The 72,089-nt window shown below is 42.9% G+C and overlaps 2 protein-coding genes and 1 pseudogene across 11 annotated transcripts in view; 2 read left to right on the top strand and 1 right to left on the bottom strand.

Moving 5' to 3' along the window:
* The first annotated feature begins 26,476 nt into the window (after positions 1 to 26,476).
* Positions 26,477 to 36,188, top strand: LOC106599982 (spindlin-1). 5 transcript variants are annotated; one of them, XM_014191310.2, is made up of 5 exons: positions 26,477 to 26,614; positions 27,560 to 27,601; positions 28,202 to 28,467; positions 33,909 to 34,142; positions 34,968 to 36,188. In XM_014191310.2, the coding sequence occupies exons 2-5, from the start codon at positions 27,582 to 27,584 to the stop codon at positions 35,171 to 35,173; spliced, it is 726 nt and encodes a 241-aa protein (XP_014046785.1). In that variant the 5' UTR covers positions 26,477 to 26,614; positions 27,560 to 27,581; the 3' UTR covers positions 35,174 to 36,188. The 5 variants fall into 5 exon arrangements, with proteins under 5 accessions (XP_014046785.1, XP_045570801.1, XP_045570803.1 ...); XM_045714845.1 differs by having other exon boundaries at positions 28,202 to 28,488; XM_045714847.1 differs by lacking the exon at positions 26,477 to 26,614 and adding an exon at positions 27,061 to 27,199 and having other exon boundaries at positions 28,202 to 28,488.
* Positions 36,189 to 44,993: 8,805 nt separating this feature from the next.
* Positions 44,994 to 46,946, top strand: LOC106599933 (hydroxysteroid 11-beta-dehydrogenase 1-like protein; annotated as a pseudogene).
* A 14,771-nt stretch (positions 46,947 to 61,717) lies between these two features.
* The window catches only part of LOC106599985 (fizzy-related protein homolog), a 36,317-nt gene continuing 25,945 nt past the window's right edge, over positions 61,718 to 72,089 (bottom strand). For all 6 annotated transcript variants that reach the window (XM_014191315.2, XM_014191319.2, XM_045714844.1 and 3 more), the window contains 6 exons: positions 71,828 to 71,893; positions 69,923 to 70,025; positions 69,507 to 69,691; positions 68,922 to 69,155; positions 63,560 to 63,757; positions 61,718 to 63,353 (listed from right to left, as the gene is read on the bottom strand). In XM_014191315.2, coding sequence (XP_014046790.1) covers positions 63,312 to 63,353; positions 63,560 to 63,757; positions 68,922 to 69,155; positions 69,507 to 69,691; positions 69,923 to 70,025; positions 71,828 to 71,893 — 828 coding nt within the window. In that variant the 3' untranslated portion in view covers positions 61,718 to 63,311. The remainder of the gene's footprint in view (positions 63,354 to 63,559; positions 63,758 to 68,921; positions 69,156 to 69,506; positions 69,692 to 69,922; positions 70,026 to 71,827; positions 71,894 to 72,089) is intronic.

Genomic DNA, 72,089 nt, shown 5'->3' with positions numbered 1-72,089 from the left:
GAAGGTCCCCGTTCCGGAACCTACAGAGACGATCTCCAGACCGGAGCCTCCAGCGACGCTCCCCAGCCCTGAGCCTCCATCGACGCTCCCCAGCCCGGAGCCTCCAGCGACGCTCCCCAGCCCTGAGCCTCCAGCAACGCTCCTCATCAAGGAGCCTCCAGCGACGCCCTCCAGTCCGGAGCCTCCAGCAACGCTCCTCAGTCCGGAGCCTTCAGCGATGCTCCTCAGTCCAGAGCCTTCAGCGACGGTCCGCAGCCCGGAGCCTTCAGCGACAGTCGGCAGCCCGGAGTCTTCAGCGACGGTCTGCAGCCTGGAGTCTTCAGCGGCGGCCTGCAGCCCCAAGTCTTCAGCGGCGGCCTGCAGCCCCGAGTCTTCAGCGGCGGCCTGCAGCCCCGAGTCTTCAGTGACAGTCTGTAGCCCAGAGTCTTCAGCGGCGGTCGGCAGTTCAGAGCCTCTGGCGCTGATCCACGGTCTGGTTCCTCTGGCGACACAGAAGCGGGGGGATCAGCGGGCGGTGTGGGGGCTACGCCCCGAACCAGAGCCGCCGCCAAGTATAGATGCCCACCCGGACCCTCCCCAATAGGTTCAGGTTTGCGGCCGGGAGTCCGCACCTTTGGGGGGGGGGGTACTGTCACGCTCTGACCTAGGAGAGCTGTGTTTTCTCTGTTTAGCTAGGCCAGGGTGTGATAGGTGGGTGGCATTCTATGTTTTGTTTTCTGTGTTTTGGCTGGGTATGGTTTCCAATCAGAGGCAGGTGTCTATCGTTGTCTCTGATTGGAAGCCATACTTAGGCAGCCTGTTTTTCCTTTGTGTTTTGTGGGTAGTTATTTTCTGTTTATTTGTAAAGTACCTGACGGAACTGTCTGCTGACATTTTTTGGTTTAATTGTAAGTGTTCATTCTTCTTTCATTAAAACTACAACATGAACATATTCCACGCTGCACCTTGGTCTACTCATTATGACGCCTGTGACACCCTTATCTGTTTCACCTGTCTTTGTGCTTGTCTCCACCCCCCTCCAGGTGTCGTCCATCTTCCCCATTATCCCCTGTGTACAGTACTTATACCTGTGTTTTCTGTTTGTCTGTTGCCAGTTCATCTTGTGTGTCAAGCTTACCAGCGTTTGTCCTGTCAGTTCCTGTCATTTCCCCACCTCTCACCCTCCTGGTTTTTGACCCTTACCTGTCCTGACCCTGAACCTGGCCGCCTGACCACTCTGCCTGCCCCTGACCCTGAGCATGCCTGCCGTCCTGTACCTTTGCCTCTGTTGCTGTAATAAACATTGTTACTTCGACAAGGTCTGCATCTAGGTCATACCTTATCCTGATACCCACCCAGTGTGTGTTGGAAAGCTGTCTGGAGCAGGTTTTCCTTCAGGATTTTGCTTGTGCTTAGCTCTGAAAAACTTCCTAGTCCTTGCTGGTGACAAGCATACCAATAACATGATGCAGTAACATACCACTTTCTACCACTCTAAATTCCAAGCATCTGCCTCTAACCCTAGGAAGCTCTTTGCCACCTTCTCCTCCCTCCTGAATCCTCCTCCCCCTCCCCCCCTCCTCCCTCTCTGCGGATGACTTCGTCAACCATTTTGAAAAGAAGGTCGACGACATCCGATCCTCGTTTGTCAAGTCAAACGACACCGCTGGTCCTGCTCACACTGCCCTACTCTGTGCTTTGACCTCTTTCTCCCCCCTCTCTCCAGATGAAATCTCGCGTCTTGTGACAGCCGGCTGCCCAACAACCTGCCCGCTTGACCCTATCCCCTCCTCTCTTCTCCAGACCATTTCCGGAGACCTTCTCCCTTACCTCACCTCGCTCATCAACTCATCCTTGACCGCTGGCTACCTCCCTTCCGTCTTCAAGAGAGCGAGAGTTGCACCCCTTCTGAAAAAACCTACACTCGATCCGTCCGATGTCAACAACTACAGACCAGTATCCCATCTTTCTTTTCTCTCCAAAACTCTTGAACGTGCCGTCCTTGGCCAGCTCTCTTGCTATCTCTCTCAGAATTACCTTCTTGACCCAAATCAGTCAGGTTTCACAACTGGTCATTCAACTGAGACTGCTCTTCTCTGTGTCACGGAGGCTATCCGCACTGCTAAAGCTAACTCTCTCTCCTCTGCTCTCATCCTTCTAGACCTATCTGCTGCCTTCAACAATGTGAACCACCAGATCCTCCTCTCCACCCTCTCCGAGCTGGGCATCTCCGGTGCGGCCCACGCTTGGATTGCGTCCTACCTGACAGGTCGCTCCTACCAGGTGGCGTAGCAAGAATCTTTCTCCGCACCACGTGCTCTCACCACTGGTGTCCCCCAGGGCTCTGTTCTAGGCCCTCTCCTATTCTTGCTATACACCAAGTCACTTGGCTCTGTCATATCCTCACATGGTCTCTCCTATCATTGCTATGCAGACGACACTCAATTAATCTTCTCCTTTCCCCCTTCTGATAACCAGGTGGCAAATCGCATCTCTGCATGTCTGGCAGACATATCAGTGTGGATGACGGATCACCACCTCAAGCTGAACCCCGGCAAGACGGAGCTGCTTTTCCTCCCGGGGAAGGACTGCCCGTTCCATGATCTCGCCATCACGGTTGACAACTCCATTGTGTCCTCCTCCCAGAATGCTAAGAACCTTGGCGTGACCCTGGACAACACCCTGTCGTTCTCCACTAACATCAAGGCGGTGACCCGATCCTGTAGGTTCATGCTCTACAACATTTGCAGAGTACGACCCTGCCTCACACAGGAAGCGGCGCAGGTGCTAATCCAGGCACTTGTCATCTCCCGTCTGGATTACTGCATCTCGCTGTTGGCTGGGCTCCCTGCCTGTGCCATTAAACCCCTAGAACTCATCCAGAACGCCGCAGCCCGTCTGGTGTTCAACCTTCCCAAGTTCTCTCACGTCACCCCGCTCCTCCGCTCTCTCCACTGGCTTCCAGTTGAAGCTCGCATCCGCTACAAGACCATGGTGCTTGCCTACGGAGCCGTGAGGGGAACGGCACCTCCGTACCTTCAGGCTCTGATCAGTCCCTACACCCAAACGAGGGCACTGCACTCATCCACCTCTGGCTTGCTGGCCCCCCTACCTCTGAGGAAGCACAGTTCCGCTCAGCACAGTCAAAACTGTTCGCTGCTCTGGCACCCCTATGGTGGAACAAGCTCCCTCACGACGCCAGGACAGCGGAGTCAATCACCACCTTCCGGAGACACCTGAAACCCCACCTCTTTAACCTCTATGGGCTAGGTGCGTCCCACCTACTCAACAGCCAGTTGAATCCTGTGGCGCGTTATTCAAATACCTTAGAAATGCTATTACTTCAATTTCTCAAACATATGACTATTTTACACCATTTTAAAGACAAGACTCTCGTTAATCTAACCACACTGTCCGATTTCAAAAAGGCTTTACAACGAAAGCAAAACATTAGATTATGTCAGCAGAATACCCAGCCAGAAATAATCAGACACCCATTTTTCAAGCTAGCATATAATGTCACATAAACCCAAACCACAGCTAAATGCAGCACTAACCTTTGATGATCTTCATCAGATGACAACTCTAGGACATTATGTTATACAATACATGCATGTTTTGTTCAATCAAGTTCATATTTATATCAAAAACCAGCTTTTTACATTAGCATGTGATGTTCAGAACTAGCATACCCCCGCAAACTTCCGGTGAATTTACAAAATTACTCACGATAAACGTTCACAAAAAACATAAATTATTTTAAGAATTATAGATACAGAACTTCTCTATGCACTCGCTATGTCCGATTTTAAAATAGCTTTTCGGTGAAAGCACATTTTGCAATATTCTAAGTAGATAGCCCGGCATCACAGGGCTAGCTATTTAGACACCCACCAAGTTTAGCCCTCACCAAAGTCAGATTTACTATAAGAAAAATGTTATTACCTTTGCTGTTCTTCGTCAGAATGCACTCCCAGGACTTCTACTTCAATAACAAATGTTGGTTTGGTTCAAAATAATCCATTGTTATATCCAAATAGTGGCGTTTTGTTCGTGCGTTCAAGACACTATCCGAAAGGGTAAAGAAGGGTGACGCGCCCGACGCGTTTCGTGACAAAAAAATTCTAAATATTCCATTACCGTACTTCGAAGCATGTCAACCGCTGTTTAAAATAAATTTTTATGCAATTTTTCTCGTAAAAAGCGATAATATTCCGACCGGGAATCTGTGTTTTAGTACAAAGAGAGAGAAAATAAAAACATGGGGTCGCCTCGTGCACGCGCCTCAGTCTGATGGTCCTCTGACAGACCACTTACCAAAGGCGCTAATGTTTTTCAGCCAGGGGCTGGAATTACATCATTCAGCTTTTTCCCGCCTTCTGAGAGCCTATGGGAGCCGTAGGAAGTGTCACGTTACAGCAAAGATCCTACGTTTTCAATAAAAAGAGTCAAGAAGCCCAAGGAATGGTCAGACAGGGCACTTCCTGTACAGAATCTTCTCAGGTTTTTGCCTGCCATATGAGTTCTGTTATAGTCACAGACACCATTCAAACAGTTTTAAAAACTTTAGGGTGTTTTCTATCCAAAGCCAATAATTATATGCATATTCTAGTTTCTGGGCAGTAGTAATAACCAGATTAAATCGGGTACGTTTTTTATCCGGCCGTGTAAATACTGCCCCTTAGCCCTAACAGGTTAACATTCTGTATACTCCCCTTGTCCTAACGTTAAAAAAATACCCGCTTTCACTAAACCCCTAAAATAAAGCAGCTTAATTGAATTTTAAACCACAAATCTATTTTGCATGAAAAAATAACCTGTCATTCATCCCAAACTTTGTGAATATCTGGGTTTTCCCTCTTTACAATGCAGAAAGACTGCATTTAATCAGTGGACACCACTCTTTTTAATTACAACACACCTGTCATAATTGTTTTCTTTACTAAGGTAGAGGTTTGTTATTATTATTATTATTATTGCTAAAGGTACTGCATAGGTGTAAAAAAATGTTTTTGCAAGAGATAGCACTTGTATAGCGTCAGAAAGTGGCAGAAATGTGCTGAAAAGTTTTGAATGCATTTTATTGAACGGAAACAATAACCGTCTTGAACTTTTTTGGCAACATAGTGATATATTGTTATATACTGTACAATGAGGAATTCAACTACAAAATACTAGTCTTCTCCCATTTTTTAACCATTGCCCCCACCTACAATGTGTATAAACAAAAACAATAAATTAGAATAAAATAAGATAATTGATACAAAACAAAAACGTGAAGAACATAAATCAATCAAGTCTAATTAACACATGTAGGACAGTATGCAAGTGTGTGCGCATGGACTTTACACATGTATTTCTCAGATGTGCAGCACATGGTATTTGTTTTACAGTCCTTCTTTGGGCGACAGAACTGGCATCTCCTCCTCTTGCCTGCCACAGCTGCAGCCTCAGGTGGATCAGGACAAGATTCAGCCCCCCTGAACAGCTTTCACAAGCACTGCAGAGGCTGTTGTGTGAGGAAGGCACTCCCTTCTTTGAATGTGTGTGGTTACAAGTGACTTTCCCAGCTGCTCTAGGAACACCCTCCTCTTGTTCCACTTATCAGGCATCCAGGTAGGGTTGATCTTGTTCCATATCACGAAGGCATTGTATGAGGACACATCAATGATGTGTCCATCACCTTGTCCAGGTTGTCCTCCTTTCTTGTGGTTGTAGTCCAGGATGATGGCTGGCTTCCTGTCCTCACGATCACTGATCTTAGCCGTTTTGTGCAGTGTGCTCAGGAAGACCACATTATTTTTCCTCTTTGGGAGGTACGAAACTAGAGTGGGGGTGAAGGCAAATTTTGATGAGAAGGCCTCTCTCCCCCTTGTTGCGAGGAGTGCAGGGGGGAGCTCAGGCCTGTTCTTTCTAACTGTGCCAACCATGGTGATCTTCCTCTTCAGGAGCTGCTGGCTGAGTTCAATCAGTAGCACACAATCTCAATTTCTCATTGTGTGTGTGTGTGTGTGTGTGTGTGTTTTGTGGTGTGTACAGCTTTCATGGAAATATGAACAAAGGCGATGAAGGCGATGTTTCACTTTTTCTAATGTTGGGGTCACTCTAGGAAAAGTCCTCAAATTTCAAGTTGAAAAAATATAATTTAGGGGGTTTTCTCTGCTGTTAAACATAGTGGTGGGTCATTTATGACCCTTAAGACAACACAAGTGTTAAGAATGTGAAATGTCAGATAGTAGAGAGAATTATTTATTTAAGCTTTTATTTCTTTCATCACATGCCCAGTGGGTCAGAAGTTTACATACACTCAATTAGTATTTGGCAGCATTGCCTTTAAATTGTTTAACTTGGGTCAAACGTTTTGGGTAGCCTTCCACAAGCTTCCCACAATAGGGTGGGTGAATTTTGGCCCATTCCTCCTGACAAAGCTGGTGTAACTGAGTCAGGTTTGTAGGCCTCCTTGCTCGCACACACTTTTTCAGTTCTGCTCACAAATTTTCTATAGGTATGAGGTCAGGGCTTTGTGATGGCCACTCCAATACTTTGACATTGTGGTCCTTAAACCATTTTGCCAAAACTTTTAAAGTATGCTTGGGGTCATTGTCCATTTGGAAGACCCATTTGCGACCAAGCTTTAACTTCCTGACTGATGTCTTGAGATGTTGCTTCATTATATCCACCTAATTTTCCTAGCTCATGATGCCATCTAGTTTTCTGAAGTGCACCAGTCCCTCCTGCAGCAAAGCATCCCCACAACACGATGCTGCCACCCCCGTGCTTCACGGTTGGGATGGTGTTCTTCGGCTTGCAAACCTCCCCCTTATTCCTCCAAACATAACGATGGTCATTATGGCCAAACAGTTCTATTTTTGTTTCATCAGACCAGAGGATATTTCTCAAAAAAGTACAATCTTTGTCCCCATGTGCAGTTGCAAACCGTAGTCTGGCTTTTTTATGGTGCTTTTGGAGCAGTGGTGTCACGTCCTGACCAGTATAAGGGTTATTTGTTATTGTAGTTTGGTCAGGACGTGGCAGAGGGTATTTTGTTTATGTGGTTCGGGGTGGTGTTTTATGTAGTAGGGTGTTTGATTTATTATTTCCGGGTTTTGGTCTATGTTCTATGTTTTGTATTTCTATGTTCTTTCTGGTTTGTTGTATTTCTATGTTTAGGTTGATGGGGGGTTGGACTCTCAATTGGAGGCAGGTGCTTTCTTGTTGCCTCTGATTGAGAGTCCTATATATGGGTAATTGTTTGGTTTGGTGTTGTGGGAGATTGTTTCTTGTTTTGCTGAGTGTGCATGACAAGACTGTTTTGTTGTTCGTGAGTTCATTTTTGTTAATTTGGTCTTCTCTTGATTTAAAATAAATTAACAAGATGAGCATCCACATTCCTGCTGCGTTTTGGTCCTCTATCCCCGACGACAACCGTTACAAGTGGCTTCTTCCTTGCTGAGCGGCCTTTCAGGTTATGTTGATATAGGACTCGTTTTACTGTGGATATAGATACTTTTGTACACGTGTCCTCCAGCATCTTCACAAGGTCCTTTGCTGTTGTTCTGGGATTGATTTGCACTTTTCGCACCAAAGTACATTCATCTCTAGGAGACAGAATGCATCTCCTTCCTTAGCAGTATGACGACTGCGTGGTCCCGTGCTGTTCATACTTGCGTACTATTATTTGTACAGATGAACGTGGTACCTTCAGGCATTTGGAAATTGCTCCCAAGGATGAACCAGACTTGTGGAGGTCTACATTTTTTTTTCAGAGGTCTTGGCTGATTTATTTTTATTTTCCCATGATGTCACGCAAAGAGGCACTGAGTTTTGAAGGTAGGCCTTGAAATACATCCACAGGTACATCTCCAATTGACTCAAATGATGTCAATTAGCCTATCAGAAGCTTCTAAAGCCATGACATCATTTTCTGGAATTTTCCAAGCTGTTTAAAAGCACAGTCAACTTAGTGTATGTAAACTTCTGACCCACTGGAATTGTGATACAGTGAATTATAAGTGAAGTAATCTGTCTGTAAACAATTGTTGGAAAAATGACCTTTGTCATGCACAAAGTAGATGTCCTAACCGACTTGCCAAAACTATAGTTTGTTTAAACGAGTTGAAAAAGAAATTTTAATGACTCCAACCTAAGTGTATGTAAACTTCTAACTTCAACTGTATTAAGGACATGGCTTGGAACTCTACACTCAGTCGGCAGTTGTGTTTTGATGTGGCCTACTGATATATGACGTCACCACGTCAGTAAAGGAATTCGGGGCTTGTTACACCGACAGTGATGGAGTAAAGGCATGTTGAAGTTTACCTCTGAGTCTGGTTGATTCAATTCAGTATAATATCCTAACATAGCACGAATTGTAAGTATGGATTGAACAATGGCAACGAGGATAACATTTGAAAAAAATTGAGAATTAGTTTTGTCAAGATGGAAAGCACCGTGTCAATGTTTGAATGCTACAGTGAGCCTGCTACGCTAGGTCCACACTGGACCAGGTTGTTGATGGCGTTTGAGCAGTTCGTGGATGGTAAAGGATTAATACTATCCGGTGACGTTGATGCAGTTACAAAACAACGGAAGAGAGCTTTGCTTCTACATCATGTTGGGACAGATGTGCAGGACATTTTCTCCACACTCGCAGACACTGGAGATCCAACGGACTATGTCAGGGCTGTGGCTGCGTTAAATGCATACTTCGTGCCACAAGTGCATTCGCGAGACAGACATGTTATCAACTGACACAGAAAACTGGTGAGACGGTTCAGGATTTTGTTACTCATCTTAAACAAGCAGCTAAAGACTGACTTTGCTAGAGATAAGGACAATCAGATTAGAGATGCCATACTGAGCAAGTGTAATACGAGAAATGTGTGGCGAAAACTATTGGAGGAGGGCCAGGGGCTAACATTGGTGCAGTCACTCGAGCTAGCCGCACAATGTGAAAGAATTGAAGTGCAAATGTCCACCACGCATGTGAGCATAGACGCTAAGAATAATGAAACTGTGCTTTCAAAAAGGAGGGGAAATGTCACAAAAAGAAGCAGAGTAAGAATGCAAAATTAAAAGAAATCAGAGAAGGTGTGCTATTGCTGTGGACATGCAGATCATTTTGCAAAGGACCCTGCTTGTGCAGCAGGACCATTTTGCAAAAATGTGTAAGACCAAAGGTTACTCGAAACAGACTGTGAAATATGTTGATTCAGAGGAACAAAACCGAGACTATGCATTTGTGGTAAATGAGAACTGTAACTCAGACAGGATCACGTTCTCAGTGGGAAGGTTCAATTTATTATTGTTAATTGATTCTGGAACCACGCGTAACATAGTAGATGAGAGCACATGGGAAATGTTAAAAGCCAAGGAAATCAGGTGCCGTTTGTCACTGACTGATAAAAAGCTATATGCATACTCATCAAACGAGCCATTACCAGTTTTCACATGCCAAATAAAGGTAGGCAAGCGCAGCACACAGGCTGAGTTCACTGTGATATGTGGATGGGAAGAGCCATTGCTAGGTAAAGAGACTGCCTTCACATTGGGTGTGCTAAAAGTGAGTGTTGGCATTAGCAGTGACAGATGTAAAAACGCAGATAAAACAGCAATACCCCAAGTTGTGGGTGGGTAAGCTAAACACAAAGCAGATCAACCTACATGTTGATTAAAATGTGACACCAGTAGCACAGGCGTGTACCATTCTACCTGAGAGAAGCTGTGGAGAAAAAGAGGAACTACAAAACATAAACTTAATTGAGAGTGGATGATGCCACACCATGGGTGAATCCGGTAGTGGTAGTGCCAAAACTGGATGGCGACATAAGACTGTGTCTAGACATGAGACAAGCGAACACAGCAATCATATGTGGCAGGTACCCAATACCCACAGTAGGCTAACTTTTGCAAGGAATTAATGGGTCTTGTTCAGTAAACTGGATCTAAATGGGGCTATCATCAATTGGAACACCAGAGTCAAGAGACATAACAACGTTTGCAGTGCATAATGGGGTATACAGATGTAAAATATTCATATTTGGAGTATCATTGGCGAGTGAGGAGTATCAACACGAAATCTCAACAGCGCTGGCAGGCATCGAGGGGGTGGAGAACATATCAGATGACATCATCGTCCACACTGCGGACAAGGAGATCCTTGACCAGTGGCTACATGCTGTCCTCAAAAGACTGGAGAACTATGGGCTGACACTCAACTCAGAGAAATGTCAGTTCAACATGGACAAATTGCTGTTTATGGGCATGCTACTCTAACAGAAGGGCATTGTGCCCACAGCTGAAAGAGTGAGAGCAGTGGTCAAGGCCAGGGATCCTGAGACTGTAGAGGTTTGTAGATTTCTGGGCTTTGTGGGCTACAGCAGTAGGTTAATTCCCCGGTTCTCTACACTCTCAGAGCCTCTGCGGAATTTAACCAAGAAGAACACAACATTCCTCTTCGGACCAGAACAGAAGAATACATTTCAGACATTAAAAGAGAAACCATCTGACACCATGACACTTGTCTACTTTGACAAAGACACTGCCACAAAAGCAATAGCAGATGCAGGACCAGTGGGCCTAGGAGCTGTGCTCATGCAAGAACAACAAGGAGAAATGGTTCCAGTCTGTTATGTGAGCAGGAGTCTGTCAGAGTGTAAACGTTGATATTCACAAACTGAGCGTGAGGCCCTAGCATTGGTTTGGGCTTGTGAAAGGCTTCACCCGTATGTATACGGCAGGGAATTTGATCTAGAGAATGATCATAAGGCGTTGGAGGCTATTTTACAGCCCTCACTCAAAGCCATGCGCTCGCATCAAACGGTGGGTGCTGATACTCCAACTCTATGACTTCCGTGTTTTCCACATCGCTGACCCTCTCTCATGTCTAATTGAAGAGACTGCAGTGAAAGACTCACACACACATGGAGCAGAGGAGTATGTGAGATTTGTGGCAGTGAACGCGAACTCCAAATGCAATGACCACAAGAGAAGTGGAGGAAGCATCAGCTACAGATGAAGTGCTATTCAGAGTGGGTGTTATGAGACATGCCAGGCATATGCACCTATAGCAAATGAGCTGTGTGTAATTGAACAATTAGTCCTAAGGGGAACACGCATTGTTTTGCCACGTGCACTTCATGCGAGGGCTATAGCCTTAGCTCACAAGAGACATTTGGGCATAGTGTGCATAAAACAACACCCCAGGAGTAAGGTATGGTGGCTGGGTATGGACAAGGCCGCAGAGAGACACGTCAAGTCATGCCATGGTCGCCAGATTGTAGCACGATCAGATGTGCCAGAACCGCTGAGACCCACAGTGCTACCTGATGGGCCATTGCTTGACGTCGCCACTGACCTATTGGGTCCACTACCAACAGGACACTCAATATTAGTAGTTGTAGACTACTACAGCAGATATTATGAATATGATATCATGCAATCCACTACCGCAGAAAAGGTGATTGATAGTCCGGAGACTATTTTCAGTCGTCATGGTCTACCACTAACAATACGATCTGATTGTAGCCCAGTCTGCCAGGAAAATGGGATACAGCACGTAAAAACCTTAACCGGCGTTCAAGCAGTGTATTCCATCTGCGCATGTGCTAGCACAAGCTGAACGATCCTCCCTCTTTAGACGGGGGGGTTTTAATACTCCACCCAAAAACACAACATGCCATGAAAAGGGACAGGGACGAAGCCCAAAACAAACACGTATACAAAAACACAAGAATGTAACCCCAAAAAAAAGAGTGTGGTTAAACCTCAAGTAAATACACGGGACGAGACCCGAAATAACAATACACGGGACGAGACCGGTAATAAACATTACACGGGACAAGACCCGTAATAAACACTATACGGGACGAGACCTGTAATAACAATACACGCAGCACAAAAGCCGAAACAACAAAGCACAGGTACTCACAAGACCAAACGACTTGGGAACAATAACCAAACAAGACAATGGTGAACAAAGGGCACAATTATACAATTACTAATCAGGGGAAATGGGAACCAGGTGTGCGTAATGAAACATTTCAGTGATGCCTAGACGCCGGTGACGTAGACCTCTGGAACTGGTGCATGGAATGAGCAACAGTACCAATGGGGGGGGTTGGTGGTGTACCTAATAAACTGTATAATCAAGGTTGTCTGTGGGCAAAACATTGAATTCTAAGTTTCATTTACTGCAGAAAATGTAATATTTGTACAGAACTCTCTGCGGGGATCGTTTTCTAAAGTACTTTCTGTTTTGTGGACTGATGATTGTTAATTTTGCTTCATTGTGTGTGTGTCTGAGACCTTATGACTTGTGTTAGCTCCCGAGGTAATACTTGTGCTTTAGCTAACAAAGATCAAGTGGGCTAACAAAGATCACCATTGCAAATTGCTAATCAGGATCTGTTCTTAATTGATTTACCTATATAAATAAAGGTAAAATAAATCAATAAAAACACTTAGGAGACCAAGGTTCAAACCAAGTCGGTCCCATGTGTACACCCATCCCCGAGTACAGTGAGCACTGAACTCTTCCTGACCCTGCTGAAATGTATTGTGCTCTCAAACACAAGATCTTTTGGGGGTTATAACAGAAAGCTCTCCTGAGAAAAGAATACACCAGACGCTCTCCTTTAAATTTGCAGGGGAACAGGGAGGTGAGATGTGATTCACGCCCAGTGAAAACATTCAGATTTTAGCCCTGTACTCTCAAATGGCGTAATGTTATATTGTAGAATGTTATATACCACAAACTCAAGCATGTACAAAGGCACGCACACACAAATGCTTTATTTGGATCAACAGTGAACCGTTGTGAGAACCACACAAGTCCATAGAGATATGGGCTCATGATTCTGCATGAGTCATTGTAGAACGTCAAGTCATCTATGACAGTCTTACAGTCAGGGTTTTCCTCCATATGGACATGCTGCCATTATCAGCTAAAACAGAGCAGTATTCTCTGCTAGATGTTCTGCTTTTTTCTTTGGCACACCTGTTATCAGCATAACATAAACTTGCGGTAATATCTTAGACAAACACACACACTTGATGATCTACAAATGGAAATATGATGTGACGCTCAATCAATTATTTTTTCATTTGTGATCGAGCCACGATACCCCCTCAGCTCCTGGGCTTTAGTTCAGTTTGGGTAGCCAAGTTTCTAATAATGCAATCAATCAATCTCACACACACACACACACACACACAGACACACACACACACACACACACACACACACACACACACACACACACACACACACACACACACACACACACACACACACACACACACACACACACACACACACACACACACACACACACACACACACACACACCTTTCGTCACCAGAAAACTTGACCTGACCCTTTTAGCATGTGTGTCTGTACGTGTGTATTCTCTACTGCAGTGAAAATTTAACTGACAAAGCGACAAGATCTCACAGTTTTACTAATTTCACTTCAGATTCTGATGCTTATCCACATTTCTCCATACGTCAGCTTTAGAAGTTGCTCCAAATTTCAAAGTGTTTTTGACACCATGGGTTGAATCTTCCTGCTCAGCATCATTCCGTTTCTCCAAATGTCAAATTTAGAAGTTAATGGTTAATGATTTGGATAGAGTAAAAGAAAAATGGGTTTAGGCATTCATTCTGATTGGTTAAGGGTTAAGGTTTGAGATAGAGTTAAAAAATAGAAATACAAATTGGGTCTGGAGTTTACATTCTGAATGGTTAAATTAAGGCTACTTCAAAACCAAAGCCTACATGATGGTAATAGTGCCCACTGTTGCCCCTAGTGTCTGGTTTTTAAGGTATTTCCTGTCATCATCAGGACACGCACAGATGTCCAATTTCGAAGTCAGTCTTGAGCAATCTGCCTGGACAGATATCTGGAGATGTGCGATGGAGGGAGTACTCTATTTTTGGAGCCGAGATTCGCAGCATGACCCTGGGAAGAACGCCTCCACGGGATCCCCTCCTTGAATAACACTGCTGGAGGAACCTCTTAGCAGCAGAGACAGCAGCAGATAGTTAGCTGGCTATTTAGAGACGCCCCCTCCCCCCATTTAGGGGGACTCATGTCTCATTCAGGGAGGTCTGAGACTGCTTGTCACAGAGGTGTTTTTATGAGGCTTATGAAGAGCTAAGTGCTGGGAAGGGAGGAGGAGGAGACTAGGAGGAGAGTTGAGGTCGAGCTGCAGACTGTTCCTATCCTCCATTATCATGGCTGCAAAAGACACAAATTATTTACTTCTAAAAACATTTATTGGTGTGTGTGTGTGTGTGTGTGTGTGTGTGTGTGTGTGTGTGTGTGTGTGTGTGTGTGTGTGTGTGCGTGCGTGCGTGCGTGCGTGCGTGCGTGCGTGCGTGCGTGTCAGTGGCGGTCGGTGCCTATTAAGATTAATGAGGACACATTTTTGGGTGGCCTTATTTCCATTACAGCATATTGGATGACTGTCATTCATATTCCATTCAACCAGATCAATGTAACATCAATATGTTTAGTCTACTACATGATACTCGAATATGCCCTATACCCATCATGAGGTTGCTACAACCTAGCCTAGAAATGAAAGTTTATAACGTAGGTCGAGTGACAAATTGGAGTAATCAAGGTGACAGACAGTGACACATTCAATACTGCCTTGCACACTCTTGCCTGCATCTAGCTGATCTGGGGTGTAATCATTAGTCCAAACCGTTAAAACAACATTTTATGTTGGCCAAATTCAGGTACGTTCCTCCCTGTTTCATTCTGTTCACTTCCACTAGCATTTTGTAACAGAATCGCTGGAATGAATACACCCCTGATCACACGCAAACACAGTTAATTTTCATAGCAGTCACACAAAGCATCATCACTTTGCTTGTTGTAAAACAAAGCTACACTCCTCCTCTCACCTTTTCCCTTTGAATGTGGACTTCAGAGAACAACATAACAGCTGTCTGTGACCAGGCACAAAAACTTCAAGACAAACCTTCATACCATAACCGCTACACAGCCTACATTGTTGTCACAATATTAACGTAATACTTAACAAACTAGAACTAATGCATTAGTAAACCCAGAATCCAATTGTAACATCCGTCATTCAAGGTAGACCAAGGCGCAGCGTGAGTTGAGTTCATCATCTTTTATTTTAAAGGTGAACCAGCAAAAAACAATAAACAACACAATGAACGAAAAGCTTCGTAGTGCAAAATACATGCAACCAAACAAAGACAAGATCCCACAACTGACTGTGGGAAAAAGGCCTGCCTAAGTATGATTCCCAATCAGAGACAACAATAGACAGCTGCCTCTGATTGGAAATCACCACATTCTTTTGGAGAGATTGGAAACCCAAATTGGTCTACACGGACAAGTTCTGGCCTGGTTTAGATCTTATATGTTGGAAAGATATCAGTTTGTCTCTGTGAATGGTTGACCCTCTGACAAATCAACTGTAAATGTTGGTGTTCCTCAATGTTCCGTTTTAGGACCACTATTGTTTTCACTATATATTTTACCTCTTGGGGATGTCATTCGAAAACATAATGTTAACTTGCACTGCTATGCGGATGACACACTGCTGTACATTTCAATGAAACACGGTGAAGCCCCAAAATTGCCCTCGCTAGAAGCCTGTGTTTCAGACATAATGAAGTGGATGGCTGCAAACATTCTACTTTTTAACTCGGACAAAACAGAGATGCTTGTTCTAGGTCCCAAGAAACAAAGAGATATTCTGTTGAATCTGACAATTAATCTTGATGGTTGTACAGTCGTCTCAACTAAAACTGTGAAGGACCTCGGCGTTACTCTGGACCCTGATCTCTCTTTTGACGAAGATATCAAGACTGTTTCAAGGACAGCTTTTTTCCATCTACGTAACATTGCAAAAATCAGAAAACTTTCTGTCCATACATGCAGAAACATTTACATTTACATTTTACATTTAAGTCATTTAGCAGACGCTCTTATCCAGAGCGACTTACAAAATGGTGCATTCACCTTATGATATCCAGTGGAACAACCACTTTACAATAGTGCATCTAAATCTTTTAAGGGGGGGGTTAGAAGGATTACTTTATCCTATCCTAGGTATTCCTTAAAGAGGTGGGGTTTCAGGTGTCTCCGGAAGGTGGTGATTGACTCCGCTGTCCTGGCGTCGTGAGGGAGCTTGTTCCACCATTGGGGTGCCAGAGCAGCGAACAGTTTTGACTGGGCTGAGCGGGAACTGTGCTTCCTCAGAGGTAGGGGGGCCAGCAGGCCAGTGGTGGATGAACGCAGTGCCCTTGTTTGGGTGTAGGGACTGATCAGAGCCTGAAGGTATGGAGGTGCCGTTCCCTTCACAGCTCCGTAGGCAATCACCATGGTCTTGTAGCGGATGCGAGCTTCAACTGGAAGCCAGTGGAGAGAGCGGAGGAGCGGGGTGACGTGAGAGAACTTGGGAAGGTTGAACACCAGACGGGCTGCGGCGTTCTGGATGAGTTGTAGGGGTTTAATGGCACAGGCAGGGAGCCCAGCCAACAGCGAGTTGCAGTAATCCAGACGGGAGATGACAAGTGCCTGGATTAGGACCTGCGCCGCTTCCTGTGTGAGGCAGGGTCGTACTCTGCGAATGTTGTAGAGCATGAACCTACAGGATCGGGTCACCGCCTTGATGTTAGTGGAGAACGACAGGGTGTTGTCCAGGATCACGCCAAGGTTCTTAGCACTCTGGGAGGAGGACACAAGGGAGTTGTCAACCGTGATGGCGAGATCATGGAACGGGCAGTCCTTCCCCGGGAGGAAGAGCAGCTCCGTCTTGCCGAGGTTCAGCTTGAGGTGGTGATCCGTCATCCACACTGATATGTCTGACAGACATGCAGAGATGCGATTCGCCGCCTGGTTATCAGAAGGGGGAAAGGAGAAGATTAATTGTGTGTCGTCTGCATAGCAATGATAGGAGAGACCATGTGAGGATATGACAGAGCCAAGTGACTTGGTGTATAGCGAGAATAGGAGAGGGCCTAGAACAGAGCCCTGGGGGACACCAGTGGTGAGAGCGCATGGTGCGGAGACAGATTCTCGCCACGCCACCTGGTAGGAGCGACCTGTCAGGTAGGACGCAATCCAAGCGTGGGCCGCGCCGGAGATGCCCAACTCGGAGAGGGTGGAGAGGAGGATCTGATGGTTCACAGTATCAAAGGCAGCAGATAGGTCTAGAAGGATGAGAGCAGAGGAGAGAGAGTTAGCTTTAGCAGTGCGGAGAGCCTCCGTGACACAGAGAAGAGCAGTCTCAGTTGAATGCCCAGTCTTGAAACCTGACTGATTAGGATCAAGAAGGTCATTCTGAGAGAGATAGCAGGAGAGCTGGCCAAGGACGGCACGTTCAAGAGTTTTGGAGAGAAAAGAAAGAAGGGATACTGGTCTGTAGTTGTTGGCATCCACATGTATCCATGCTTTTGTTACTTCTAGGTTGGACTACTGCAATGCTCTACTTTACGGCTACCCGGATAAGGCACTAAATAAACATCAGTTAGTGCTAAATACGGCTGCTAGAATCCTGACTAGAACCCAAAAATTTGATCATATTACTCCAGTGCTGCCGCCCTACACTGGCTTCCTGTTAAGGCAAGGGCTGATTTCAAGATTTTACTGCTAACCTACAAAGCATTACATGGGCTTGCTCCTACCTATCTTTCCGATTTGGTCCTGCCGTACATACCTACACGTACGCTACAGTCACAAGACGCAGGCCTCCTTACTGTCCCTGGAACAACAAACTGCCCTTGCTGTCTCTGCCTGGCTGGTTCCCCTCTCTCCACTGGGATTCTCTGCCTCTAACCCTATTACAGGGGCTGAGTCACTGGCTTACTGGTGCTCTTCCATGCCGTTCCTAGGAGGGGTGCATCACTTGAGTGGGTTGAGTCACTGACGTGGTCTTCCTGTCTGGGTTGGCGCCCCCCTTGGATTGTGCCGTGGCGAAGATCTTTGTGGGCTATACTCGACCTTGTCTCAGGATGGTAAGTTGGTGGTTGAAGATATCCCTCTAGTGGTGTGGGGGCTGTGCTTTGGCAAAGTGGGTGGGGTTATATCCTGCCTGTTTGGCCCTGTCCGGGGTATCATCAGATGGGGCCACAGTGTCCCCTGACCCCTCCTGTCTCAGCCTCCAGTATTTATGCTGCAGTAGTTTATGTGTCGGGGGGCTAGAGTCAGTCTGTTATAGCTGGAGTATTTCTCCTGTCTTATCCGGCGTCCTGTGTGAATTTAAGTATGCTCTCTCTAATTCTCTCTTTCTCTCTTTCTTTCTTTCTTTCTCTCTCTCGGAGGACCTGAGCCCTAGGACCATGCCTCAGGACTACCTGGCATGATGACTCCTTGCTGTCCCCAGTCCACCTGGCCGTGCTGCTGCTCCAGTTGCAACTGTTCTGCCTGCGGCTATGGAACCCTGACCTGTTCACCGGACATGCTACCTGTCCCACACCTGCTGTTTTCAACTCTCTAGAGACTGCAGGAGCGGTAGAGATACTTTCAATGATCGGCTATGAAAAGCCAACTGACATTTACTCTTGAGGTGCTGACTTGTTGCACCCTCGACAACTACTCTGATTATTATTATTTGACCATGCTGGTCATTTATGAACATTTGAACATCTTGGCCATGTTCTGTTATAATCTCCACTAACCTACAAAGTTTGCTGTACACTGTACTGCGTGATTGTACACATGGATTGGTGTCATGCCCTGACCTAAGAGAGACGTTTTTTCTCTGTTTGGTTAGGTCAGGGTTATACGCTCAGCCGAACACACCAGGTGTTGCAGGAAGGCCAAGAAGATTATCAGGGACCCCTGATCCTCATACAACAACAATCACCTCTGTTGTTCAGTCTCCTGTGTCCATGATGATGAATGGCTGAGGGGGAAGATTGTATACCATCTCAGCCTTAGCCAAACCCACAGACTTCTCTGGCCAGATCCAGTCTTGCTGAGTTAGCCAAGGCTGAGGCACACTGGCATCCAAACCACACAGAGAGAGAGAGAGCAGTCCATGGCCCTGTTCAAATACTGTTCAAATGAATCTTTCCTTCTTCCCCTCCTTTGGAGTAATCACTGATCCAACACGAAAGGGAGGTGAAAGCGAGAGAGCTTTGTACGAGGGAGCTTAGATCATTCATGTTAGAACAGGGATTACCTCAAGAAAGGGAGGAAAGAAAGAAGGATGCATTGCAAAAGTATTGTGACAGGGCACAGGGTATATATTACTCTGGATTATGGGAGAGAGATGGAATAAGACTGACAGCAGAATGACTCATCTGGGTGCATCTCAATAGTCTAAAGTGCATTTTCCTCACCTGGTCTTCTTGTGTCTGTGTGCACTGACAAGCGAAACCACATTCCTCGCAAATATATCAATGTACGTTGCATTCCCCTAGCCTGTGTTCTCAGACCAGTACAGATGAAGGGAGCAAAAAAGAAGAGGCCACTTTAGACTGTTGTATTTACACATCAACAAATCAGTGCTTCCTTGTACTCATTAGTACCACACAGGTTAAGTGTCTGCAAGCTCTACTATGCTAGGGTACAACAAGATGGCGTAGCAGTGCAGACGTGGTTTGTCGTCCTCTCGTTTGCGTTTTGTATTTTTCGCATTTTTTTTATATATTTCAATTTATTTTCAATCTCTTTTCCATTTTTAAATTAAATATACCTTCCAGTAACCTGCCTCACCCAATGTGACACGGATCCGCTATTTTTTAGACCTTGGAGCCAGAACCTCCGACAGAAGCTAGCCATCGGGAGCTAACCAGCTAATTAGCTACTAGCTATTTAGTCATTGTTAGCCACTGTTAGCGGCCTTTACCTTCTGCACAGACACCAGCCATTTTTCTTATCCTGGATAATACTTGCCAGCCTGCCAGTATCGGACTGTTTTCTCCACTACAACGCCGGATTCCTGCCGTAAACCCTGGACCATTACTCCTGATCATCACAGCTAGCTAGCTGCCACCGAATGACCCACCCCCGAAGCTAGCCCTGAGCCAGGCCCACCTCCCGGCCTACTCTGTGATCACTTGGCTACTCAGCTGATGCCTCCCGGACTCTACCCCCAACACGGCTAGAATCCACTACTCCACCGGATCCTTGCCGTAAGCTCGTACCTTTGCAATCAGATCATCGCTGCTAGCTAGCTGCTACCGAGTGGCTATAGTGGCTAACGCCCCTGCCCCGAAGCAAGCATCGGTTAGTCACGAGCCAAGCACATCTCCCGGCTAGCAAACGAAATTACTACAACTACAATACCTCTTTCACCATCTGGCCCGGACCCTATGTCGACACGGCGCCTCGCCGTACCACCACGACTGGTCCGCCGACGTAACTCCATCCGCTGTGCCCTCAACCGGCCTTAGCCGGATGTCGGAGAAGACGCTTCTATTTACCCCGGCCTGCTAACTTTAAATGCCGTGTCTCCCGCGTGCTAGCGTAGTAACAGCTACCCCACGGCTTCCCTGTTCCATCTATTGCTATTCACTGGACCCTATGATCACTTGGCTACATAGCTGATGCCTGCTGGACTGTTCATTAATCACGGTACTCCATTTTGTTTATTTTTTGGTTTATCTGTCGGTCCCAGCCTCAAACTTAGGCCCTGTGTGTAGTTAGCCGACCCTCTCTGCCCATTCATCGCCATTTTACCTTAGCTGATTAGCTGTTGTTAGCTGTTGTTGTCTTACCCATTGTTGTCTTAGCTAGCTCTCCCAATCAACACCTGTGATTGCTTTATGACTCGCTTTATATCTCTCTCAAATGTCAATATGCCTTGGACACGGTTGTTTAGGATAGTTATCATTGTTTTAGTTTACTGTGGAGCCACTAGTCCCACTCAACACGCCTCAGATACCTCCTTTGTCCCACCTCCCACATATGCGGTGGTCTAACCCAGCATAACTATCCCGTCCAGAGATGCAACCTCTCTTATCATCACTCGGTGCCTGGGCTTACCTCCACTGTACCCGCACCCCACCATACCCCTGTCTGTACATTGTGCCCTGAATCTATTCTACCACACCCAGAAATCTGCTCCTTTTATTCTCTGTCCCCAACGCACTAGACGACCAGTTGTGATAGCCTTTAGCCGTACCCTCATCCTACACCTTCTCTGTTCCTCAGGTGATGTGGAGGTTAACCCAGGCCCTGTGTGTCCCCAGGCGCTATCATTTGTTGACTTCTGTAACCGAAAAAGCCTTGGTTTCATGCATGTTAACATCAGAAGACTCCTCCCTAAGTTTGTTTTACTCACTGCTTTAGGACACTCCGCCAACCCTGATGTCCTTGCCATGTCTGAATCCTGGCTTAGGAAGGCCACCAAAAAGTCTGAGATTTCCATACCCAACTACAACATTTTCCGTCAAGATAGAACTGCCAAAGGGGGAGGAGTTGCAACCTACTCCATAGATAGCCTGCAAAGTTCTGTCATACGTTCCAGGTCTATGCCCAAACAGTTCGAGCTTCTAATCTTAAAAATGAATCTCTCCAGAAATAAGTCTCTCACTGTTGCCGCCTGTTAGAGACCCCCCTCAGCTCCCAGCTGTGCCCTGGACACCATATGGGAATTGATTGCCCCCCATCTATCTTCAGAGTTCGTTCTGTTAGGTGACCTAAACTGGGATATGCTTAACGCCCCGGCAGTCCTACAATCTAAGCTAGATGCCCTCAATCTGACACAAATGATCAAGGAACCCACCAGGTACAACCCTAAATCCGTAAACATGGGCACCCTCATAGATATTATCCTGACCAACTTGCCCTCCAAATACACATCTGCTGTTTTCAATCAGGATTTCAGCGATCACTGCCTCATTGCCTGCATCCACTATGGGTCCGCGGTCAAACGACCACCCTCATCACTGTCAAACGTTCCCTAAAACACTTCTGCGAGCAGGCCTTTCTAATCGACCTGGCCCGGGTGTCCTGGAAGGATATTGACTTCATCCCGTCAGTAGAGGATGCCTGGTTGTTCTTTAAAAGTAATTTCCTCAACATCTTAAATAAAAAGCATGCCCCTTTCAAAAAATGTAGAACTAAGAGCAGATATAGTCCTTGGTTCACTCCAGACCTGACTGCCCTCGACCAGCACAAAAACATCCTGTGGCGGACTGCACTAGCATCGAATAGTCTCCGCGATATGCAACTTTTCAGGGAAGTCAGGAACCAATACACAGAGTCAGTCAGGAAAGCAAAGGCTAGCTTTTTCAAACAGAAATTTGCATCCTGTAGCTCTAACTCCCAAAAGTTTTGGGACACTGTAAAGTCCATGGAGAACAAGAGCACCTCCTCCCAGCTGCCCACTGCACTGAGGCTAGGTAACACTGTCACCACCGATAAATCTACGATAATCGAGAATTTCAATAAGTATTTCTCTACGACTGGCCATGCTTTCCTCCAGGCTACCCCAACCCCGGCCAACAGCTCTGCACACCCCGCAGCTACTTGCCTAAGCCTTCCCAGCTTCTCCTTCACCCAAATCCAGATAGCAGATGATCTGAAAGAGCTGCAAAACCTGGACCCATACAAATCAGCTGGGCTAGACAATCTGGACCCTCTCTTTCTAAAATTATCCGCCGCCATTGTTGCAACCACTATTACCAGTCTGTTCAACCTCTCTTTCGTATCGTCCGAGATCCCTAAAGATTGGAAAGCTACCGGGGTCATCCCCCTCTTTAAAGGGGGAGACACTCTTGACCCAAACTGTTACAGACCTATATCCATCCTGCCCTGCCTTTCTAAAGTCTTCGAAAGCCAAGTTAATAAACAGATCACTGACCATTTCCAATCCCACCGTACCTTTTCCACTGTGCAATCTGGTTTTCGAGCTGGTCACGGGTGAACCTCAGCCACGCTCAAGGTACTAAACGATATCATGTCCGCCATCGATAAAAGACAGTACTGTGCAGCCATCTTCATTGACCTGGCCAAGGCTTTCGACTCTGTCAATCACCGCATTCTTATCGGCAGACTCAACAGCCTTGGTTTCTCAAATGACTGCCTCGCCTGGTTCACCAACTACTTCTCAGACAGAGTTCAGTGTGTCAAATCGGAGGGCCTGTTGTCCGGACCTCTGGCAGTCTCTATGGGGGTACCAAAGGGTTCAATTCTTGGGCCGACTCTTTTCTCTGTATATATCAACGATGTCGCTGTTCCTGCGGGTGATTCCCTGATCCACCTCTACGCAGACAACACTATTCTGTATACATCTGGCCCCTCTTTGGACACTGTGATAACTAACCTCCAAACGAGCTTCAATGCCATGCAACACTCCTTCCGTGGCCTCCAAATGCATGCTTTTCAACCGTCGCTGCCCACACCCGCCCGCCCAACTAGCATCCCTACTCTGGACGGTTCTGACTTAGAATATGTGGACAACTACAAATACCTAGGTGTCTGGCTAGACTGTAAACTCTCCTTCCAGACTCATATTAAACATCTCCAATCCAAAATTAAATCTAGAATCGGCTTCCTATTTCGAAAACAAAGCATCCTTCACTCACGCCGCCAAACATACCCTCATAAAATTGACTTCGACGATGTCATTTACAAAATAGCTTCCAATACTCTTCTCAGAAAACTGGATGCAGTCTATCACAGTGCCATCCGTTTTGTCACCAAAGCCCCTTCTACCACCCACCACTGCGACCTGTATGCTCTAGTCGGCTGACCCTCGCTACATATTCGTCACCAGACCCACTGACTCCAGGTCATCTATAAGTCTATGCTAGGTAAAGCTCCGCCTGATCTCAGCTCACTGGTCACGATAACAACACCCACCCGTAGCACGCGCTCCAGCAGGTATATCTCACTAGTCATCCCCAAAGCCAACACCTGCTTTGGCCACCTTTCCTTCCAGTTCTCTGCTGCCAATGACTGGAACAAATTGCAAAAATCGCTGAAGCTGGAGACGTATATTTCCCTCCCTAACTTTAAACATCAGCTATCTGAGCAGCTAACTGATCGTTGCAGCTGTACATAACCCATCTGTAAATAGCCCACCCAATCTACCTACCTCATCCCCATATTGTTTTTATTTACTTTTCTGCTCTTTTGCACACCAGTATTTCTACTTGCACATCACCATCTGCTCATCTATCACTCCAGTGTTAATTTGCTAAATTGTAATTACTTCACTACTATGGCCTATATATTGCCTTACCTCCTCACGCCATTTGCACACACTGTATATAGACTTTTTTTATATTGTGTTATTGACTGTACGTTTGTTTATTCCATGTCTAACTCTGTGTTGTTGTTTGTGTCACACTGCTTTGCTTTATTTTGGCCAGGTCGCAGTTGTAAATGAGAACTTGTTCTCAACTAGCTTACCTGGTTAAATAAAGGTGAAATAAAACAATTAAAAAAACAACTAGCTATCTTCAAGTTAGCTAGTTGAAGTTAACTCTTCTGAAGTTCCTCATCTAGGTCAGAAGATGATTGATAAAGTGCCCTAGGGGAGTGGTTAAAGAAATGATTCACAAAGCCTATTCAAAGGCTTGTGTGTCGCTAAGTGGAGACAAATTATTTTTGTCAATTTTAAATCAATGGTCCGGTGATTTCTGACTGAAGAGTTGCAACACTAAAAGTGAGGTTGATTAAGAAGTCTGACGCACACACATGCCACTGCGGAACTAAGAAAGGTACTCAGAGCTCTAATAGAGGATAGGTTGTCAGAGAAGCACTCTGAAACACTCAATCATTTGCTTTGTACAGTTAATCCATGAAAGTCTGTCCAACCCAGTCACTTTAACTATACATTCATGTACATACTACCTCAATTGGGCTGACCAACCAGTGCTCCCGCACATTGGCTAACCGGGCTATCTGCATTGTGTCTCGCCGCCCACCAACCCCTCTTTTACGCTACTGCTACTCTCGGTTCATCATATATGCATAGTCACTTTAACCATATCTACATGTACATACTACCTCAATCAGCCTGATTAACCGGTGTCTGTATGTAGCCTCCCTACTTTTATAGCCTCGCTAATGTATATTTTTACTGTTGTTTTATTTCTTTACTTACCTACTGTTCACCTAATAGCTTTTTATGAATGGTCTGCTGTGACATAGACTGTGTCTGACATCTAGTGGTAAAAACTAGAACTTACAGTATCTGTCGAGGAGTTTCTTGAGTAGGCCAACTTTGATCAGATGTAGTGGTTTATCCGGCCTCCTTAGCAGCTAACAGTACAGAGTATTTTTCTTATGTCATTTATTTGACAAGGCAGGTATTTGTTAGATCCATCACAGGACTTGGACTGGACAGTGGTTTATGATCCTCCACCCTCCACATGATTAGACTCTATCTCCTGCCATGTTTGGCCACTGGAGGAGGCCAGGGAAAATGGAGAGATGTGGAAACTTATGATCCCTATTACATAATCTTTGCTACTGTAATGTAACATTTATTTTACTTGGTTTAGCCTCCTTGACATTTTGACAGATACCTGATGGGGGTGAAAATTGTACGTATGGTTTAGCATGGTTTTAATTAATAAGCTCAATGATAGAATGAATAGTAACACTGTATGCATATTATCTGTTCTAAAATACTGAGTTAAATAAAACATAATAAATCATTGCTGCCAGCCAACAGTGGTGTAAGTACTTAAGTCGTTTTCTGGGGTATCTGTACTTTACTTGACTATTTATATTTTTGACAACTTTTACTTTTACTTCACTACATTCCTTAAGAAAATAATGTACTTTTTACTGCATACATTTTCCCTGACACCCAAAAGTACTCATTACATTTTGAATGCTTAGCAGGACAGGAAAATTGTCTTATTCACACACTTATCAAGAGAACACCCTTGGTCATTCCACTGATCTGGCGGACTTCTGGCGGATATTTTAGCAATTACATTTACTTTTGATACTTAACTATATTTAAAACCAAAGACTTTTAGACTTTTACTCAAGTAGTATTTTACTGATTGACTTTCACTTTTACTTGAGTCATTTTCTATTAAGGTATCTTTACTTTTACTCAAGTATGAAAATTGTATACGTTTTCCACCATTTGAGTGAGATATTTAGAAGCCTCCTTTTGGACATGACTGATCACATCCATTGAGATTCAGAGGTCCTGTGTCAATTAGCTAGCTGTCTTTTCTGAGTTTGCTCTGTAGCTCTAGTTGATTATGTACAGTACGGACACAGCAGTCTGGGATTGCGAGAGGCGGAGAGAGAGATAACGAATATTGGGAAAGACAATCCACAAAATGTATTGCATGGTGGGAAATGTAGGTTAGTTCAACCTACGTAGCCTATTGGCCGCCAAGTTTACTACCAGATATGCAAAATAGATACATACGGAATCTTTAGAGGCTTGCCAAAGCCTCACTGTAGATTTATGCTAAATTAAAACATGTCCGCTCCTTTGTGAGATACAGCACCCAATCACTTTCCATGGCTTTATGGTGAGTGACGTAATGGACACCAACTCCCAGCGTCCTTTGAGAAGTACACAGATTTAATGAACAGTTCGTTTAGGCATAGACCTATCTTGGTAGTTGTAGTTCCCGTAGTAAGACTATTTCCTTGTAGCTTTCATGAGGTGGATTCTGCTCAGCAGAGGGAAGTAGATATGAAAATAGTGCCCAGGTAACTCTGTCTAAATATTCATTCTACTTTAATAATCGTTTTACTACACTAGAGTATAGCCCTACTGTAATTCAAGCCCTCCAGTGCGTCAATTTCGCCTGTTGCGTGCGCTATTGTAATGCAAATGTGAATACCGCACTGGTCGTTTTACTGTAGACCAGTGGTCAGTTTTATGTCACAAAACAACCTCACTGTAGCCTATACATGATAACATGACGTTGATTGTTACATCGACGTTGATGTCTCAAATATGCACGCGCGCCTTTGAAAAACAATTGTCAACATCTGAACAAAAATGACATCTGAACACCTCTGCTTACAGGATGGCTTCAACTTGATTATGTCTGTCGCCAGGAATATCTCTTGTCTAGTCCAGAAAAATCTAATTGCTACAATTTTACGAAACTTGGTCGCAGCGAAATGACACTAGAGACGCGACATGATTGTATAGGGAATTGCACTGGCAGAAGTTGAAAGAGGTTATGCAGCGAGAGGGAGGGCGACATTGTTGTTTGTTGACATCCGGTATGGCTACAATGTAAAAACGCCTGTGGTCTACTCGCGGGAAACTACTAGGCTACATGGGTAAAATAACCAATCCTGTTGGACTACTTGTAGACTACGTTGGTGTGTGTGGGTTTGTTGGTTGTGGGGGATAGCATAGTTTATGTAACCATAATTATGCGATATGAAAACACTGTAATTTAGGCGATATTGTTATGAGTGTCCAGAATCCCCAGGTAAATATGTGTGCCTTCTTCCTTTGTAACTTGAATATAGGTGTTTCTGCTCCTCAAGACACTGTCCATGTGTTATCCATATAACCTAGTAAAATATAAACTCATAATCCAACACGCAATACCATTGTATCAAGTTACTTTCTCAAGATTGAGATTATTAAATGTTTTTGTGTTGTAAAATACACTCTTTGCCCTCTACCCACAGGATTGTGTGAATTTATGGAAATATGTCCAAGAAAAGGGGCAGGTAGGTTGAATCACCTGTTCTTGGTTATTTCACTGATATTCTAGTACTGTTTTGTGTGTTTCCTGGTTTGCTTGAACCTGAATTTGCCCACTGGGCATACGATGGTTGAATTAACGTTGTTTCCACGTCATTTCAACAAAATTATGTTGAACCAATGTGGAATAGACTGTGAATTGACGTCTGTGCCCAGTGGGTTGAACTTATTTTACACGTTTACATTTGTCATTTATCATTTAGCAGATGCTCTTATCCATAGCGACTTACAGTTAGTGTAAAGATGGCTAAGTTAGACAACCACATATCACAATCATAGTAAGTTTTACCTCAATATAGTTATCAGCAAAGTGCTAGTATGAAAAAAGTAATGGCACTAGCCAACAAAAGACAGGGCAACAACTGATTAAGACAAAAACTGATACTTAGCTACTCCTGGAGAGAGCAGAAGTCCTCTAGCTACAGATTCATTTTTTATTTATTTATTAGGATCCCCATTAGCCGACGCCAATGGCGACAGCTAGTCTTACTGGGGTCTGACACATAACGAAAAAGTCATTACAGACATAGATGAAGAGCCTATATTCTTCTATCCCTTCCCCTCAGAAAGCGTAGCAGCGGTGAGCTGAGTGAGAGTTCAGGTTCGTCTCTGTCATCGACCCCGGACCCTAACAACCTGCTGGGCCTGCGGATTGAGCACAACTGGAGGGAGAAGGGCAACCTGACCAAGTGGAAAGGCACAGTGCTGGAGCGCCTCACCGTCAACACCTCCCTCTACATGGTCAAATACGACGGATTCGACTGCGTCTATGGCATTGAGCTGTTCAAGGATGAGCGAGTGGCCAACCTCCAGGTTTTAACAGAGAAAGTCGGTGGGTTGGCTTGCTATTTGAGTATGTTGAAGCTTTTATTTAACCAGGTTGATCATGAGTAGGCGGTCACGAAATTTAGTCAGTCAGTGATTGTCAAGCAAATAACTGCCGGTCTCACGGTAATTGACCGTTAATGAACATAAACACATTTAGCCTCTCCTGGCTTCCACACGTAGTCTACAAGCCACTGATGCAGAACTTTGAAACATCTATATTATAGAAAGTCTAATAAATCCCTGTAATATAGCCTACACCTTAACACAAAATCCATGATTTATTTTAGAAAGGTCTAAAGAAACATGGTATGAAGAAAATGTAGTCTATTTCAGAAGAACAGAACAGCATACGCTTGAGTTGTCCTTATGTTAGGTCCTGATCTGGCCAAAAACTTTAATGTATACAGAAAATGGCTATTTAGGAAAAAAGTATCTGATGAAAACCTTTCAAGTATACAACTTATCGTGTTGCATCTTCCAAGCTTTGGAGATACAATTTACAACCAGGAATACAATTTTTCGTAAATTGCCATTTTTTAAATATTTTTTTTAATCCAGAATAGTTCCTGTTTTCTTTGCAACATTTTAGCAAACAGTATAGCTCTCAAATCATCATATAAAGTACAAAACAATAAAATGTGCACTTCATTCTCAACCTCCTAAATCCCAGATAGTACATAGTCACTCTTCTTCATCAATGGCATTGAACCTACGCACTTCAAATTGCCAGAGGCAGTATCCTGGTTCTCAACTGGGCAAACAAGGACCTTTTTGTTTTTGGTTAGGTGAGAGGTGACATAAGGTCATAGATTGTAGCTGTTTTTGATCTGGTTGTAAGTTCAGAGTTTTGGTTTAGCCATATGTCAGTTGACCATTTTTCATTGTAGCTAAGGGTTAACTTGTGTTTGATCATATTGCATCCTAACTTGTTTCTAAATAAGTGTTGTAGATGGCATCGAGTTCCATTGTCCAAGGGTAGTTGTGTGTTTTATCCCAGTTGAAATCCATTTTTGTTGTTCTGTCCACTGGAATATTGATAAGGCGGTTCCATAACCTAATCATTTCACCCCTCTGTCTTATTTCACAGAGTTCCCAACCCATGTCTCCTTGAATAGCAAGGCTTGGAGCAAACTTACGCACTCCCAGAAAACATTGTATGGCTCTATTCTGAATAGAGTCAGCTGTTTTGGATTCTATAAAACCCCTGATTCCAGCAGCATAGTATAGGACACACATGAACTAAAGAGCTGTGAATATGTACAATAGCCCAGGTTTTTACAGACTTTCAGTGTACTTACAACAGACCCCAACATGCTATCCTCTTTAAAGGTCATACATTCATCAAAAGGAAACCAATGTATTTATATGAGCTAGTGTATTTTAGGGGCATTGCTTCAAACGAGAATTCATGAAAACTTCTTACTGTATTTTTTTAAAGTGCACTATCTAGGTTTTATCTTGGTTAATCATTCATCTCCATTTGGTACACCAGAGATTGACTGTGTTCTGCATGCATTGCAAATCAAAACCGCTTTCTGCAATGAGGACAATATAATCCGGGTACAATAGTAGAAGACAAAATAGAGTCTGCAGTAACCTAGTAGACTTTAGGACTTCATTTGGCAACTCTGCTATTCCTATTGCTTTTCTTATTTTACTTTCTCAACAGCCTTCCTAACTTCCTCCAAAGTCAATTCAGGAGAATGTTTGAGGTGTATCCAGCCCTATTCATCTCATTTTCCAATACAATTGTTAAGTTACATGTATAATTTATAATTAATCATCAAGCACAGATGGTATATTATTGCCTGAAAATAGGTTAACAAAATCATTCTCCCAGTTATCTAATACACAATTCTTCTTATGTTCAAGTTGATCATTTTCCAGTATGATTTCCATTGGAATTCATACTGGAACTCTTTTCGGACCCAGTTTATTGATTTCATTCCAAAATTGCTGAGGGTTGTTACTTTGCAGTTGCTCAAGATGCAGTGCTTGCCGCTTCTGAATTGCCTCTTAGCTTGTTGTCAAACATATGTTGATGCTGTTTAAACTCTTCCCTTAAACCTCTTCTCATTGATTGGTCGTTACATTTTATAAAACATATTTTCTGCAACACTCATTACAAATCATAAATGACTTAACTCTTTATTCCAATACGGTTTACCAATTTGTTGAGGTCTCTTAGGCTTGGATGATACTGATTTGAACAGGTAAACACTTTTCCATTGCATCATGTAGTACATCACAGAACTGGCTATACCACTGATAAATATTATATTGTGTTTTCTGGTAAGCTTCCAGGTTATCAATAAGGTCCATAAGAACAGTACAGCACATGTCAGATAAAAGAAAATGGTCAGGTAGGTTTCTAGGCCTTCTTTTGGACTGATTTGCACTTGACTTCGATAAGCCTACATCACCTTCCTCCCCAGTATAGTTTCCCACCATGAATTTCAGAAACAACAATGAAGGATCAGGCAGTTTACTACAGTCTCCAATCAGGACCTTTACTTTCCACACGCTCAGTTGAGGTAATCACATTCAACTCCACACATTAATTCAGATGGTCATGAGGTGTTATAATATAGTCGACGACTGCTTTTTACTTTGTTGACAAAATGATCATTTTGTGGTGATAATCTACCATCCAGAATGCAGCATTTGGAATCCTTTTGATAACTCGTGCCTATTTAAACCTGTGTCTAAAGCAACTTTAGGTGCAATAACATCAATGTCAATTATACAATCTTTCAGTTAAGAGATGCGACTGTTCAGGTCACCGAATATATATATATATATATATATATATATATATATATATATATATATATATAACACACACAGTACCTTCAGAAAGTATTCATACCCCTTGACTTATTCCACATGTTGTGTTACATGCTGAATTCAAAATGTATTAAATATATATATTTTTCTCACCCATCTACCTCACAATGACAACATGAAAACATGTTTTAAAACATTTTGCAAATGTACTGAAAATGAAATATCTAATTTACATAAGTATTCACACCCCTGAGTCAATACATGTTAGAATCACCTTTGGCAGCGATTACAGTTGAGTCTTTCTGGGTAAGTCTCTAAGAGCTTTGCACACCTGGATTGTACAATATTTGCCCATTTTTATTTTTTGAAAATTCTTCAAGATCAGTTAAGTTGGTTGTTGGTCATTGCCAGACAGCCACTTTTAAGTCTTGCCATAGATTTTCAAGCTGATTTAAGTCAAAACTGTAACTCGGCCACTAATGACCATTCAATGTCGTCTTAGTAAGCACCTCCAGTATATATTTGGCCTTGTGTTTTAGGTTATTGTCCTGGTGAAAGGTGAATTTGTCTCCTAGTTTCTGTTGGAAAGCAGACTGAACCAGGTTTTCCTCTAAGATTTTGCCTGTGCTTAGCTCTATTCTGTTTCTTTTTTTATCCTAAGAAAAACTCCCTAGTCCTTGCCAATGACAAGCACATCCATAACATGATGCAGCCACCACCATGCTTGAATATATGAAGAGGGTATTGTGTGTAGGCTTGTGGCACAAAATCCCAATTTAATCCATTTTAAATGCAGGCTGTAACACAAGAAAATTTGGAAAAAGTCAAGGGGTGTGAATACTTTCAGCGTCCAGAGAATACACCTGCTCCAACAAGTGGAGAGTTCCCCTTGTAGAACCCTCTGGTGGTAAATAACAAGACAAAATAACAAAATAATGTTTTTTTTATTTAACTAGACACACGGTGTTCAAATCTTACACCAATTATTCCATCCATTGACTTGTCCACAATGTTCACTCTATATTGTTCAATTTGTTCCTAAAAAAGTCAGATGCCACCTGAAGCTTTAGGGGCTCTTGCTCTTATATGAACGTTTCGGTTGTGTCCAAACCAAGAATAACCATCCAAGTCAATAGTGGAGTCGCCAGACAAATGAGTTTCATTCAGATAAATAGTCAGGGTTTAGGGCCTGCAGTAGTAATGTTCTAAGTGTAGAATTTGAGGTCGTCCATCCATTAACGTTCCAGTGAATTAAATACAATTGTTAAGCATTTACGGACTGGGCAGATGGTTCTCAGCCTTCCTGGACATGATCTGTGAGTCCCGGCATCTGTGGTCGCCCTCGGCATCAGGAGAACTGCTTCATCATACTCCCATACCCCGAAATGTAGAAATCTCTGTTTTGAAGTTGAGTTCGATGATTCCATCTGTGTGGGCCGATGATGCTGTAGCCGGAGGACATCCACTTTATCTTTAATGCGACCTTCACGACTCCTGGTCAACGTTCTCTTGCTGTCATTCTTTCGGTGGCCACCAACTCTGGCACCGGTGACAGCTCCCCTCCTTTTCTGCCGTATCTTTGTTATCCTTGTAAGGTTACTATTATAGATACGTCTGGGTCGAACTGTTTAGTTGGGTTCTTGTTGTGTTACATTTTTGTCCTCGATACTGCCCATTCTTGAACTCAGGAGAGCTATATCCAGGTCAATATCTTCACAGATTTATTTGGCTTTCTGCTCCAAATCGGTTTTCATGAGATTTTGATTTTCTATGACCAGCTTCTCCACGTTGTCACGAAGGCTGTCGACCTTGCTGTTTATTTGCTTTTCAAGAGTTTTTTGCATTGTGACCATTTTCGCATTGAGCATCTTCAATTATTCCATTATACCGTCAGTCTCGTTTTTGTCAAAGCGAATCTCCATCCGGGTTATTTTCTGCCTTAATGGTAGCGTAACAGATTTCTCCCATATGGTTAAGATATCCGGCTGAGTAATTAATGTAACTTTAGGAAGTTTAAAACAACGTATATTTACATTTTGTTTTCAAAGTTGTCTCAGTTTGCTAAACGCTGTTCACCAATCGGAAATCCAGTCAGTCTATCTACAAAATACACAAGAGCTACTGTGTGTGCAGGTCTTTGCTCCAGGCCAGCATGTACATAACAGATGAATCATATCAAGGCCTTAATGATTAGCATAATTGTATAGAAAAGCCTGTATACCCTTATCTCCCTTTACTCTCCTTATCCCCAAGTTAATGACCTACCATTGCCTTATCATGTGTAATTTCCCCACATTGATAATTGTATTCTTCTTCCGTACAACAAACCACAACTCCGTGCAATATAATTGTACTCAATCCCATTATGAACCCTAGCACCTCGCTTCTACTGAATATGTGTCAATGTGGAAGGATTGTGTAGGATTAGACCTATACAGCTATCCATGCCATTCAGATCTACACAAGTGCTTAGGAGTGGTTTTGAAATTGAGTATTTGTGTTTTCCCCTCTTGTCTTAATGTTTCCGCCTCTAGTCACCCCCCAAAGTACACAAAAAAAGCAATGCTATTCCCTCTACCTTTCCCAACTCAGTCTGCTTAACCACGTTGCTATTTGAGTTATTTTCAACACTATAAAACCTGTGGTTTACCCCAATAGTAAACAACAAGATCAAGGTTCCCCATGATGCGCCAGAGCTGGTGGGCAAGGCTGTGGAGCACCTGTTTGAGAAGGAGGACGGTGAGAAGAACGAGTGGCGGGGCATGGTGCTGTCTCGCGCCCCCATCATGACCAACTGGTACTACATCACCTATGAGAAGGACCCTGTGCTCTACATGTACCAGCTGTGGGACGACTATAAGGACGGAGACCTCCGCATCCTCCCTGAAGCAGGTAAAATATTTTATTTGTTTTGGGGTGTTTGTTTTGTTTTCTTTGGCTGGAATCAGCTAATTCCCTAATCCTGTAAAAAGAGGGAAGGGCAATACAGAGAGATAATCGGTCCACTGATAAATCTGGACTATACAAATGAAAGATTAAACATTCTCAGACACTGCCAGAGATAATTATCATTCCCTCTCAAATAGCCTATTATGATAATCTCAGGAATTATGCAATGTTAGTGCTGACCAGAGGGAAACCTCATTTAACATAGTAATGGGGATGGTGGTCCTTTTGATTGTCAAGGGTACACTCATATTGGTATAGCTCTACAGTATCTTATCTTCTTAAGAAAGCATAGTACTGGAGTTTCCTGCGTACAGCACTGAAGTTGGAATAGGGACATAGGAAGGGAGTGATGTCGAGAGTACTATGACCACCTGTGGTGAAGTAATTGTTGTCAAGCTAAATGGAAGGCAGGTGACTGAAAGCATATGAGAAAATAGGAGGTCATGTAAATCTTGTGAGGATACTGGGTGAAATAGACTTGAGTTTTTAATAGGCTGCAGTCTATTGAGCATGAGAACTGGAACACATACAAACATACCCTGTGCTCATTCCCTGTTCAGGTTGTTATTGTAAAAGAGAGTGTGTTCTCAATTACGTACCTGGTTAAGTAAAGGCAAATAAATAGCTTAGCTTCTGAGCAGGCTACCTGAATGAGGATGAAGTATTTGTTTTGGTATGTGAAGTAAAAGGGCAGATGACAGCATATGCAAATTCTCTTTTTTCATTCTCTCTGTTCTTTCTTCCTCATATTATTTTCTCGTTTCCCAGAGAACAAACACCTACTGCCTGCAGACAGGAAGCCAGGCGAGGAGACAGAGAGCCTTGTGGGTAAGCAGGTGGAGTACGTCACGGATAAGGGCGTGAAAAGGACGGGGCTGGTTATCTACCAGGTTCCAGCCAAACCCTCCGTCTACTACATCAAATACGACGATGACTTCCACATCCACGTCTACGACCTGGTCAAAACCACCTAGAATACAACTCTACCCGGTCAAAGCCCCCTAGAAAGGACTAGGCCCCCCTGCCTCCGACTCTCACACCTGTACACTCATCTTAGGTTGAGGCCTATTTCAACTCAGTCAATTCAGGAAGTGAGTTGAAATTCAGTATTCACCAAGGTCGAAATATTGGGAAACTTTTAATTCGTTATTGGAGTGTCAATCCATTTCCTGAATTGACTGGATTAAAATGGAACTCTCTGCAACCATGACACTACCCTGTCATTATTGTGGGAATGTTCCCTGCCCTGTGTCTCGTCCAACGTCAGACGTTTGCTAAAAGTGTGAACTCTGTGACTCATAGTGACTAGTGTTTTGTAAACAGTGCAAAGCTTGCATGTATTTCCTTTGCTTTTAAGAAACAAGTGATTAAGCAGTTATGTTTTATTTTGTTTGGCTAAGAAGTACTAATTATAAATCGCTCTGGATAAGAGCGTCTGCTAAATGACTAAAATATAAATGTAAGGAAGTAGATATTATCAATGAAAATGACCTATGTTGATGTTCAAATGTGTTTCTAGAATAAGTGCAATAAAAAAGTGATTTAATAGAAATTATAGACAACTGCCAAGATTTGACTGCACATGTCTCAGAATAGCCAAACACCAGCCGAGGTCAAATTATTAGACCTACTAGTTTCATGAGTACAGAGAAGTCATGTTTACTACCCTTAGTCATGGTTGAATAATCAAATATTTCTGTCACGTTGTTAGAACGCCATGAACGTAACTGTACTTACTTTTGTAAATACCTGTATTGTGAGGCATTCTTGAAAATACTGCAAATATGCTTTGGTATGATTTGCTGTTAAATAATGCATGATTTAGAGATTGCAGCAATTGTTGGTTCATTATTGTTTGTTTCATTATGGTGGGTAACCACCCCTGTTGGTAAAGCAGCACAATATATACAAAAAGACAGAAGGACAAATGGTTTCTCCATCATTTAATCCTCCCCCCTCCAACATTTTAAATAAACATTTAAAATCAAATCAAAGTTTATTAGTACAGAGATTAGCAGATGTTAAAGCAGGTGCCGCGACAAAACAAAATAAACAAGAAATTAAGAAACGAGCAATGTCAGAGTCTGGAATATTAATACAGGGTGTGTATAGACAATATCTACAATATACGGTGTATGTAGTTGTATAGGATGAGCTATGTCAAGAATACACTATCCCACTAGGCACAAATGTCAATTCAACGTCTTCCACATTGGTTCAATGTAATTTCATTGAAATAATGTAGAAACAACACCTGGACATTGCTCTTGGCTGCACGGAGTCGCATTAAGAGTAGTCCCATGCAGCCTTGTTTACAAGTTTGAACACTGGAAGATGAGATTTAATTTACACCTTGATTAGGATGATAGAGTGTAATTATTTCTATATAGCTAATACTCGCATTCTGAACTTCTAACGCGAGTGGGGCGGGTGTGGCTTCATGACAATGATGGCAAGAGCAGCTGCTCACCTATTTTACCCAATGCAGTTCCACCTCCAACACCGCCAAAACATCCGCTATGCGGGTGTCTGCTATCGCCAGTTAATGCTTGATCTGATTGAATCTAGGCCGGCTAGTGATGACTGTTTAACAGTCTGATGGCCTAGAGATAGGCCATCAGCTTTGATGTACCTGTACTATCAATCCCTGTGGCTCAGTTGGTAGAGCATGGTGTGTGCAACGCCAGGGTTGTGGGTTTGATTCCCACAGGGGGCCACTACAACAAAAAAAAAATGCATGAAATGAAATGTATGAAAATGTATGCATTCTCTACTGTAAGTCGCTCTGGATAAGAGCGTCTGCTAAATGACTTAAATGTAATGAAAAATCTCCGCCTGCTAGATGGTAGCAGGGTGAACAGGCCGTTGCTCGGGTGGCTGAGGTCCTTGATGATCTTCTTGGCCTTCCTGTGACACCGGGTCCTGGAGGGTAGGCATTGTGCCCCAGGTGATGCGCTGGGCAAGACTGCACCACCCTCTGGAGAGCCCTGTGGTTGCTGGAGGTGCAGTTGCTGTACCAGGTGGTGATACAGCCCGACAGAATGGGGCTCAATGGTGCATCTGTAGAAGTTTGAGATGGTCTTAAAGTCCAAGCCAAATTTCTTCAGCCTCCTGTGGTTGAAGAGGTGCTGTTGCCCCTTCACCACGGTATCAGTGTATCGGGACCATTTCAGGTTTTCCGTAGGAACTTTGCACTCCGAGGAACTTGAAGCTTTTGACCCTCTCCACTATGGCCCCGTCGATGTGGATGGGGGCGTGCTCTCTCGGCTGTCTCCTGTAGTCCATAAACAGCTCCTTCGTTTTGTTGACATTGAGGGAGAGGTTATTTTCCTGGCACCACTTCGCCAGGGCTCTCACCTCCTCCTTGTAGGCTGTCTCGTCATTGTTGGTAATCAGGCCTACCACTGTGTCGTCAGCAAACTTGATCATTAAGTTGGAGACGTGCGTTGCCATGCAGTCATGTGTGAACGTGGAGTACCTTCACCACCTGGGGTTGGCCCATCAGGAAGTCTAGTTAGACAGAGAGGGGTTCAGACCCAGGGTCCTGAGCTTAGTGATGTGCTTGGAGGGCACTATGGTGTTGAATGCTGAGCTGTAGTTGATGAACAACATTCTCACATAGGTATTACTCTTGTCAAGGTTGGATAGGAAAGTATGCAGTGCAATGGCGATTTTGTCTTCCATGGATCTGTTGTGGCGGTATGCAAATTGTAGTGGGTGTCGGGTAAGGTGGAGGTGATATGGTCTTTAACTAGCCTCGCAAAGCACTTCATGAGGCTGTGGATGTTTGTATGTCAGCATGTTGTCGTTTTTATGTGTATGTTTTGTATTGTATAATAAAACTTTTTTTTTTTTTTACAAAAAAGAGCACTTCATGATGACATTTAGATCAGTAACCTTTGCTTTCTTGGATACAGGAACAATGGTGGACATCTTGAAGCAAGTGTGGACAACAGAAAACCGTTTTGTAATATGATTCTAGCAGGTATTTACTGATTGTTAGAAATAGTTCAATTGAGCCAAAAGCTTTAATAAACACATTAAAACACACTTTGAACAATTGTTGTAAAATGAGCATTTCCTTGTTTTAGCAATGACTGCGTGGCCAAACACGACTCCAACACCATCATTAGGTTTGCTGACGACACAACAGTGGTAAGCTTGATCACCGACAACGATGAGACGGCCTATAAGGAGGAGGTCAGAGAACTGGCAGTGTGGTGCCAGGACAATAACCTCTCCCTCAATGTGAGCAAGACAAAGGAGCTGATCGTGGACTACAGGAAGAGTTCGGCCCGCCATTAACATCGACGGGACTGTAGTGGAGTGGGTTGAGAGTTTCAAGTTCCTTGGTGTCCACATCACCAATGAACTATCATGGTCCAAACATACCAAGACAGCCGTGAAGAGGGCACGACAAAACCTTTTCCCCCTCAGGAGACTGAAAAGATTTGGCATGGGCCCCCAGATCCTCAAAAGGCTCTACAGTTGCACCATCGAGAGCATCCTGACCGGTTGCATCACCGCCTGGTATGGCAACTGCTTAGCATCTGACCGTAAGTTGTTACAGAGGGTAGTGCGAACGGCCCAGTACATCACTGGGGCTAAGCTTCCTGCCATCCAGGACCTATATAATAGGCGGTGTCAGAGGAAAGCCCATAAAATTGTCAGAGACTCCAGTCACCCAAGTTATAAACTGTTTTCTCTGCCGCACGGCAAGCGGTACCGGAGCGCCAAGTCTGGGACCAAAAGGCTCCTCAACAGCTTCTAGCCCAAAGCCATTAGACTGCTGAACAATTCATACAAAAACCCCACCGGACAATTTACATTGCCCCCCCCCCCGCACACTGACTCAGTACCGGTGCCCCCTGTATATAGCCTCGTTATTCTTATTCTTATTGTGTTACTTTTTATTTTAGCCTACTTGGTAAATATTTTCGTCTTCTTCAACTGCACTGTTGGTTAAGTGCTTGTAAGTAAGCATTTCACAGTAAAGTCTACACTTGTTTTATTCGGCGCATGTGACAAATAAAGTTTGATTTGATTTCTGTAGTGGTTTTAGTCCGTTCTTGTACAGTTCAAGTGATTGACGGTCAATGGGTTGTCATAAGAAATACAACTTCGAAGGAGATTTGTTGAAGAAAATCACTTGCGCTCTGTGGACAGGTTCACTAATAAGGAATAAGGAATGAAACATAAATGGTAATAAAAACGTTTAATGTTTCTAGCTTAGCTTTTGTTCTTTGTTCACCTCGGGAAATAACAGGTGTAAAAATTGCACAGACCTTTGTAAAGCTGGACATTAGGTTTTAATGGGGTATTTTTCCACACAAAAAAGGTTGATGTTGAAATTGACATTTGAAACTAGCTTTTGTTTAGAAAAGTTGAAGATAAATACCTTCATAGTCATGTTCTCTCAAAAGGCCATTTTTAATTGAACTCTCAAATTATACATCCATTTTGAGACTTGTCATTGTCCTCTCCTCTTGTGTTCTGCTCTATTATTCTCGCCGTGTTTGCTAGCTATTAAAACCGTTGTTTCTGTCATTATGCCAGTCTATCAGTCAGTGGCATTCAAAATCTGTTTGGAATAATATTTAAATTTGTAATATTCTCTCCTCCCTCTCCTCCGTTGTTATAGTGTACAGTTTGCCAGCTTACAGGACTGTCAAGGCCTTCGGAGGAAATATATTTACGATGATATTTTGCAGCTTTCTACCAAAGTTTATTATTTAGTAAGCTTAGAAGTGTTGAATTCTCCATCTTGTCTGTATGTGTAACAACACTATCATAGTACATAGCTCCCATTTCACTGTTCATGGAAATAGTGTGAGAGGAAGAAGTAGAATGAATAAAAGGAAGAGGGAATTACATAGTGTGTGTGTCCGTGCATGCCTATCTGATGTGGAAAATATACAGTACCAGTCAAAGGTTTGCAAACACCAACTCATTCAAGAGTTTTGCTTTATTTTTTACTATTTTCTACATTGCAGAATAATAGTGAAGACATTAAAACTATGAAATAACACATATGGAATCATGTAGTAACCAAAAAAGTGTCAAATCAAAATATAATTTATATTTGAGATTCTTCAAAGTAGCCACCCTTTGCCTTGATGACAGCTTTGCACACTCTTGGCATTCTCTCAACCAGATTCACCTGGAATGCTTTTCCAACAGTCTTGAAGGTGTTCCCACATATGCTGAGCACTTGGCTGCTTTTCCTTCACTCTGCGGTCCAACTCATCCCAAATCATGTCAATTGGGTTGAGGTTGTGTGATTGTGGAGGCCAGGTCATCTGATGCAGCACTCCATCACTCTCCTTCCTGGTCAAATAGCCCTTACACAGCCTGGAGGTGTGTTGGGTCAATGTCCTGTTGAAAACAAATTATAGTCCCACTAAGCGCAAACCAGATGGGATGCAGAATGCTGTGGTATCAATGCTGGTTAAGTGTGCCTTGAATTCTAAATAAATCACTGACAGTCACCAGCAAAGCAACCCCACACCATCACTCCTCCTCCATGCTACACGGTGGGAACCACACAAACAGAGATCATCTGTTCACCTACTCTGCGTCTCACAAAGACTCAAATTTGGACTCATCAGACCAAAGGACAGATCTAATGTCCATTGCTCGTGTTTCTTGGCCCAAGATAGTGTCTTCTTATTATTGGTGTCCTTTAGTAGTGGTTTCTTTGCAGCAATTCAACCATGAAGGCTCTATTATTGCTCTATTGTTCTATTATAGTGACCACTATGGTAGACATTGATCAAGTGCACAAGACTACACGTGTGCAAAAATAACGATTACCGAGTAAAACATTTAATTACCCCCCCCCCCACTCACACACAAGTTGTACAGTGAAGTTCAACACAAAATCAATATCTTTGGGCTCCACTGCAGGTTATTACATTGTACACTTTCTGCCTGTAGACATCTGTTCTACAATGTGCCAGCCGCAGAGCATGAGACCCTTTGTTGACATAATTGATCTCTTTCAGGCAGAGAGTACACCTGGCATACCCCTTTTTATCCACTGTATTGGAATAGTGAGATAGAGGGGAAGTGTGTGGTGTTCCTTTCACCTCTATAGTGGCATCCAGCTTAAGCCAGGCCTAGCTACACCTATGGGACTGCCAATCCCAATGGATGTGATACAGCCTGCATTCGAACCAGGGTGTCTGTAGTGACGCCTCTAGCACTGAAATGCAGTGCCTTAGACCGTCGCGCAACTCGGGAGCCCCAATCCACTTGTTTAACAAGCAACACCTCATTTTTACCTAATTCTCTCATTCTGAACATTAACCACATATTGTAGAGGGAAAACACAAGTTCACAGATAGTAGTTAGTTCATTAGCTAGTTAACTAGTCAACATTTCGCATAGATTGCCAGGGTTCAGTAAGCAACTAACGCTTTATAACTTCAGGAACGGCAAGGAGTCGTAACGTTATACCAGTTAAGTTAATACTATAGCAAATTGGTTAGCTCACCTGATGGTTAGCTCACGTTTGCTAGCTAACGTTAGCTGACTGACTTTATTAGCCAGCTAATTTTCCCACCATAAACTAAATTATTTGATCAGTTAAGTTGGCTAATGTTGCTCAACATTTCTCTGGCTAGCTTACGGAGAATTCGTTCCAGCTAGCAAGATAACATTACTTAAAAATGCTAACAATAATAGTACTTGTCCCACTACACTTTCTCCCTCACCTCAAACTTCCCAAATGCCAGTTGTTTTTCTGTTACAGCTCATGAAGGATGCTTCATCACCTTCTCACCCCGTCTCCGTAGTCAGGCTTTTCACCTACCTCTTCGTTATTGTTCAGGGGACGCGCTGCTGTAAATGGCAAACTGCCTTTCTACTCTCTGCTGTCTTTCCAGAGCAGGCGCTGATGCTGTAACTATAAAATTGGTGGTCTCTTTTCTCTTCAGTCGTGTGCTGCATTCTGCTGTTATGTGAACGATATTTCGCAGAAAGGTGACTAGTTTGTATCCCGGGGTAGCTCTGGGTCTTCCTTTTCTGTGGCGGTCCTCAATTGAGACAGTTTCATCACAGCGCTTGATGGTTTTTGCAACTGCACTTGAAGAAACTTTCAAAGTTCTTGAAATTTTCCAGATTGACTGACCTTCATGTCTTAAAGTAATGATTTCATTTCTCTTTGCTTATTTGAGCTGTTATTGCTATAATATGGACTTGGTCTTTTACCAAATAGGGCAATCTTCTGTATACCACCCCTACCTTGTCACAACTCAACTAATTGGCTCAAACGCAAATTAACTTTTAACAAGGCACACCTGTTAATTGAAATGCATTCGAGGTGACATCAGATGACCTGACCTTCACAATCACCCGACCTCAACCCAATTGAGACGGTTTGGGATGAGTTGGACTGCAGAGTGAAGGAAAAGCAGCCAACAAGTACTCAGCATATTTGGGATCTCTTTTATGACTGTTGGAAAAGAATTACAGGTGAAGCTGGTTGAGAGAATGCCAAGAGTGTGCAAAGCTGTCATCAAGGCTACTTTGAAGAATCTCAAATATAAAATATATTTAGATTTCTTTAACACTTTTTTGATTACGACATGATTCCATGTGTTATTTCATAGTTTTGATGTCTTCACTATTATTCTACAATGTAGAAAATAGCAAAAAAATAAGAAAAACCCTGGAATGAGTAGTTGTGTCCAAACTTTTGACTGATATTGTATATTAAATCCAATGTTATTTGTCATATGCTTCGTAAATAACAGGTGTAGACTAACAGTGAAATGCTTACTTAAGGGCTCTTCCCGTCAATGCAAAGAGAAAAATAATAGAAGGATAACACAAGGAAATAACAATAACTTGGCTATTTACACTGGGTACCAGTACTGAGTCAATGTGCAGGGGTACAAGGTAATTGAGGTAGATATATACATATACTGTATGTAGTGGTAAAGTGACTACATAACAGGATAGATAATAAGCAGTAGCAGCAGTGTATGTGATGAGTCAAAAGAGTTAGTGCAAAGGGGGACAATGCAGATAGTCTGGGTAGCTATTTGGATAACTATTTAGCAGTCTTATGACTTGGGGGTAGAAGCTGTTCGTGTGGTAGCAAAGAGAACAGTCTATGACTTGGGTGGCTGGAGTCTGAGTCATTTGAGTCTCCATCTATGTGCAAACTTTACAATCAAAACATAAACCTTGGCATCTGGACTAGATATGGCTATAGTAGTAGGGCTCTATTCAATCTGTAAAGTTCAGCGTTACAGCGTGATTTAAATTTAAAGGCAATATTCCCGCATCAATGGAGACTGCATTCACAGTGAAGCTGCGTACACTGAGTATACAAAACATTAAGAATACCTGCTCTTTCTATGACATAGACTGACCAGGTGAAAGCTATGATCCCTTATTGATGCCACTTGTTAAATCCACTTCAATCAGTGTAGATGAAGGGAAGGAGACAGGGTAAAGAAGGATTTTTAAGCCTTGAGACAATTGAGACATGGATTGTGTATGTGTGCCATTCAGAGGGTGAATGGGCAAGACAAAAGTTTTAAGTACCTTTGAAAGGGGCATGGTAGTAGCGCACCGGTTTGAGTGTATCAAGAACTGCAACGCTGCTGGATTTTTCACGCTCAACAGTATGTATCAAGAATGGTCCACCACCCAACAGACATCCAGCCAACTTGACACCACTGTGGAAAGCCTTGTAGTCAACATGGTCCAGCATCCCTGTGGAATGCTTTCGACATCTTGTCGAGTCCAAGGCCCATCGAATTGAGTCTGTTCCGAAGGCATAAGGGGGTGCAACTCAATATTAGGAAGGTGTTCATAATGTTTATACACTCGGTGTATGTCGGCTCACTTGGAAATTACCTTTAAATTTCTCTTGTGCAATCTGTAACGCTTCCACGATAAAGATTGAATAGAGCCCTTAGAACTGCCATGCCCTTCAGAGGTGTTGGGTTAAATGTGGAAGACACATTTCAGTTGAAGGCATTCAGTTGTACAACTGACTAGGTATCCCCCTTTCCCCTATTCAGGGAAGACAAGCGGTAGGCTATACCTACTATACATTTGAAGAAGTGGATGTCATCCATTGGATAGCGAGAACCTCTCTTCCTGCGGCTTGCAGCAGAGTACCTACATAGGCTACCATCCTTTACAGAACTTGGTGGAGTTTTTCATGTTCAGCATTTGCCTGATGGCAGTCCTCTGGAAGGACACGTTTGATCCAGTTCTCCAACAGTAGCTAGCCATGTCAGTTGAGTAGCAAGTCAAAGGGCAGGCAAAAATATTATTCAAGGTTTTGAATACACCTTTTGAGCTTTTATGTATATTCTTTATTTTTAAGGCAATTGTTGTCATTTTCATTTTCCATTCTTATATACATTTTTACCTTTTTCTATTTCACGTAAATTGAGATTTAATGCACTGATTTGACCGTTGTGATTATTTGACAATATAATGGAGCTCTTTGTGACGTGCATGTTGGCTTCAATTATGTAGGAAATTTGATGTGAGGGTCTTTATGGTAATGATGATGATGATCCTTTCAACACAAATTCATGCTCAACCTCAAAACACCAACATTCTATCATATCCATTGTGATCAGATGATCTTCTAATTCCCGAACCGACTAGGTGAAAAATCTGTCGATGTGCCCTGGTGCAAAGCAATTAACCCTATGTAACCATGTACGCTGAGAGTCGGGAAGCAAGTTCAGGGAGTGAATACGTTTAAAAAATAAATGAACAAAACAAGAAACACAAACAGCGCACCGACATGAAACAGCAACAATGGCGACTGGGGAAGGAACATATAAAAGGCAGGTAGTCAAGGAGGTGATGGAGTCCAAGTGAGTGTCATTATGCGCGTAACGCTGGTGAAAGGTGTGCGCCCTAACGAGCAGCCTGGTGACCTAGAGGCCGGAGAGGGAGCACACGTGACACCCTAATTGCTCCTGTAAGTCGCTGTGGATAAGAGCGTCTGCTAAATGACTAAAATGTAAAATGATCTTCCTCCCTCGTCAGTTGTCTTCCTCACCCCAAGCAGCCTGACTGACTGATGTCTGTCTGTCCCTCCCCTCAGAGTCTGTTCGTGGTGCCAGGGTGCTGGTGACTGGTGCCAGCACGGGCATAGGAGAGCAGGTGGCATACCACTACTCAAAGATGGGTGGCCAGATCATCATCACGGCCAGGAAGGAGCACGCCTTGCAGAAGGTTTGTGGATCTGTCTGTCTGACTAACTATGTACATCTGTCCTTTCTATTATGACCAGATGGTGACAGCCTCTTTACCAGTGTGTCATTGCTCCCTCTGTCCTATAGGTGGCAGAGAACAGCACAAGCCTGGGGGCCCAGAAGGCTCTGTATGTGACAGGAGATGTGTGCCAGGCCTCAGATCCAGAGAGAGTGGTGAGGATGGCTGGGTAAGAACTGATCACTTAGATTAACTTCAGTCATTGTCTGTATTATATTAAAGATTCATAAGGCACATTAGTTTAAATTTTCTGACTGTCTTTTTGTCCTGCAGGATGTCTTGACGTCATAGTTTTGAATCACATTGGATCCTCCCCATTCGCCATATGGAACGGAGACAGGGAGCACGTCAGGGAACTGATGCAGGTCCGCTTTGTTTTTTTTCTTAATATTAGGCTGTACTTAGCCTTGCACCTAGCCAAGTGAGACAAGGCTATGCTATAGTAGTTTTTAATGTGTTACTGTTTTCCAAAGGTGAATTTCCTCAGCTACGTGAACATTGCTTCTGCAGCTATGCCAGTGTTGGAGTACAGGGTCTGTGATCGTAGTATCCTCTCTGTTGGGTGAGTACACAACACACAGTCTTATACAAATACAGTCTTATACAGAAGCAGTTTTATACAGATGCACACTACACTAGTACTCTGTCTACTGTATTTTTTAGAGGGGAATAAAACCAAGTACTCAGACAAGCACTGTCAATACTGTGTGAACTCACCAATTTTCTTTTTAACCTGTCTCTCCTTCTCTCCCCCACAGGTAAGATGACTACTCCGTGGGGCCCTACGCGGCCAATGTTTTCTTTGGCACCATATAGAATCAGGTCAGACACACAATCCATTTACAGTTCTTTTTTCAACAATAGATTTTTTTGTGTTCTAGAGCTTTTGTCTTTTCCTACTGAATAAATGGCATTATGACTGGGGAGTGTGCGTGGTTGTGCTGCTGATGTTGAATGACTGGCCATGTAAAATAAACATTTTCAAGTGTCACCATGACTTTACATGCAAGAGTTGTATTGACTGCATATGTAGCAGTAGTTGGATATTTATGAAGGTACAATACCTGCTACATTTATAGTAGGCCTTAGATAAAGTAGAATGAAGTAGAAAACATTACAGTAGGTATCATGTAGGTCTTATCAAGGTGTCCTTATTCTATTATTTAACCTTTATTAAACCAGGAAGTTCAATTGAGATGAAACCTGATCAAAACATTTAAACACATCCTGCATGTAGCATGCATTACAGTCCCCTTAATGTCTTACCCTGCAGCGCATCTTTAATTTGCCATGTACTATCCCGCCTGCAGAGGTCACACCAATATGATGGCCTACCCAGCCAGCGATGCTGCCCTCCACCTCATCACCCGCCAGAAGTCATTCTGCCCTGTCTACATTTACCTCGCCTGCCTGTGCAGAGACTGGTTCCCCTTCTTCAGAGACATTTCATTGAGAACTCCTACACATACTGAAGGAGCCACAAACCCCTAGTGAATGAAGCCCTTACTACACAGAGTGGGGCAGGGTAAGGGTCAGGGGGAACTTTTTTAGGATAGGATAGGATAGAAATATAGAGGAAAGAGGGTGCTAGAGCAGTGGGTCAGATTCAAACCCATGCTCGCAGACATTCACAGTACATATGATCCAGAGACACCAACTTTCAGACAGCTAGAACTACCAGGCCACGTGCTTCACCTACTTAAGGGAACCCTCATAGTTGTATGGAATGAACCCACCTACCACTGTGACCACACAGGAAGCACAACTCCACCTATGGTTGGATGTTGTATCTACCGTAATTTCCGGACTATTGAGCGCACCTGAATATAAGCCGCACCCACTGAATTAAAAATATATATATATTTTGAACATAAATAAGCCGCACGTGTCTATAAGCCGCAGGTGCCTACCGGTACATTGAAACAAATTAACTTTACACAGGCTTTAACGAAACACGGCTTGTAACAAAAATAAATAGGCTTTAACGAAACACGGCTTGTAACAAAAATAAATAGGCTTTAACGAAACACGGCTTGTAATAAAAATAAATAGGTTTAACGAAACACTGCTTGTAACAAAACATAAAAAATTAGCAGTAAACAGTAGCCTACCAAGAAAGTCATTGGTCACTATCTTCCTCCTCCTGTGCACTGAAACCACTGAAGTCATCTCCTTTCAAAAAAAATGTAAAGCGGGAAAAATCCATATATTGTTTAAGCCGCGAGGTTAAAAGTGTGGGAAAAAAGTTGTGGCTTATAGTCCGGAAATTACGGTATATGAGGCGTTCTCATGTCTTCAAAATGCTTTCCATTGTAATGGTGGTGAATGCTCCTTATCCACTACCCAAGGTGCAGCACCCGTTGTGACCAATCAGACTTATCTGGAGGGAGGAGGTGGGTGGTTAAATGGAAAGCATATCAGGGCATAGAGTGACCATAGTGGCTATATCTCATTATGTGTGGTCACTAGTGTGCAATTGAGATCTGCTTTAATGATTTCAAACAGGCCCTCCTAAGCCCCCTTCAGGTGCTACATGTGGGGACATCAAAGGATTTGAGTTCTAGCCACCGGTTCTTATAACCCATTCCTTTAATTAACATGCAATATTCTGTGTCTAGAGAATAAGGTGCACAATAAACTATGGTGCTAAGCGGAAGGTTGAAGTAGGGCTGTAACGTGAAGACCTCTGAAGTGTTGTGTGTGTGATGACATGCTCGACAGCAACGCTAACTCTGTGCAGTCATATGAATACAATTAATAGAACAGACACAAGTCTGCGTAGGCTATGTGTTCTCATGACTCATTGGGTCAAATGGAACACAGAGGGGAATGCTAAATTATTGAAGTATTCCAGCTTGGTAATGGAGCATTTTCAAAATGGCTTATTTTATACAAATCTATTACCAATGCCCTTTGTCTCCATAGTCATATAAATGCTGCCTGTACATTGTCTGTAGGTTAAAATCTGTAATGTGTTAGTTGCTCTAGGCTTTCTGCAAATGTTGATGAAGTCTGTTGATGTCAGATAAAGCAATTATAGAGGTGTTTTTATCTACAAAGTGTAGTCATAGAGTCATATACTCTCCTGCCCTAGTTCAACTGTACCAGTTTTAAATGCAAGTCACATGCGATTACTAGGGGAAAATGGCTGCTTCTCCCTTTTAACAGCTTGCCTGGGAAACTGATTAAAGCATGTTTGCGATGAGGTTCCAAATTTCAAATGCATTTTCTGATTGTATGAATGTGACCATTTGTACATGTTTTGTATTTTATCAATGTTCCAGTCTTGAATTAAATGTCTATGTTATTTCAGTTTACACATCATGATGGTTTTATTTGCATTCATAGTCATGCATGTTTACGCTGCCATTACACACACACACACACACACACACACACACACACACACACACACACACACACACACACACACACACACACACACACACACACACACACACACACACACACACACACACACACACACACACACACACACACACACACACACACACACACACACACACACACACACACAGTAGTATGCAGCAGACTGTAGGGAAGTGCCCTGTGCTGAGAGGCAGACTGGGACTTGTTGTTATTCTCATTGCTCAGCATCACAACAAAATCACTAGTCTTCCACACTGCACTAGGACCAGTTCGCTCTCTCCATCCATCCATCCATCCATCTGTCTGGTATTTTTTCATCCCTTGCTTCAGCTGAAAGAGAATAATGACAACAAATGTGATAGCACAGAGCCTTGACACAGATTCTGAGGGTAAAAACTGACATTCCACTTGACATTTTACAAATGTACCCACCTAACATTTGTATTCCCGCTCCGCACATCCACATTTATACAGTATGCACTCAACATGTAAATACCACACTCTCCTATGCATACTCACACTGCATTTGGGAGCTGTAGTGGAACTCTAGTGGAAGATATTAAAAGTGACAAGGGAGGTAGGGGCTAGAGGTTGATTTCGCACTGTCCTTTTCTCATTCCTGTGTTTCCTCTTTCTCTCTCTCTCTCTCTCTCCCCCCATCTCTCTCCGTTCTCTCTGCCTATTTCTCTCTGAAGCCTGTTGACATTCCGTCCTGCCTTTGTTGTTCTAATGCCAACCTTTCAGCTCTTCTCAAAGAGGCAGAGGAGAGGAGAGGAGAGGAGGAGAGCAGGATGAGTGGAGGTGGAGGAGAATAGGGGGAGGGGAACATGGCACTCATAATAAACCTTATTTGCTAAAGCACTGCTACTGCATGGAGGCCTTCTTTTCTAGTCAAATTCCAATATTAAAGAAATGGAGATGGCCTTCATTAGTATGCCTGATCTACATAGGTATTTATTAAAATGGTTCTATGTTTTCATAATGTAAATATTATGTACATTATCTATACACTACAGTCACCTCCACTAATGACAGTAAAAAATAAACTTCACTGCACTTCCACAGCAGATAAATCAGATTGTTGTTGGCTTTTGACTTCATTTTCTTTAACATCATCTTATATTTTTATTTTTCAACATATGCCATGCTAGCATGCATAAACACATGCACACACACAGCTATAATCTTTGTCTTCCATCTCCAGTGTTTCACGGGTAGAGCTGGTAGCTATGCAACAGGACTGGGAGCAACTGGGAGAGGGGGATGGGGTGGGGGTGACAGTTTAGCAAAGGGAGAGAAGGGAAGGATGGGGGGAAGGGGCCATGACAGTCGTTGTTGGCAACCATGGTTGGTAGAGAGGTTGGCGGATCACGAGCAGAGAAAGCCCTCTCTCAGGAGAACAGATTGACTAGAGGAGATTTGTCATCTTGTGTGGAAAAGTAAATTCCTCTTTTGCATAGTTATATTTGCCAAGACCTGCCTTGCCTTGATTTTCTGTTGGCAATAACATTTTAGAGTGAAAATTACATTCAAAAGTAAAATGAAACATAAACATATGCTCTTTTTGACATGAATTTCATGAACCTTTACACTTGAAAGTAAATAGTGATTTCAATAAAAAAAAATGTCCAGATGAATTAAGGGTATTGTGTATATATTCTGAGGCAATAGCCTACTAATTATAAAATTACATGGTGTGATGTAGTTGTTAACAGGACCAACAAATACATTTAAAATCTGGTGGCGAATTTAAAAGAAACAACCTTTGTATTGATTGACCCACATAAATAGGCGAATAGACATTGTGAACGTAGGAGCTGTCCGGCGTCTCGGGCTGAATGACGCCCTACTTCATCTATCTCCCATCCTCAGCATCAGACTCGCCTTTCCCTACTCCGGCCCGGGAAAAACCTGCCACCTGTTGCACGAAAGTTTCCCATCTAAAGCTGATTAAATTTTTTGGGATATTCAACGTAAATGAAGATAAACTACGTAAATAGGCTACTGAAAGTTAACGGCTGCACAAAACATTTTGCGATTTGTTCTTAAAAAAAAAAAAACAGCAACCGGTGAGGGAATATTTTTCTCGAGGCTCGAGCTATATCGCGGCAGACGAACGAGAGAATTACAATATATTTCAGAATCACTCCTGTAAATATGGAGTCTACTCTTAATTGGTCAATGATAGATCACGATTTAACGTTACTGTTTTCGCACACTGACCGTTTTCTTCTTTGGGACACGTCCTGTACCCTTAAACCATAATTGTGTGAACATCAAAATATATCTCTACAATGACCACGTCGACGAAATGTTCTTAACAACCCGTTTTAAATAGATTTACCTGTCTAACATGTGAAATTGAAAAAGTCTGACTTACCATCATGTAGCGTAGACTACACGGATCAACAGGGGTCTCCTTATGGCAGCACATCTCTCTCTCCGGCTGCCATTGAAACACAAGTCAATCTCAGCTGTAAGCCCTCCCCATTTGAGGTCCACGTATTGGTTATTATGATGTTACTAGGTAGCTCAGAGAGAGAGAGAGATTCTGTCTGTTTATATACTGTCCAAACACCAGAAAGGAGGTTGGATCAATGCAGATGACGACTACAGGAAGAGACCAATTGAGATTCGATTATTTTTTTCTAGTGCTGTAGTAGAAAATCAAGGGTGCGGCCCTAACAAATTGTGACATGAAATTACAAATAAAAGCCAATGGAGATACACATTAATGATGTAGAACGCAAATAGGGCACATGCTATGATGTATAACATTTATTCATGATGATCATATATAAGGCTGTTTGCAATTGGATTATATCTACTATCAGAGAAAAGGTGAAATGCATTGGGCAATTATTCTTTACAGAGTATGGTCACTTTACACACAGGTGTAAGCCTGGAAACCAGAAGATGATTGATCATATTCATGTGTGGATACTGTCTTTTTCTAACCAGTTGCAATTACCTGAACAAATAAATGAAATAGGATATAATATACAAAGGATTTCAAGGGTGCACTCTTCAAATAAATTGTCATACCTTCAATAACCACCTAAGGCCTACTTATATGTGCCTTAATATTGGTGAAAGTGCACATCTCACTCCTCTCCCACATAAACATATTTGTAAAAGCAAAACCTACTTGGAAAATCCAAGTGGTGCTACTTTGCAATTCAACCCTAATTTTGACATGGTCCATACCTCACCCCTGATACCGCACAATACCTATTCACTAAACATTTTTAAAGACATTTCATAGCCAGTGGATAAATGAATGAATACAATTACGCAGGAGCATTGTCTGTAAAGGTCGCTCATAATTGTGAAGTCCCACTTGCGCCTCAAGAGAGCCCTGAGCCATGCAAACTCAAATAGATGGCCGCAAGTCTGCGATGTCTGAGGATGCTGTGGGCGAGGCTACAATCCTATACGGACACAACCTATTAGTAGGGACGTCAAACATTCAGCTTGCTGCACAGACCATATGGAAGCTGTAGTCTAGGTGGTGGTTTTTCTGTGTTCGTTTTAACAGGACGTGCAACCTCATCTCTCCCCTTTTGCGCAATTGATTTCAACTTATTTATCGATAGGAGTGATTGAAAAAACAGTGTTGCGTCTCTCTTTCTGTGAGGTGAGCCCAGTGGTTATTTTGGCATTAATATGTGTCACATATCAGTTTGAAAACTCATTGACTTAATAAAGCTGCATACAAACAAGGTTTCTTTTTAGTTTTCTTGATTAAGGCAGCTCCAAAATGCAGGTGTTTCAGCCGAGCTCAATGCTTTCTGTGGTGGTGGGGCAGCCAGTGGAAAATACGGAGCGTAGGGGTTAGTAATTTCTCTAGTTGAGCCGTGATTGGCTCAGTGTTCTGTCACTCATGGGGACACCTCGTCACTGCAACATCTATGGGTAGAGCTAGAAAATTCAAGCCCCTTGGATGCTTCCACATTAGAAATGCCCTCAAGGTCATTGGCTACAGATAAAATGATGTCAAATCACGTTATATCTACCATAGCTTTGATTGGACTGTCAACATCATACTTTCAAAATCTTAGCTAGCAAGCTAGCAGTCATCATCATGAATCAAGTCGACAATCTACTGGCAAATCCTTTTCAATCCTTGTCACATTGAGAGAAATGATGAAGAGAAATTATAGATAAAACATATCGTATCAGCCATTGGACATAAACTTTACACAACAAGTTGGAAATCGCTAATTCAGAAGTGAGTGGTTTGGATGGAATCAGTGGAGTGGGTGTGTGGTCCAAGTGTGGGTTTAAGGGTCTCTTTTCCCAGCTTAAAAGGATAAACATTCAACATCATGGGCCATAAAAGGTTGAAGACATTGACCATGCTGTCAATCCAGCATGACTTCTGCCACGTTTATATGCCCCCTTTATTTATCCTACGGTTCTGACATGGTGGTGCACATGTAGCCTATAGCCTGTTTTATAGAAATGTAATCGTTGAATATTGTAACAGTTTCCATTCTCTGCTTATAGGCACCCTTTATTTATCCTACCGTTCTGACTTGGTGTACAGGGAGAACACTGTAAGAACGACCCATGTTCTGAATTATGTTGCTCTACATTTCAAATGTGCTAAACAAATAGTTACATAGACTACGTCCGTCCTAGCTCGCTCATTAATGTCTTAATCGAAATTACAGATTGCCTCTTATTTAAGCAAGTCAGCCATGTCAGCTATGTTTTTTTTAAAGGCAGTAAGTGAGGCTGAATTAACTGTTTCGCTGCCGAACAAGGCTCCGCTGATAGCAAGGTGTAGCGTGGTAAGGATTTACTCCATGGTGCTGAAAAAAAGCTCTGCTGTTGGGAAAGCTTTATGTAGGCCCTAACAGTTTGTTTTGCTGACATGCATCTAAAAAAAACAAAGTTTGAGTTTGCCCCACCAAGATTTACATGCAAAAGTCACCACTAAGTGACCCCTGTATCGAAATGCAACATTCCAAAGTATAGCTTAATGTGTTTTGCAGGTTGTCCTCTAACCAGTGATGTAAAAACATATCCAGTTTCCATGTGGGTTTTGGTGCCTGTGCAGTTTACAAGGTGCTCATTTAAAAAAAAATAAAGTTATATGATTACTATTGTTGCACATGTACAGTGCCTTCAGAAATTATTCACTCACACCCCTTGACTTTTTCCACATTTTGCTGTGTTACAGCCTGAATTTAAAATGAATTAAATGTCATTTTTTTTAGACACTGGCCTACACACAATACACCATAATGTCAAAGTAGAATTATATTTGTCGAAATCTTTACAAATTAATAAAAAATGAAAAGCTGAAATGTCTTGAGTCAATAATTATTCCACCCCTTTGTCATGGCAAACCTAAATAAGTTCAGATGTAAAATGTTGCTTAACAAGTCACAAGATAAGTTGCATAGACTCAGCCTGTGTGCAATAATAGTGTTTAACATTCTTTTTAAATGACTACCTCATCTCTTTACCCCACATATCCAATTATCTGTAGGGTCCCTCAGTCGAGCAGTGAAATTATTTAATCTATTTTTCTCCCCAATTTTTTGTGATATCCAATTGTGATCCAATTACGATCTTCTCTAATCGCTTCAACTCCTCAACAGCTCGGGAGAGGCAAAATTCGAATCATGCGTCCTCTGAAACATGACCCGCCAAACCTCGCTTCTTAAAACCCGCCCGCTTAACCCAGAAGCCAGCTGCACCGTGTCGGAGGAAACACCATTCAACCGATGATCGAAGTCAGCCTGCAAGCACCTCGCCCACCCCAAGGAGACGCTAGAGTGTGATGAGCCAAGTTGTTGAGTGTCATCCACATAGCAATGATAGACAATACAATGTGAGGTTATGATGGAGCCGAGTGACTTGGTGTATAGAGAGAAGAGAGGAGGGCATAGAAGCAAGCTCTGGGGGACACCAATAGTGAGAGTATGTTGTGCAGACAAGATTCTCTCCATGTCACCTGGTAGGAGCGGCCTGCCAGGTAGAATGTGCAGAGCCTGAAGGGCCCAGCCATGAGAGAGGGGAGAGGAGGATCTGATGGCTCACCGTGTCGAATGCAGCGGACAGATCTAGGAGGATGAGAACAGAGGAAAGAGAGTCAGCTGTGCGGAAAGCCTCGGTGGCACAGAGAAGAGCAGTCTCGATTGAGTGACCGGTCTTGAAGCCTGACTGGTTAAGGTCACGAAGATCGTTCTGAGAGAGATAATGAGAGAGTTGATCAGAGACAGCATGCTCAAGTGTTTTGGAAAGAAAAGAAAGAAGGGACACAGGTCTGTAGTTTTTGACGTCAGCGTGTTGGTTTCTTGAGAAGGGGAGCGACTCGGGACATTTTGAAGTCAGATGCGACACAGCCAGTGGTCAGGGATGAGATGATGAGGGAAGTGAGGAATGGGCCAAGGTCTCCAGAGATAGTCTGAAGAAGGGAGGAGGGGATGGGGTCGAGCCGGCAGGTTGTCAGGTGGCCAGACCACACTAGTCACAAGATTTCATCTGGAGAGAGGGGAGAAAGTGGTCAAGGCGTAATGTAGTTCTGTGTGAGTGGGACCAGTGGACTCAATAGGCTGAGTAAATGAGGAGCGGATGTCAACAGTTGGAAAGAAAGGAGGGATTAAGGAGGGAGGAGAAGGGGGAAAAGAATATCCTTGAGTTAGAGGCAGAAGCTTGACATTTAGAGTGATAGAAAGTGGCTTTAGCAGCAGATACAGAGGAAGAAATGGTAGAACGGAAGGAGTGAAAGGATGATAGGTCCTCCGGAAGTTAGTTTTACTCTATTTTTGCTCAGCCGCCCGCAGCCCTGTTCTTTAAGCTCACGATGAGTCACTCAGCCACAGAGCAGGAGGGGAGCCAGGAGGATAGGGGACAGTGCGAGTCATATGATGCGGAAAGAGAGGAGAGTAGGGTCGAAGAGGCAGAATTAGGGGACAGGATGGTGAAGAATTTAGCAGAAGGGAGAGATGATAAGATAGAAGAGGAGGGAGTAGTGGGGGAGAGAAAGCGAAGATTACGACAGCGCATTACCATCTGGGTAGGGGCTGAGTGGCTAGGGTTGAAGGAAAGGGAGACAGAAAAGGACACAATGTAGGAATCAGACACCTGGAGGGGGTTTGCAGTGAGATTAGTCAGCGAACATTCTCTAGTAAAGATGAGGTAAAGCATTTTGCCTACCTACCTGAGATGGAGAGGATTGGGAAAGGGTGAGGTCAAAAGAGACGAGGAGGGGAAAGAGAGAGTTGGAAAGAAATTAATCGAAGGCAGACGTCTGCCCAAAAAGTCACAGCACTGAAGGGCAGTATAGGCTGAAATGGGTAAAAATAATATATGTAGATGGGTAAAAAAGCAGTTATTATATATCCCCTTGATCATGCTGAAGTTATTAATTACACTTAGGATGGTGTATCAATACACCCAGTCACTACAAAGATACAGGCATACTTCCTAACTCAGTTGCCGGAGAGGAAGGGATTTCAACATGAGGCCAATGTTGACTTTAAAACAGTTACAGAGTTTTAATGGCTGTGATAGGATAAAACTGAGGATGGATCAACAACATTGTAGTTACTCCACAATAATAACCTAATGGACAGAGTGAAAAGAAGGAAGCCTGTACAGAATAAAATATTCCAAAACATGCATCCTGTTTTCAACAAGTCGCTAAAGTAATACTGCCAAAAATTTGGCAAAGCAAAACATTTTTTGTCCTGAATACAAAGTGAGTACTGAATACACATTACTGAGTACCATTCTCAATATTTTCAAGCAAAGTGGTGGCTGCATCATGTTATAGGTATGCTTGTAATCATTAAGGAATGGAGATTTTTCCAGGATAAAAAATAAATAGAATGAAGCTAAGCACAGGAAAAATCCTAGAGGAAAACCTGGTTCAGTCTGCTTTCCACCAAACACTGGGAGATTTATTCACCTTTCAGCGGAACAATAACCTAAAACACAAGGCCAAATCTACACTGGAGTTGCTTACCAATAAGGCAGTGCATCTTCCTGAGTGGCAGAGCTACAGTTTTGACTCAAATCTACTTGAAAATCTATGGCAAGACCTGAAAATGGTTCTCTCACAATGATCAACAACTAATTTGACAAAGCTTGAAGAATTTTGAAAATAATAATGGGCAAATGTTGCACAATCCAGGTATGGAAAGCTCTTAGAGACTTATCCAGAAAGACTCACAGCTGTAATCACTGCCAAAGGTGCTTGTACAAAGTATTTACTCAGGGGTGTGAATACTCATGTATATTAGATATTTCTGTATTTCATTTTCAATAAATGAGCAAAAATGTCTAAAAACGTTTTCATTTTATCATTATGGGATATTGTGTGTAGAAAAAAAAATCTATTTAATCAATTTTGAATTCAGGCCGTAACACAACAAATGTGGAATAAGGGGTATGAATACTTTTTGAAGGCGTTGTACGTGTAGATAATACATTTTAGTTTTAGTTGTATGGAGTAAAAAGTACATTATTTTCTTTAGGAATGTAGTGAAGTAAAAGTAAAAGTTGTCAAAGATATAAATAGTAAAGTATAGAGACCTTAAAAAACGTCCATAAAAAATTACTAAGGTAGTACTCTAAATTATTTTTACTAAAGTACTTTATCCTCTATGGGCTAGGCGGGACGAATTCGTCCCACCTACGTAACAGCCACTTGAAGCCTGTGGCGCGATTTTCAAAACCTTAAAAATCCTATTACTTCAATTTCTCAAACATATGACTATTTTACAGCTATTTAAAGACAAGACTCTCGTTAATCTAACCACACTGTCCGATTTCAAAAAGGCTTTACAACGAAAGCAAAACATTAGATTATGTCAGCAGAGTACCAAGCCAGAAATAATCAGACACCCATTTTTCAAGCTAGCATATAATGTCACAAAAACCCAGAAGACAGCTAAATGCAACACTAACCTTTGATGATCTTCATCAGATGACAACCCTAGGACATTATGTTATACAATACATGCATGTTTTGTTCAATCAAGTTCATATTTATATCAAAAACCAGCTTTTTACATTAGCATGTGACGTTCAGAACTAGCATACCCCCGCAAACTTCCGGGGAATTCGCTAACATTTTACTAAATTACTCACGATAAACGTTCACAAAAAGCATAACAATTATTTTAAGAATTATAGATACAGACCTCCTCTATGCACTCGATATGTCCGATTTTAAAATAGCTTTTTGGTGAAAGCACATTTTGCAATATTCTAAGTACATAGCCCAGGCATCACGGGCTAGCTATTTAGACACCCCGCAAGTTTAGCACTCACCATAATCATATTTACTATTATAAAAGTTTGATTACCTTTTGTTGTCTTCGTCAGAATGCACTCCCAGGACTGCTACTTCAATAACAAATGTTGGTTTGGTCCAAAATAATCCATCGTTATATCCGAATAGCGGCGTTTTGTTCCTGCGTTCCAGACACTATCCGAAATGGTAAAGAAGGGTCGCGCGCATGGCGCAATTCGTGACAAAAGAATTCTAAATATTCCATTACCGTACTTCGAAGCATGTCAACCGCTGTTTAAAATCAATTTTTATGCCATTTTTCTCGTAGAAAAGCGATAATATTCCGACCGGGAATCTCCTTTTCGGCAAACAGAGGAAAAAATCACAAAGACCGGGGCGGTCAGGTCACGCGCCTAAGCCCAGAGTCCCTTGATCGGCCACTTGAGAAAGGCGATAATGTGTTTCAGCCTGGGGCTGGGATGACGACATTCAGGTTTTTCCCGGGCTCTGAGCGCCTATGGACGACGTAGGAAGTGTCACGTTAAAGCAGAGATCCTTAGTAAAAGATAGAGATGGCAAAGAAGTTCCAGAAATGGTCAGACAGGCCACTTCCTGTAAAGGAATCTCTCAGGTTTTGACCTGCCATTTGAGTTCTGTTATACTCACAGACACCATTCAAACAGTTTTAGAAACTTTAGGGTGTTTTCTATCCATATGTAATAAGTATATGCATATTCTAGTTACTGGGTAGGAGTGGTAACCAGATTAAATCGGGTACGTTTTTTATCCAGCCGTGTCAATACTGCCCCTAGCCCTAACAGGTATTGGTTATTGATTTGGACACTTAAAAAAAGAATTACTGCAAGTCTTGTCAACAAGAAGCAGCGACAGCATCATTTTCAACTTAAGTTTTAGGAATATGTAACTTTCAACATTAATTTCCAATGTATTGTACTTAAGGTAAAAACAGGTAAAGGTAAAACAGGTAAAAACTGCTGAATGAGTCCAAAAATGTGCTGTTATTGATAGATTTTGATGATGTACCAGAAATCACCAAAATGTGTTTGGTTTTTCGATAACATTGAGTTTTATTGCATATTTCCGGTGGTTTTGACCCACAGATTTACAGATAGACTGGCAGGTCAACTATTTTTTGCCTTGTCTAGCTAGCTAATTGTTTTTCTTATAATTTTTTTGAATGATGCATCTGGACACTGTACCATTTATTTATTTATTTTTTCACCTGGCTGCTGGTTCCTGATCTTTTGTAAGCATAAACTGAAGAGTCACCTGAAGCTTGAGAGGAATATGAGATGCAGTAGAGGGCTTGTAGCAAGGAAGACTGGCTACTACTGTGAACTGTGTGTGGTGAGCTTTCTGGCACCCAGAGCTGCTGAGGCATCACCCAAGTGTGTGCCATACATAGTGAAGGAGAAGTACAATGGCTACATGACTCACAATGGTTCCCAGAGTAGCCTTCTACAAGATCATCACCAGTCATCAACCATCTCCCTGACCACCTTTCTTTGATCAAGCCATAAACTGTCTCTCTCCATCTTTGGAGGATGCATCATGCACTCAAAGAGTTACTATTGGTTGACCTAGCTAACTATATGGGCTACTCATGATGATGTATTGGTTCTTTGTTTTTTTTGCTTTTGAAGCGCTTTGAAATTATGCATTTTTTAAAATAATTTATTATTATTATTATTGAGTGCCCAACCTAATATTTACCAGTAAATATGCTATGCATGGTATTATATATAGGATATGGCATCAAATCATATATCCTTACGATGTTGTATTGCAAACCAACCTAAGATATAGGTCTATCCTGTCTTTCGGTCTGAAGAAATCCTTCCATTTTGAGCCTACAGGTGGTTGGGGGGAGGGGCAGGATGAGAAACCATTTGCAAATGAGCTCTATGACCCACTAAAGCTCCATTCTGTTCAGGAAATGTCAGCAGGACGGGCCTGGGTAGCCAACACTAAGATCCACTCTGATAGCCAAGAAGCCTGGTGGTGACTAGCACTACAACTGGGCTTAATATGGATCCTACAGACCTCTTTCTCTGGGCTGTCTCCTGATAGACTCATCGGGAGGCAGGATTATCCAGATGAAGACATCTACCTCTATTCTCCAACCTTCTCTCAAGGCTTAATGGTACAGGTTCTAAGCTGGAGCTGCTGTAGAGATGTAACGCTGTGCGTGTCCTGGTGTATCCCTACATCACAAAAGAATATCTGTGTAATTTGCATGGGATTATGATAGGTCTGGAGGAAAGGCTTCTAAAGGTAGATGGAAGACATAATCCATTATCTCTCTGGTGAGCACACCGCTTTGATCCTTCATTGTTCTGTGGTCCAATAGTCTTCAGTAGTTTCCATTTGTCTATCTGGTCGAAAAACAAACTCCTATCCGCTAACCTCTGTGTTTGCAGAATTGAAGGGACTGGATAGGTGAAAACAACAGATTTGCAAACAAGCAACCAGGTTAGACAGGGGGGAGGGGGCTTGGTAAGAGTTGTTTTTAGAATGGGCTTCTATCCCCTCTCTTTCACCATGACCAGTGAAGGGTAAAGAGACACCTTATTGGCCTCTCCTTTCATTTCAGTGGTCATGAAGAAAAGGAAGCAATTCAATACTATTAAGAAGCAGCTGTGATATGGGCCCAAATGGAACATTACCAGTTCCTAACCCTTTGGTTTTGTCAAGTCTCCAAAAACAATATTGTTGAAAATCTTAGCCATTTGAAGGACTAGTTTAAGCAGAAGCTCCATATTTCTCACAATTCCCCAGTCCTGTGAACACTGAAGGGGTTGGGAGCTAGGGCACTAGCTCAAGAGGGCTCTGAACGGTCAGTGTGTGTGCAGGCACATTCAAAGAATCCACTTACTTTTTTATGCAAACATTAGTTCAATCAAATAGCACTGTGCTGGAACAAAAGTTTGCACATACTGCAGCCTTCCAGAACTGGAGTTGTCCACCACTGGCCTGATCTTGGTGCGGAAATGGAACAGAGGTGTGGATGAAAGGCTGCTGCAGCTGTAGAATAGAAGACCGGTGCCCTCTGGTGCTTCCTTTGTATTAGGACAGCTTTACAAGAGCCATCTCACACTGGGCTTCAGTTTCTGGTACAATAACAACAGTTAACCCAGTGGTAAAATCTCACGTAATTTGGTCAGCTGCGTGATTAACTTCTGTGTTCATGCATGTTAGACATTAAGAGATCTAGCAAAAACAAAGTCTCCACCCTCCAAGATCTATGGGCACACACTGGAAGCACTTGTGGCAAAGCAGTTTAAGCACCGCCTTTGCCCAATCCTGATACTTCCAAATAACCAGTGATGAAACCCCCCCAAAAAACAGAACTACTGCTGCTCCATTTCACACATCCTTTTCAGTCCTGGCAGATTCTCTCAGTCTACATGCAGAATCTGCCCACGGGAGATTAATGGTATGATAGTCATCAACACATACAGCAGTTAAAGCTCTTTAGCAAGAATAATGTCTCTCAGGGGACTATTCAACACTACGCCAATCAAACATGCTCTGCATTCCCTCCTCTCCTACACACACACACTTTATAATGCAAACAGATGCATACACTCGAAAATAGTGATGTGATCACTTTATTTTTTTCTCAGTACAGAAATATTTTTTGATCTTCATAACATTCTTTATGCATTTCAAGTTGGCAGCATTCTTTGTTTTGCTTCTGTGGCATAAAATAATAAGTACAAACGCTTAGCTAGGACTGGAGCTAGTATATACACTGTACAGGTCAGCGTTCCATCTTTCAACTATCAGATAATAATCAACTCTCAGAATAATACACACATGCTGTGTGTGTGTATTGGACACTTTTACACAGCTCAAATAAATAGCACTCATTTCAAAGACAGCACACAAGGTCACTCAAAACCCACATCCAAACTGAGAAAATGAAAAGAAAGGTACCACTACAAGAATCAAACAAAGAAATGCTGAGAAAAAAAATAAGTGCCTGGATTAAATATCTTTATACCGCAGATAGACACACATAGCACAATGCAACCATCAAGGCCTTTTAAGAGATCATGAATGTTTTTACTTTACAGCGCATTTCAGTTACTGCTACACCCAGGAAAAAAAAATACGATTTTAATATTTTTCAGGTTTTATCCTGTATAAGTATAAATTCCAAAGTTTATGCCTAGTTTATTACCCATGTTCCCAAATACTACTTGCTCGTTATCAGACTGAGTGCAATGACATTTTCTTATAATTCAAGACACCAAAAATTGTAATTTGTCTCTGTAAATGTAGGTTAACCTACATATATCCATGCAAGTGATTACTGAGTACTGATACTTTGGTTAAAAATTAAAAAAAGACAATTAACTGGCAAAACAACACAATTTACAGAGAAAAACTGTAAGTGATTCTATGTAGTTCGGTTTTGGCCACTGCTCAAATTTCAAAACGACAACTACAGATTTGTTTTCTAATTAAAAAAATGTTAGATTTCCGCCATTATTGACACGCATCACACAATTAACTTAAAACTTTTTTTTTAACCGGGTAAATAAATTAGAATGGTCTACAACATGTAAAAGAAAATACCAACAGTTTACAAATTGGTACAGGACAGCTCACCCTGAAGTCAAAGCATGTCACACATTTTCATACCTCATGAGGCAAAAAAATATTTGACATACTTTCATTTTAGATGTAAACTATCCCTTTAAGGCAGGCACAAACAAAAGCTTCAGGCTCTTCGGTGAAGAGTCCGACACGCAACATTCACCCACACAGAAAACAAAACAGTCTGCTGAAGCACACTGGCGACATTACATGATAAACAATAAATAAAACATAAAAAAAAGGACAAACTTCATATTTGGCAGGTATGCAGTCTGTCTGTAAACAAAACAGAATCACTTGGGGAAAATAACATCCCAGAATCCTCCTCTTCCAGGGAAAATCACCAATGGTAGTATATGGGGGTGTGGCCTTGTAATGTCACACTGGTTGTGATGGATGTTGTGAGGATAGGATTTATTCCACTGGAATATTGACTCGCATCTATCGGCTTGACGACCTGGCCTTGGGTATTTGAAAGGACCATAGGCTACCAGAGGCCTAGGAGGACATAAGGGGGCAGAGAAAGGAGAGTTGTTTTTCAGAATGAAATCCAGTGGGCTGGTTCACCCCCTTGTTCCCTCTGGCTACCGGATCCTGGTAAACAGGTTCAGAACAGATACAGACTCCTGCAGAGGAAGAGAGCAGGGGTTAGTTCTCTAACACACTAGAATCCTCTATACCAGTGTTTCCCAAATGAGACACTGGTTTTGCTTATTGGTTGGGTTGGTATTGGGTTGGTATTGGTAACAAAATAATTTAAAAAGAGGTAGACTTTAAAATGGGCATAGGCAGCCCAAAATCAATGTCGCCAGTCAATGAGGTGTGTGGTTACCTTGGTGGACCTCATCTTGCTGAAGACGTTCCAGAAGCGCAGGGTCTCGTCTCCGGCGCCTGTCACGATGGCCTCTCCGTCAGGGGACATGGCCAGGTAGAGCACTCTGTAGGAGTGGCCTGTGAGTTTCGCCACCTGTGTGAGGGAGGGGTACTTCCACACCAAAATCTGGTTCTGGGAGTAACCGTGTGTGCTCACCTGGAAATAAAAATAATTTTAGCTACAAATGCTTAAAAAGGGATAATCCACCCAATTTTGTGAAAGACTATGTTCAGTAAAACATTTTTTACAACCACGATTTAACTTCTAAGTGGTCGGTCTGAAATAAAGAAATCATGTAGGAATGCGTCATAGCTACATGGTACTCGTTACTGGAGATCGGGTTATGGCCCATCACATTTCATAATTACCTGGGGCTGGATTAACAAAACATTACTTAGGAAAAAAAAGTAATACGTTTAAGGAAAAATCTAAGTTCCTAAGATAGTTAATTCTTAGGAACTTCGTTAATACCTTATGTGGCATTGACATTAGTGATGTGCTTGAAACCAATAAACAAGCCTGTGACAGGGATGATAGGATTTGGCCCACTATAATAAAGTGTTGATTATTCCATTTATTTTTTGCTTTGGGTCTCGCAATTATTCTTTTTTTGTTGGCTCGCGAAACCTTTATGCACAAAACAAAAACATTTGTTTTTCATACATTATAGCCATCAGACTATCAATAAACGGATAACCAAGGAAAGCGCAATAAAAAGTTCAGCAAACAAGAGCTTGAAGTGATGGTGGAGGAAATAGCAGCCAGGAAAAGGTTGCTGTTGGGGAGACTTGAAAACTGCGGGGTCACTGCAGAGACCAAAAAGAGAGGATGGGCGAGAGTTGGCGAGTCGATCTCTGCCGTCCGGGGTATGGCAAGGGACGCCGCCGTAAAAAAAAAAAAAGTGGTCCGACATCAAGTCGGCTGCTAAGAAGGGAGCTGAGAGACCATTCATGGGGACCAGCTGGAGAAGGTGTTGTCCATGATAGGAGAGATGGTGGTAGAGGGACTGCACGACCGGTAAGTTAGCTAGCTAACGCATAACGACATTATAGCAAACATAGCTAACGTTAGCTAAGTTAGCCAAGTTCTTCTTTGCCATTTGACGAGCTAACGCTAGCTTTTTAACACTTCTAGAATATGGTAATATATTGTTAATTACTAGCTAGCTAGATAACTAATTAAACGCGCTTCATCTTTCTTGCTGAATTTAAATGTCCGGTAGCCAACTGTGTCTGTGGCGCAAGAAAACGTTAATGGTTCCAAAAGTATCCATTCGTCACAAGACACGCATTTAGCTGTCCTAAAGTTAAGTACATTACCAATAACAAATCCTAGTACATTATTTTCAAGTATCCCATTTAACGTTTTTTTTTGTGTGGAATAAACATAGGGAAAAAAATGAAGAACATTTCCAATAACTGAGGTTACGGAAATAATGGCTGTTAAGAAATATCTAATTAAGATTGCGTTGTGGGTTTTATACACGACTACTAAACTAACATATGGAATTGTTTTAAGTATCCCCCAAAATGCTTAAAAAGATAGTTGATTAAGTATTGAATTTGGCCTTACTGCTATTAGCATTGAATAACAGACAAACAAAAAAAAGTGTCTAAAAAAAGTGTCTGCCCGATATCTAAGACATATAACAAAGATCAGGAAACTGTTTGACACATTGGAAGTAGTTTAGGTACTAAAATACTTCCACAAAATCTGGAAAAAGTAAACGGATCTGAATACTTTCCCAAGGCACTGTATATGGGTTACAGCCGTATTCTAAAATTAATAAAAACGTGTGTCCCCCCTCAATATACACACAATACACCATGACAAAGCAAAAACAGGTTTAGAAACTTTTGCTAATTTATTAAAAATAAACTGAAACATCACATTTACATAAGTATTCAGACCCTTTACACACTACTTTGTTGAAGCACCTTTGGCAGCAATTACATCCTCAAGTCTTCTTGGGTATGACGCAACAAGCTTGGCACACCTGTATTCGGGGAGTTTATCCTATTCTTCTCTGCAGATCCTCTCAAGCTTTGTCAGGTTGGAAAGGGGAGTGTTGCTGCACAGCTATTTTCAGGTCTCTCCAGAGATGTTCGATTGGGTTCAAGTCCAGGCTCTGGCTGGGCCAGTCTAGGACATTCAGAGACTTGTCCCTAAGCCACTCCTGCGTTGTCTTGGCTGTGTGCTTAGGGTCGTTGTCCTGTTTGAAGGCGAACCTTATCCCCAGCCTGAGGTCCGGTGCGCCATCTCCACAGAGGAACTCTGGAGCTCTGTCAGTGACCATCGGGTTCTTGGACACCGCCCTGACCAAGGCCCTTCTCCCCAGATTGCTCAGTTTGGCGGTTCCAAACTTCTTCCATTTAAGAATGCTGGAGCCCACTGTGTTCTTGGGGACCTTCAATGCTGCAGAAATTGTGCCTTGACACAATCCTGTCTCGGAGCTGTACGGACAATTCCTTCAATCTCATGGCTAGGTTTTTGGTGTGTAGGACCTTACATAGACAGGTGTGTGCCTTTCCAAATCATGTACAATCAATTACCACAAGTGGACTCCAATCATGATGTAGAAACATTAAGGATGACCAATGGAAACAGGATGCACCTGAGCTCAATTTCGAGTCTCATAGCAAAGGGTCTGAATACTTATGTAAATATGGTATTTCTGTTTTATATCTTTAATAGAGTTAGAAAATGTAGAAAGACCAGTTTTCGCTTTGTCATTGTAGATTGATGAGAGAAATAATACAATTTAGAATAAGGCTGTAACATAAAATGTGGAAAAAGTCAACGGGTCTGAATTCTTTCAAATGCACTGTATACTATATATACAAAAGTATGTGGACACACCTTCAAATAAGTTGATTCAGCTATTTCTGCCACACCAGTTGCTGACAGGTTTATAAAATCGAGCACACAGCCATGCAAATGTCCATAGACAAACAAATGGCAGTAGAATGGCCTTATTGAAGAGCTCAGTGACTTGCACCGTCATAGGATGCCAATTTTCCAACAGGTCAGTTCGTCAAATTTCTGCCCTGCTAGAGCTGCCCTGGTCAACTAAGTGCTGTTATTGTGAAGAGGAAACATCTAGGAGCAACAACGGCTCAGCCGCGAAGTGGTAGGCCACACAAGCTCAAACGGCAACACCGAGTGCCGAAGCACGAAAAAAAATAATAATAAAAAAAAAATAATAATAATATGAAAAATACAAAATTACAAAATCGCCTGTCCTCGGTTGCAATACTCATTACCGAGTTCCAAACTGCCTCGAAGCAATGTCAGCACAAGAACTGTTTGTCGGAGCAGCCGCACACAAACCCAAGATCACCATGCGTAATGCCAAGCGTCGACAGGAGTGGTGTAAAGCTTGCAGCCATTGTACTTTGGAGCAGTGGAAACGTGTTCTCTGGATTGATGAATCAAGCTTTACCATCTGGCGATGGACGAATCTGGGTTCGGCGGATGCCAGGAGAACGCTACCTGCCCCAATCCATAGTGCCAACTGTAAAGTTTGGTGGAGGAGAAATAATGGTCTGGGGTTGTTTTTCATGGTTCGGGCTAGGCCCCTTAATTCCAGTGAAGGGAACTCTTAACGCTATAGCATAAAATTACATTATAGACGATTCTGTGCTTCCAACTTGGTGGCAACAGCTTGGAGATGGCCCTTTCTTGTTTCAGCATGACAATGCCCCCGTGCACAAAGCGAGGCCCATACAGAAGTGGTTTGTCGAGATCTGTGTGGAAGAACTTGACTGGCCTGCACAGAGCCCTGACCTCAACCCCATCTAACACCTTTGGGATGACTGTGAGCCAGGCCTAATCGCCCAACATCAGAGCCTAACCTCACTAATGCTCATGGCTGAATGGAAGCAAGTAACCGGAGCAATGTTCCAAAATCTAGTGGAAAGCCTTCCCAGAAGGGTGGAGGCTGTTATAGCAGAAAAGGGGGGCCAGCTCCATATTAATGCCCATGATTTTGGAACGAGCAGGTGTCCACATACTTTTGTTCATGCAGTGTACTTCCAATCCTTAAACTGGTACCGGGCTGCCTTCAGGCGAGTCTTGTAAAGCTTGTGGGTGTCCTCGAACCTGCATTCACAGATGAATGCAGGTTCACACTGAGCACATGTGACAGACGTGACAGAGTCTGGAGACACCGTGGAGAACGTTCTGCTGCCTGCAACATCCTACGGGCATGACCGGTTTGGCGGTGGGTCAGTCATGGTGTGGGGTGGCATTTCTTTGGGGGGGCCGCACAGCCCTCCATGTGCTCGCCAGAGGTAGCCTGACTGCCATTAGGTACCGAGATGAGATCCTCAGACCCCTTGTGAGACCATATGCTGGTGCGGTTGGCCCTGGGTTCCTCCTAATGCAAGACAATGCTAGACCTCATGTGGCTGGAGTGTGTCAGCAGTTCCTGCAAGAGGAAGGCATTGATGCTATGGACTGGCCCACCCGTTCCCCAGACCTGAATCCAATTGAGCACATCTGGGACATCATGTCTCGCTCCATCCACCAATGCCACGTTGCACCACAGACTGTCCAGGAGTTGGCGGATGCTTTAGTCCAGGTCTGGGAGGAGATCCCTAAGGAGACCATCCGCCACCTCAGGAGCATGCCCAGGTATTGTAGGGAGGTCATACAGGCACGTGGAGGCCACACACACTACTGAGCCTCATTTTGACTTGTTTTAAGGACATTACATCAAAGTTGGATCAGCCTGTAGTGTGGTTTTCCACTTTAATTTTGAGTGTGACTCCAAATCCAGACCTCCATGGGTTGATAAATTGGATTTCCATTGATTATTATTGTGTGATTTTGTTGTCAGCACATTCAACTATGTAAAGAAAAAAGTATTTAATAAGATTATTTCATTCATTCAGATCTAGGATGTGTTATTTTATATTACAGTGGGGCAAAAAAGTATTTAGTCAGCCACCAATTGTGCAAGTTCTCCCACTTAAAAAGATGAGAGAGGTCTGTAATTTTCATCATAGGTACACGTCAACTATGACAGACAAAATGAGAAAACAAAATCCAGAAAATCACATTGTAGGATTTCTAATGAATTTATTTGCAAATTATGGTGGAAAATAAGTATTGAAGTGTACCTATGATGAAAATTACAGGCCTCATCTTAAGTGGGAGAACTTGCACAATTGGTGGCTGACTAAATACTTTGTCTGTCTGTCTGTCTGTCTGTCTGTCTGTCTGTCTGTCTGTCTGTCTGTCTGTCAAACCACATTTCAGTCATTTCTGTTCAGGTTTCCCAAAGAATGAACCCATAAAGCACCCACTAGCTACGTACCAGTTCATTGGTGTGTTTGGACCAGGCCAGGTTGCACACCTGGGATCCGGTGTCGGTGCACTGCAGGGGCTGGCCCGTCAAGGTGTTCCAGAAGCGGATACAGCGGTCAGCTGTGCCCCCTCCAGATGCCAGCAGGCCATGCTGATGGGGGGACCAAGCGATGGCCTTCACCGCAGCCAGGTGCTCTGTGTACTGCTGCACCGGGACAACACTGGAGTGGTTCCATACCAGTAGCTATGGGGAGGGGGAAGGATTGTTAGTTTTCTAGGAAAATAATTCTATAAGATAAGGATAAAAGCAGTAGTGTAGTTAATCAAGAGAGGGTTTAACTATTGTGAGATGGGATAGATCAGACTGCAGGTTTGTGTTTCTGTGTGTGTCTTGTAATTACACCGATACCAGTAGTTGGTGGTCTGCTCTGTGCAGGGCTGAGGTCAATTCCATTTAAATTCCAGTCAATTTAGAATATAAACCAAATTCAAAATTTTCCTAATTGGAAAACATTGGAGAGAATCAGAATTTCAATGTACTTCCTGAATTCAAATGGCATTGACCCCAACCCTGGTGCCGTGTCTGTGCATGTACCTTGTTGTCATTTCCCCCTGAGGCCAGCAGCTGATGGTCTGTGCTCCACTTGAGGCCGCAGACTTCCTGTCTGTGTCCCTGGAGACGGCGTTCTGACTGGAGGGGTGGGGCTCGGATGTCCCTCTGCAGGATCACCCTATCACGACTGCCCGACGATAACTGGTCAGCATTCCACGCCAACGCACCTAGAGAGAACGTTTGCAAATAAATTATATTCAAATCACACAAAACAGTTGAAATGCACTCAGTTTTCATAGTTTTGACTAAACGCTAAATAATTACGCGAAGCCATAGCATTAATAGATATTGTTTTCTGTGTCAATCTATTTCTATGGTGCATCACTACTGTTTCTTTCTAAGGAGAAGCTGTCCTGTTCTCTCTGTAAGACGGGCAGCATCAGTCTACACCCACTCACCCACTCTGGCTGTGTGTCCCTCCAGTACAGACAGCTTCTTTCCTGCTGCCGCATCCCAGATCTGTACATAGCCCTTATGAGTCCCCACTGCTACCAGGTTCCCCTGAAACCATACACACACGAATACAATAACCAGACATGGTATCAGGGCAAATCCAACACACCCCCTGAAATCAGTAGAAACACATGACTACAAAGGGATATAGGGTCGACTAAGGGGCAGAGCCATATATTTAGCGAGTTGGGCCAACTTTCAGAATTTTTAAAATTCCGTTACATAGCATTGTTTAGATATTACGCATGTAATGGTAATAGGGTGCAAACAATGGCTGCCATAGAATGTTGTAGTGTCCTGTACAGTGCATTCGGAAAGTATTCAGATCCCTTGACTTTTCCTACATGTCGTTACAGCCTTATTCTAAAATGGATTAAACAATCTACACACAATACCCCATAAGGAAAAAGCGAAAACCGGTTTAGACATTTTTGCAAATGTATTAAAAATAAATAACAGAAATACCTTATCAACACAAGTATTCAGAACCTTTGCTATGAGACTTGAAATTGATCTCAGGTGCATCCTGTTTGCATTAATTATCCTTGAGATGTTTCTACAACTTGACAGTGCATGTCAGAGCAAAAACCAAGTCATGAGGTTGAAGGAATTGTCCGTAGAGCTCCGAGACATGATTGTGTCGAGGCACACACAACAAATTTCTGCCGTATTGAAGGCCCCCACGAACACAGTGGCCTCCATCATTTTTAAAAATGGAAGAAGTTTGGAACACCAAGACTCTTCCTAGAGCTGGCCGCCCAGTCAAACTGAGCAAATCGGGGGAGAAGAGCCTTGGTCAGGGAGGTGACCAAGAACCCGACGGTCACTGACAGAGCTCCAGAGTTCCTCTGTGGAGATGGGAGAACCTTCCAGAAGGACAACCATCTCTGCAGCAGTCCATCAAGCAGACCTTTATGGTAGAGTGGCCAGACGGAAGCCACACCTCAGTAAAAGGTACATGACAGGTCACTTGGAGTTGCCAAAAGGCACCTAAAGACACTCAGACCATGAGAAACAAGATTATCTGGTCTGAATGCCAAATGTCACATCTGGAAGAAACCTGGTACCATGCCTACGGTGAAGCATGGTGGTGGCAGCGTCATGCTGTGGGGATATTTTTCAGTGGCAGGGACTGGGAGACTAGTCAGGATCGAGGCAAAGATGAACAGAGCAAAGTAGAGAGATCCTAGATGAAAACCTGATCCAGAGTGCTCAGGACCTCAGCCTGGGCGAAGGTTCACCTTCCAACAGGACAATGACCCTAAGTACACAGCCAAGACACTGCAGGACTGGCTTCGGGACAAGTCTCTGAATGTCCTTGAGTGACCCAGCCACAGCCCAGACTTGAACCCGATCGAACATCTCTAGAGAGACCTGAAAATAGCTGTGCCGCAACGCTCCTCATCCAACCTGACAGAGCTTGAGAGGATCTGCAGAGAAGAATGGGAGAAACTCCCCAAATACAGGTGTGCCAAGCTTGTAGCGTCATACCAAAGAAGAATTGAGGCTGTAATCGCTGCCAAAGGCACTTCAACAAAGTACTGAGTAAAGGGTGTGAATACTTGTGCAAAATGTGATATTTACATTTTTTTTTAATTCATTTGCAAACATATATAAAAACCTGTTTTTGCTTTGTCATTATGGGTTATGTGTAGATTGATGAGGGAAAAAACGATTTAATCAATTTTAGAATATGGTTGTAATATAATAAAAGGTCTGTATACTTTCCAAATGCACTGAAAATGCATCACAATGTAGAAGTCTCAATGTCCCAACTCTATAAATACAGTACATGGCTCTGATATGGGGTATACATGAGAACATATCGGAGGTAAAGTAGACAGACACACCCTCTCTGACCAGCCCACTGACGTGACAGAGTCCCCCTCCACTGACAGGTCACACAGACGCGTCACCTGGAGACCAAAAGACACAATTGATATATTGTCAATTACCAACTCATATCACATGAAAGAGCTTACAAAAGGCCTTTGAGATAAATGGAAACATCAAATAGTAAGCCGTTTCTCGCAGTGAGGATGTCACTGATTTCAGCGCATCAAAGAGTAACTTATGATTTTTTTTTTTTTTGCTGCCGAAAACCAGATGTTC

Source organism: Salmo salar, chromosome ssa03 (assembly GCF_905237065.1).
Source record: "Salmo salar chromosome ssa03, Ssal_v3.1, whole genome shotgun sequence".
Lineage (NCBI taxonomy): Eukaryota > Metazoa > Chordata > Actinopteri > Salmoniformes > Salmonidae > Salmo > Salmo salar.
Note: the sequence above shows the minus strand (reverse complement) of the source record. Positions and strands in the feature narration are given on the sequence as shown.

What these genes read in the sequence shown, in the direction of transcription:
- LOC106599982 (XM_045714845.1), top strand. Translation starts at nt 27,582, where the DNA reads ATGTCCAAGAAAAGGGGCAG. An exon ending in ATGTCCAAGAAAAGGGGCAG is followed by an intron (nt 27,602 to 28,201) that starts GTAGGTTGAATC and finishes CCTTCCCCTCAG; the next exon opens with AAAGCGTAGCAGCGGTGAGC. An exon ending in TGGGTTGGCTTGCTATTTGA is followed by an intron (nt 28,489 to 33,908) that starts GTATGTTGAAGC and finishes TTACCCCAATAG; the next exon opens with TAAACAACAAGATCAAGGTT.